At 37.8% G+C, this 72089-nt stretch overlaps 2 protein-coding genes, 1 non-coding gene and 1 pseudogene across 5 annotated transcripts; all 4 read right to left on the minus strand.

The window, feature by feature from the left end:
• Positions 1-5959: 5959 nt before the first annotated feature.
• LOC148575890 (uncharacterized) lies at positions 5960-7246 on the minus strand (annotated as a pseudogene).
• Positions 7247-17624: 10378 nt separating this feature from the next.
• LOC148575891 (small nucleolar RNA R71) lies at positions 17625-17732 on the minus strand. The gene has a single exon (XR_015903734.1). It is a non-coding gene; the product is annotated as a small nucleolar RNA R71 (small nucleolar RNA).
• Positions 17733-26147: 8415 nt separating this feature from the next.
• On the minus strand, positions 26148-26762 carry LOC148575892 (uncharacterized). The gene is made up of 2 exons (XM_088501637.1): positions 26526-26762; positions 26148-26447 (listed from the first exon to the last, which is right to left on the minus strand). Exons 1-2 carry the CDS (start codon positions 26760-26762, stop codon positions 26148-26150), a joined length of 537 nt encoding a protein of 178 aa, XP_088357763.1.
• Positions 26763-27350: 588 nt separating this feature from the next.
• On the minus strand, positions 27351-33777 carry LOC107626966 (filament-like plant protein 7). Of its 3 annotated transcripts, none has more exons than XM_016329852.3 (6): positions 33400-33777; positions 32627-32760; positions 31901-32045; positions 29350-31756; positions 29208-29265; positions 27351-28064 (listed from the first exon to the last, which is right to left on the minus strand). In XM_016329852.3, exons 2-6 carry the CDS (start codon positions 32720-32722, stop codon positions 27573-27575), a joined length of 3198 nt encoding a protein of 1065 aa, XP_016185338.1. In that variant the 5' UTR covers positions 32723-32760; positions 33400-33777; the 3' UTR covers positions 27351-27572. The 3 variants fall into 3 exon arrangements, with proteins under 3 accessions (XP_016185338.1, XP_088357344.1, XP_020974392.1); XM_088501218.1 differs by having other exon boundaries at positions 32627-32776; XM_021118733.2 differs by lacking the exon at positions 27351-28064 and adding an exon at positions 28534-28700.
• Positions 33778-72089: the final 38312 nt, after the last annotated feature.

Raw genomic sequence — 72089 nt, forward strand, 5'->3', positions numbered from 1 at the left:
GCAGTATGCAATATGCAGTGCTAATGTAGATGCTATGAATACTTCTAGGTTCAATGAAAATAAAATAAAATAAAAACAAACAACACGAAATAAAATTGAAAAAGAAACAATCATACCATGGTGGGTTGTCTCCCACCTAGCACTTTTAGTTAAAGTCCTTAAGTTGGACATTTGATGAGCTTCCTGTTATGGTGGCTTGTGCTTAAATTCATCCAGAAATCTCCACCAATGTTTGGAATGCCCACAGCCTCCGGGGTCCCAAACAAGGCACGTAAAGCCTTTGAGCAGCTTCAAACAGATTCTCAGGCTCCCGGGGTGTTGAATGTCATAATAGATTCCAAGATCCCAAACTTTGCTTTCAAATCCGCCTTTGTCTGGAATTGTATTTTTCCAGCCAGGCGGTTTGGAAACTGTATTCTCACCAAGATGACCAAACGTCTTCTGAGACCCATTCAATTGAACTTGATACCAATCCTTGTACTTCAGATTGAAGTGTGGAACCTTACTGAATCTTGCACACCGGCTCTGAGTACAAGTCATTTCCCTCTTACTCTTAAAGCCGCAGAGAGCTCTAAGCTGGCCATCTGTTTCAAGCAAACCATATTCAAGCGGAAAAGTAAAGATAAAGGTTAAGGATTGTACCCACTTGAAGCTTGTATTAGGTGGTAATGGCTTTGGGATAGGTGTTTCCAGTGGTTCTGTAAGCTCTACTCTCTTGTATTCTTCTGTGAATTCCTCCACTTCTTTGAAAAATTCTTCAACTGCAACTGCGTCTTGATCAAAGCCTTCTATGTCTTCCTCGTCACTCAAGTCATAAGTTGGAGGTTGAGAGAAATCTACCTCGACATCATCTTCGTATTCACTTGGATAAGGTTCTTCAGGCTCAAGGAGTTCAGTTGCGGATGCAAGTTCGTGACTAGGAGAGCTTGATTCATGATCATCACTGCTTATGGAATCAACTTCTTGGTCTGTTCCGTCCAATTCTTCACAAGGTATATGCTTTGGAGGTTGTGCACTATCCTCCTTGGCATCAAATTCGAACTTCTTGGTGGAATCCTTTACATTTCTCGATTCCCATGGAGGTTCAGCATCTCCTAAATCTTCAACCACTTTTTCCTCTACAACTATTATGGCTTCCTCCACTTGTTCCAATACAAAACCATGCTCCTCATTGTCCACCGAAGTTTCTAGTGTCTCCTTCATGCTTCGCTCTTCTTTTGATTCCCCACATGTAGCCATGGGAGTACTTTGAGTGCTCAGATGTTAGGAAGCTAATTTATTTACTACCCCTGTTAAGGCAGTAGCGAGTTCCAGTACGTCCCTTTGCATCTTCGCTTGCCCTTGAAGAAGAACACGAAGGGTGTCATCCATTGGAGATTGGGGTGGATATGAGGGTTCATTGGTTGGGAGAGAGGGCTCATAATACAGAGGTGGTTCTTCTTGATAAGGACGTGGAGATGGTGAATATTACGGTGGTGAATGGTGAAAAGGAACTTGTGAGTGTGGTGGTTCAAAGCTATGTTGAGAGGGTCGTTCATAAGCACAGGGTAGAACTTGTTGGTAACTACAAAGGGATCCACCGTATCTATTGCCTTGGCATGCATTGTAGAATGGTCGTCGTCTGTGATATTGTGGAGGGTGTTGTTGCCTAAAGGGTTGATCAAGTCCTCGTGGCTCCATCCATCCTTGATTGCTCTGACCTTGATGCATGTTCCTACTATAGCTTTCATTCCCTTCAACAATATTAGAACCAAACTCAAAGCGAGAGGGGTAAGAACTCATGGTAGCTAAAAAGAATTAAAAATGAAAATAGAAACAAATAAACAAGCAAAAGAAAAATATTTACAATAACCAATAATAAGGAACACGTTTGCAACTCCTCGGCAACGGCGCCATTTTGAAAGAGCGAAACTCTCGCACGATCTAGAATTTTCAAAAAAATATAATCGCGTTGTAAGTATAGCTTCTAGACCGACAAGAATTCCTTTCTTACAAAAGTTTTGGTTGTCACAAGTAACAAACCCCTTTAAAATTTATAACCGAAGTATTCAAACCTCGGGTCGTCTTCTCAAGGAATTGCAGGGAGGTATGTTCTTATTATTGGTTATGAGTTTTGTAAATTGGGGGTTTTTGAAATAAGGAGCAAGTAATTTAAATGACAAGAAAAATAAATTAATAATAATAAAATCTCTTGGCAAGGTATAAGAATTTGGAATTTCTATCCTAGTTATCCTTATCAGATGTGATGAGAATTGGGTTTTAATCCCACTTAGTTAAGTCAAGTGGACTAATTAGCTTGATCCTCAAGTCCTAGTCAATCCCTGTGGGAAGAATAGCTTTAGAGCGATTCAAATCAATTAGTAATCTGCCAATTTCAATCACTGCTGAGTTTGACAACTCAAGTGTTACCAATTACTTAACCAAAGTCAAAAGGAAGAAAATATCTAAATTAAATTAAAAGCATCCACATAAATAAAGCAAAGCAAAGTCAAATCTGAAATACGTCAAAATATATTAAATAGAAAACCAATCTAAACAATAAGAGTTCATAAACCAATTTGAGAAAATAAATAAAAAGAACATTAAACCTGAAAATTGAGAAGAAATAATCCTAAATCCTTTAAGAGGAATCCTAATCCTAAATCCTAAGAGAGAGGAGAGAACCTCTCTCTCTAAAAACTACATCTAAATCCTAATAATTATGTGAATATGAGTGTATGATCCGTCCTCTTGATTCCTCCATTCTCTGGCTTATATTCTGTGTTTCTGGATTTAGAATTGGGCCGAAAAAGGGTCCAGAAATTGCTGGGGACGTTTTCTGCAGATTCTGATGCGTGGCGTCTGTCACGCGTTCGCGTCATCTGGGAGTTTTCTTTTCATGCATTTGCTTCGGTCACGCGTACGCGTCATTTGCGTTCTGCTCAAGGCACGCGTCTGCGTCAATCACGCGTTCGCGTTGATGCCTTTTCGCGCTAGGCACGCGGCCGCGTCGTCCATGCGTTCGCATCGCTGCCCTTTTCTTCAAAACTCCATTTTTGTGCTTTCCTTCCATTTTTGTATGTTTCCTTTCTGTCCTCTAAGCCATTCCTGCCTTAGGAGATCTGAAAATACTGAACACATAAATCACGGCATCGAATGGTAATAAAGGGTAATTAAAATTAATATTTTTAAAGCATAGGAAACATGTTTTTCACATATACCACATAATAAGGAAGGAAAAGTAAAACCATACAATTTACATGAATAAGTGGGTGAAGGATTGAATAAATCACTTAAATTGAGCACAAAATACATCATAAAATATGGGTTTATCAAGAAGCTATAAAGGAGTGAAGAGGAATGGTAAAACTTATGAAATGCAACCTATCTATATGAATGCAACTAAATGTAAAATGCTCTTTCCTACTTGGTTTAAAACTAAATAATTTCTCCAAAAATAAATATAAACTGGATTCCACTAATTTAAATCTCAAAATAAAGTACAAGTAGACTTGCAGAAGAAAATAGCTCATGAAAGTCGGGAACAAAGAATCGAGCATCGAACCCTCACCGAAAGTGTATACACTCTAATTACTCAAGTGTTTAAGGTTCGATTCTTTCAATTCTCTACTAACCTTGCTTTCTAAGGCTTGGTCTTCTTCTACCAATCAACAAATAATTTGGTGCACAAATACACATATCAAGAGGTCTTTTAAGGGTTGTAATGGGGTTAGGGTCAAGGTAGGATTGTATTTGGTCAAGTGGACTAAAATCTGAATCCTTAATTAACCCAAACTTCCCACCTAACGTAGGGCAATCCATGTAATCAAAATACAAAACCTAACTATCCATTAACCATGTTTTCCACATATTCATACATCCTAATTTCGAGTACAGTACATATACATTGCTATCACCATTTACTTTGGGGTATTTTGTCTTTTTTTATTATTTACTCTTGTTCTTTTCTTTTTCTCCTTTTTTTATTTTTTTTCTTTTTTTTTATTTTTCTCAATGCATACAATTAAGATATTGAATGCAAGAATATATGCTCAACTATTGTTTTGCACATTTTCACAAGAATATACAACACCCAATTCTCAAACCAAATGTTTCCAAACCCAACTTCCCCACACTTAAATCATGAACACTCTCACTAGTCTAAGCTAATCAAGGATTCAAATGAAGGACATTATTGTTTTCCACTTAGAGTTAGTGATGAGCTAAAGTAAAGAATAAATGGGGTTAAAAGTAATGAAAAGGTTAAGGCCATATAGGTATGTAAGCTTAGTGAAACAAGGCCTCAATTATATAAGTGCATGCATACATCAAACAATGGAAATATAGAATTAAGCAAGACAAAGATCACAATTTCATAGAGAACAACACACACCAAAATAAAACATTGGTTGATAAGATGAAATCAATCAAATAGGCTCAAAATCTCATTGGTTCTGTGTGTTCGAGCTCTAAACGATGTTCCAAAATAAAATTCTTCAAACAAGTTTAACAGAAATTTTAGTTCAAATTAGTGAAATGCCATGAAAAAGTTTCTTGAACAAGAATTCATCACTTCAACCAAGTAGTACATATATGCACAAAATCAAACAAACATGCAATCAAACATGCAAATGCAACAATTAATTTAACAAAGAAAATTAAACATTGGTGTTGAGGAAGAAAGTAACTAACCCACAGAAGTCAGTATCGATCTCCCCACAATTAAAGATTGCACCGTCCTCGGTGCATGCTAAGATGTGCAAGTGGACGGGTGGCTACAACTAATGTTTTTCCCCAAAGATTGTGCAGATGGACTCGTCTATTGCCCCATTTAGGAGTCTTCCGTTTTCCTTCTTGGTGACCATCCTGAAAGAAGAGAAAAAGAAAGAAAAGTAACCCAGAAACAAAGATAAGAAAACAAATAAAATATGGGTGGGTTAATGCCAAATAATGAGGGTCTTAACTACATGGTAGCTACAACATGCAAGTGAGAAAGCAGTAGAAGCAAATGGCATATCAATATTGCAAAAATTACAACAATGGGGAGAGAGAGTAGGTCATGAAAGCCAATATAAATTTATGTCAATGCAAAAGGAATACAAGTGTCATAAAAATTAGCATTGACCTATGAATAATAATATCCAACAATATAAAACAAGTCACGAAGCACCAAAATAATGCAAGAAAAGATGCAACAGTTGAAGAAGAACATTTAACACTAATGGAAAAATAATAAACTTAGAAAAGAAAATAAAAATATGTACAAAGTTAAAATGCAATGAATGAAAGTATGCAAATGCAATAAGTAAAAGAAATTGAAAGAGAATAAGAATGAGAATTTAAAGAAATGAAGAAGAAAGTAAGAAAGGAAGAAGAAAGAAGGAGAAAGGAGAGAGGAAAGAAGAAAGAAATGGAAAACAGAAATCGGACGTGACATGTGCACATACATCACGCGTGCGCGTGAAAACTGAAATAGCCATGCGACGCGTAAGCGTCGTCCACGCGTACGCGTGGATGGCCAAAAACGAACACTGACGTGTGACTACTCGCACGATTCCAGCACTGTGGCAGCCCAACTCTCTGTTCATTTCACCAATAACGCCGTTTTCCACCCCACGCGTACGCGTCGCTGACGCTTACGCGTAGATTGGCAAAATTTGCAAGTGACGCGTACATGTGAGTCACGCGTACGCGTGGGATGACTTGTGCGCCAGCCACCCCTCCCGCGTCGTTCCAGCACAACTCTTTGTCTGTTTCAATTGAGAGCGAACCTACATATGACGCGTGTGCGTCATCGACGCTTACGCGTCGAGTGCTTTTTTTTTAATATAAAGCAAAATAAGGGTGAACATGCAGAATTGGAAATTAACACTGACAGAAATAAAAGAAAACTAATAAAAAGGAAGATCATATGGTGGGTTGTCTACCACGTAGCACTTTTATTTATTGTCCTTAAGTTGGACATTTTGTGAGCTCCTTGTCATGGTGGCTTGCGCTTGAACTCATCTTGAAACTTCCACCAACGCTTGGACTTCCAATAAGCTTCAACATTCCCAAGTGAATTCGCCAAGCCTTGATGAAGTTCTTCACAAGCTTTGAACTCCCAAAATTGATCCTCTTGTATACCCGGATCCCAAATCTTGTTTCTACACCCGTCTTTAAGCGGATCATCATTGTTCCAATCGGGTGGCAAGCAATCCGAATTCTCAATGCAATACCAAACTCTTCTCTTAGATCCAACCAAATGTTCACTAGTCCCACCCTTGCACCTAGCTCTTGAAATATCAACCTTGATGAGCCTTGATTTGCAAATCCAACCACTAAACATCCTTCTCTTACGCTTAATTCCACAAAGCTTCCTAAGTTGACCATCAGTTTCAAGAATACCATACTCAAGTGGGACAGTAAAGCGAATAAAGATAAGTCTTACCCACTCAAATGAAGGAGTAGATGGCAACCTAGGTAGAGAAGTCTCCAACGATCTTGACAAAGCATATTCAACTCCCGTCCATCCTTTTCGAAGGACTTCCACTTCCACATCATTCTTAAACTCACTCGGAGAAGGTTCTTCATACCCAAGGAGTTCAATTGTGGATGTAGATTCATCACTAGGAAGACTTGATTCATGATTATCATCACCAAGGGAACTTGCTTCTTGATCTATCCCGTCCAATTCTTCATAGGGAATATGCCATGGAGGTTATGCACTAACCTCCTTGACATTAATTTCAAGCTTCTTGGAGGAATACTCTACAACTCTAGATTCCCATGGAGGTTCAGCATCTCCTAAGTCTTCAACCACTTCTTCCTCTTCAACTATTACGGCTTCCTCCACTTGTTCCAATACAAAGTCACATTTCTCATTGTCCACCGGAGTTTCTAATGTCTCCTTCATGCTACGCTCTTCTATTGATTCTCCACATGTAGCCATGGGAGTACTTTGAGTGTTAAAGTGTAGTGAGGCTAAATTATCTACTACCTCGGTCAAGGTAGCTATGAACTCTTGTGTCATCCTTTGCATCTCTTTTTACTCTTGAAGAAGAACACTTAGAGTGTCATCCATTGGAGATTGGGGTGGATATGAAGGTTCATTTCTTGGGAGGAAAGGTTCATGATAGGAGGGTGGTTCATCATGATAAGGATATGGCGGTTCAACACTCTCCATCTTTTCCACTTGTTGTACAACACACTTCAATCCCTCGTTCTCAAGTTGAGATATGTTAGCCATGAGAGCTTCGTGTGCTTTTTGGCTTTCCTCTCGCTCCATTTGATGAATGGTTGCTTGAAGTTGATCCAGTGTTTTCTTGAGACGATCCCTTGACTCTTGTTCTGCTTGGCTAACATGATTAAGATCATATGGCTCTTGGGTTGATGGATATGGACATTCCCCTATGGAGGGTTGTGGTGGAAAAGAAAATTCATCTTGTGGTTGAAAATTTCCATACATTGGAGGTGGTATATATTGAGGTGGTGGTTCTTGGGAGTAGTTGGGTTAGAATTGGGGTGGCTCTATGTATGGTTCATATGGCTCATAGAGTGGTTGGTATGGTGGATATGGGTTAGGATCATATGAAAGTGTTTGGTAGGATGAGGCTTGTGAGTATAGTGGTTCAAAGCTATGTTGAGCTCAGAGTCGGTTGGTGGGGGTTGTTGCCAAGAGGGTTGATCAAATCCTTGTGGCTCCTCCCATCTTTGATTGTCCCATCCTTGATGCATGTTCTCATTGTAGCTTCCATTCCCTACAACTTAATTTGAACCAAACTCATAGCCAAGAGGGTGAGAATTCATAGTAGCAAATAAAAATAAAAACTAATAAAATTAAGCAACAAAGTCTTAAATCTAACAAAAGCTAACAAACAAGCAAAAGGTAAATATATACAATAACCAATAATAAGGCACACGTTTGCAATTCCCTGGCAATGTATTGATGGGGAAAAATAGTCGGCAAAGAATTTCACAAAAATAATTGCGTTGCAAGTATAGATCTAAACCGACAATTAAACCTCAATCAAATTTAATTTGTATGTCACTAAATCAAACCCAATAAAAATAAACCGAAGTATTTAAACCTCGAGTCGTCTCTCAAGAAATTGCATGGAAGTATACTTATAATTGGTTATGAGATTGTATCTTTTTGGGTTTTGAAATAAGGAATAAGAAAGTAAAATGACAAGAAAATAAACTAATAATTAAGAAAAGTCCTAGGAAGGATTGATTATTGGAATTCCTATCCCCATTATCATAGTCACTTGTGATGGTAATTTCCTTTTGCTCTCACTAAGTTAACCTCTAACACTTGAAGGTAAGTCAAGTGAGCAATTCAAATTGAGTTTACAAGTCCTAATCAAAGACTAGAGTTAGTGAGGCTCAAGCCAACTAGCAACTTCCAATCACCAAACAACAAGAGACTTTGACAATTCAAGAGTCTCCAATTTACTCAATCTAAGCTAAGAACATAAAAAGCTAATTTAAAATCCAACCAGACATTTTATCAAATACTTAGAAGGCACAGAATCAAAGCATAGAAAAGCAATAAGAGAATGTAAAATCTAAAACCAACAATTGCAAAATCAACGATAACAATTAACGGAAGAAGCAATAAACATGAAATATCTCAAATTGCATAAAAAAGGAAATCAAATCTAACATGAGAATTCATAAACTAAATAAAGAGATCAACAAGAGAGATAGATGAACTAAAGTACTAGAACAATTAAGAGTAGAAGAAAACTAAATTAAAGTATAATAGAAATCTGAAATTGAGAAGAACTAAAGCTAAAAACCCTAAAACCTAGAGAGAGGAGAGAGCCTCTCTCTCTAAAAAACTACATCTAAAACCTAATGTGTGAATAATGAGGTGTGTATGATTGATCCCCCCACTCTGCAGCCTCTAATCTGTGTTTTCGGGCTTGAAACTGGGCCAAAAATAGCCCAGAAATCGCCGCCAGCGTCTTCTATGTAATGCAGCACATGACGCTCTGTCACGCGTATGCGTCGTCCACGCGTACGCGTCATGTCACGCGTACGCGTCGCCCACGCGTACGCATCGCTACCAGCTTCTCAAAACATCATTTTCTTGCGTTTCTTCCACTTTTGCATGCTTCCTTTCTGTCCTTTAAGTCATTCCTGCCCTATAAACCCTCAAAATTCTCAGCAAACATATCACGGCATCGAATAGTAATAAGATGGGATTAAAATTAGCAAATTTTAGGCCAAAGAAGCATGTTTTATTTCAATCATAGTACAAAATTAGGAAGAAAAATGTAAAACATGCGAATTATATGAATAAGTGTGAGAATAATGGATAAAATATACTAAATTAAGCACAAGATAAACCCTAAAAATGGGGTTTATCAATCTCCCTACACTTAAACATTAGCATGTCTTCATGCTAAGCTCAAGAGAAGCTATAAAGGAGTGAAGAGGAATGGTAAAACTTATGAAATACAACCTATCTATATGAATGCAACTAAATGTAAAATGCTCTTTTCTACTTGGTTTAAAACTAAATAATTTCTCCAAAAATAAATATAAACTGGATTCCACTAATTTAAATCTCAAAATAAAGTACAAGTAGACTTGCAAAAGAAAATAGCTCATGAAAGTCGGAAACAAAGAATCGAGCATCGAACCCTCACCGAAAGTGTATACACTCTAATCACTCAAGTGTTTAAGGTTCGATTCTCTCAATTCTCTACTAACCTTGCTTTCTAAGGCTTGGTCTTCTTCTACCAATCAACAAATAATTTGGTGCACAAATACACATATCAAGAGGTCTTTTAAGGGTTGTAATGGGGTTAGGGTCAAGGTAGGATTGTATTTGGTCAAGTGGACTAAAATCTGAATCCTTAATTAACCCAAACTTTCCACCTAACTTAGGACAATCCATGTAATCAAAATACAAAACCTAACTATCCATTAACCATGTTTTCCACATATTCATGCATCCTAATTTCGAGTACAGTACATATGTATTGCTATCACTATTTACTTTGGGGCATTTTGTCCTCTTCTATTATTTTCTCTTTTTTCTTTTCTTTTTTTCCTTTTTTTCTTTTTTTTCTTTTCTTTTGTTTTTCTCAATGCATACGATTAAGATATTGAATGCAAGAATATATGCTCAACTATTGGTTTGCACATTTTCACAAGAATATACAACACCCAATTCTCAAACCAAATATTTCCAAACCCAACTTCCCCACACTTAAATCATGAACACTCTCACTAGTCTAAACTAATCAAGGATTCAAATTAAGGACAGGGTCTTCGATTTTGCTATGACTATAGATTCTTGGAATTTTCCTTGGCGTAGACCGCTCTTTAGGGCGTGTAGATGGACTTCAGGGTTTAGATTGGGTATCTCATTGGTTGCTTCGATGAACCTGGTTATGTAGTCTTTCAGGCTTTTATTCGGCCCTTGTTTGATGGTGCTCAGGTAATTAGAATTGTGGACGTATATTTTGGATGTGGCGAAGTGATTGACGAACTGGTCGGCCAGCTCATCAAATTTTGAGATGGAACCTTCAGGGAGGTTGGAGAACCAAATTAAGGCAGCTCCATCCAGAAAGGTTGGAAAAGTGCGGCATAGGATCGGGTCGGATTCTTTGTTCATAAGCATCATGGCATGGAATTTGGTGACGTGGACGTTTGGGTCTCCTATTCCTTTGGTAGGGTTTTAGAGTTGAAGGCAGGGTAAAGTTTTTGAGGCATTTCAAAGCTCATAACTTCCTTTGTGAAGGGGTTCATTCTTTTGGTGGTTGTCTTTGGGGGATTAGGTATAGTTTGTTTGGTCTCTGACGTATGCTTATCGTTGTTGTCCTTGTTTTTCGTGTTTTTGTGTTCTCCCCCTTTGCTATGGTCGTACTGCCTCTGGCGTAAGAGTTCATCCATTCTCTGGTTCTCAGCCCTGAGGGCCTCATTGATTGCCAGGACCTCGGCCTGCTTAGTATTCGAGGGAGCATGACTGTGCTCGTCCGCCATGTGCTGTGTCCTGCAAAGAAAAAAAAAATGTGCAGAATAAAGAGTTGTGGGGTTAGAAATATCCAGGCCCCACGGTGGGAACCAAATGTTCCTGTGTGGATCCGGGCGCTCCGAGGTATAGCTCGTCCTGCTAGAATTCAGACCAGCCTTCCTTGGAGCAGAAGGATGGAACGTCGTCTGCTTGCTGGGGAGGCGGCATTGGGCACTTGCAAAGGGACTTCAATGCTCAAGTAAGAAAGAGTGTAAAGTAATTCAGAGTAAAACTGAATGTATTGCATACCTCTAAACTAGTAGCTTACTAGTATATATATTGTTTGGTTTGTTATTCGTATCAGGTTTATTAGTATCTTTGTTGCTGGTTTAACGGAGTCTATCCGAATTTGTTGGGATAGTAATGGTTTGAATGGCAAGGTTGTTAGAGAAGGTATCTCTGCCAGTTATACCAGGTTCCGAGATATGTGCGTTGTGGGTCAGGATTTGAGTAACGAATTAATAAGGATTTTTTATTTTAATATTAAGGAGTGAATAGAATTTTACATTAATATTACAAAAAATAAAATTTTACAGTGTTATGGAGAAGCTACACTGTGCAAGCACAAAACACGTATTGCACTAATAATTGTGGATTTATAAGCACTAACAATTATATATTTACAATATGTAACCTGTGTATTATAATTTAATATTAAAATAATATAATACGTAATTTACGTATTGTCTTTATAAATTAAAAAACAATTAATCTGACTATCCATCCTCTACAAATTCTACACCTCCCAAAATTTTGTAAAATATCATAATTTCTAATATTAAAAAATTACACCCACTCTTATCCAATATCTAAAAAAACTAAATATGACATACCCGATTTATTATGCTTTTTCCATTTATTTATTCTGTAGTTCACCAACTATTGACTATTGTGCAGCGCATTATTAGCGAGCGACTAAAAGATGCTCATTATTGATGCTAGAGGTACAGCAGTAGAGGTGATAGAATTTATTGTTTGGAAAACTTTGATAATTAAAAAATTAAAAACATTATTTATATACTAATATCAGTTATTAAAATTAGTCATTAATATATTTATATATGAATATATGTGTGATTTAATTTATTTTTAATATATATTTATATTTTATCATATATTTTATACTAATAATTAATTTTAGTAACTAATTTTAATATACACATAGTATAATTATTAAAAAAATTAATAAAAAATCAAAATTTACTATTTTTTGCTTTCTTTAATGTATTAAGTAATAAATAAATACTAAAGAAAGTAAATTTAGGCTATTGGGATTCATTATTTTTTGTTCTTTTAGTATTAAAAAATTGGACTGATTCGATCCTTTAGTATTTTTTTTTTATTTTTATTTCTATCAATTATTTTAGACTTATACCAAATTCAGTAGTAAAATTAATTATTAGAATAGAATGTATATTAAAATACAAAATACACATAAAAATAAGTTAACTTACATGTATATATTTATATATAAATAATATATAATAATTTATTTTAATAATTAATTTTAATGTGTAAATAGTATTTTTGTATTTTTACACATCAATTATTGTGTGCTTGTCATGAACTATTGGCACCTTCCATAACAAGAATATAAATAGATAAAAACTCATAAGATATTTTTGTGTAGAGTTAATAATTAAAAATTATTAGATAATAATTATTAAATTATTAAATTATTTAATAATTTTTAATTATTAATTTTGTATAAAAATAACTGCGAATAAGTTTTTACTATTTAAATTTATAAAATTTTAGTTTTAACTCGCATTATTTTCTTGAGTAAACACTTTAATTAGTTTTTAACAAATTTTAGATCGAACACTTTAGTTTTATTATTATTCTAAAAAATATTATTATCAGACTAATTAATCCTATTTTTAAATGGAGAACTCATTTTGTTTTATGGAAATAACTATCAAGAATTTATAAAAAATAAAATTTATTAAAAATTAAAATATCTTAGTTAAAAGTTTTGAAAAAAAAACAAATGGATTCCTAACTTTTTGGTTCGTGGACCATTTAAATCTCTCAGAATTTTAAAAAAAATTTTTGGTTTACCCAAACGGTATCTCCCAACCCGACAGATTAAGGAATAATCTGTCGCGGAACTGAGCTCCATATATATATATATATATATATATATATATATATATATAAGTCTTTGACTTTTTTAAAATTTGGATACATTGATCCCTGGGTCTAATTTGTTCCATTTTAAAAACTTTCTCACGTGTGCATCCGTATCAACTAGGTCAGTACAACGAGAGTCACATTTGGTTTTTCTGTTGGGTCTGACAGACCCAAGTGAACATGAGAAATTGATATATCCACATTTTAAAAAAGTTCAGTAACTTAAATATATTTTCAAATTTTCAAGAACTTAAATATCAGTGGATCAAAAAGTCAATGACTTATTTATTCTTTTCATACAAATTTTTAATGATCAATTTGAGTGTTTGCTAAAGTAGTGAACTACAAACCCGGCCCCTGACCATTTCGCACAATGACAAAGCAACCCCTGACGAATATTGTAATCCACTTCGATCTCTGTCCCATGCCTCCGTCCACAAGCCAGTCTTTGAGGCTGAATCTCCGGCAAGAATGAACAGAAAATGCTGAGCTGGCACGGTGAGCGTCTGTGAGCTGGCTGACGTGGACGATTGCTGCATACGTGGACTACTGAAATGGTCAGGGGGTTAGTTGTCCGAGTCCACGTCAACATAAAACGTGGTCGTTTTGAGGGGAGGTGCCAAAAACGTTTAATTCATAGTGTGCCATTCCTTAAAAAACCCTTTGATGAGCGGATAATTTATACCCTTTTTGGCATTATTTTTACATAATTTTTAGTATGTTTTAGTTACTTTTTATTATATTTTTATTAATTTTTATTCAAAAATAACATTTCTGGACTTTACTATGAGTTTGTGTGTTTTTCTGTAATTTTCGGTATTTTCTGGCTGAAATTGAGGGACCTGAGCAAAAGTCTGATTCAGAGGCTGAGAAAGGACTGCAGATGCTGTTGGATTCTGACCCTCCTGAACTCGAAGTGGATTTTCTGGGGCTACAGAAGCCCAATTGGCGCGCTCTCAATTGCATTGGAAACTAGACATCTTGGGATTTCCAGAAATTTATAATAGTCCATACTTTATTCGAGATTTGATAGCCCAAACTGGCGTTCAACGCCAGCCAGAAATCCTTTTCTGGCGTAAAACGCCGGAACTAGCACCAGAACTGGAGTTAAACGCCCAAACTGGCATCCAAGTTGGCATTTAACTCCAGAAAAAGCCTATGCACGTGTAAAGCTCAATGCTCTGCCCAAGCACACATCAAGTGGGCCCCGGAAGTGGATTTATGCACTCTCTGGACTTAGTTACTCAATTTCTGTAATCCTTAGTAACTAGTTTAGTATAAATAGCACTTTTTACTATTGTATTCGCACACTTTTACATCTTTGGAATCTATGGACGTTTAGTCCTTAGACATGGGAGGCTGGCCACACGGCCATGCTTAGACTACTTTCTCTTATGTATTTTCTACGGTGGAGTTTCTATACCTCATAGATTAAGGTGCGGAGCTCTGCTGTTCTTCATGAATTAATGCAAGTACTATTGTTTCTCTTTCAATTCACGCTTACTTCTTCTCCAAGATATACTCTCGTACTTAATTCAGTTAAGTTAGAATGAAGGGGTGACCCGTGACAATCACCCACTATCTTCATTACTCGCTTAGCCAAGATCCGCGTGCCTGACAACCACAAGCGGTCTATATGATGTTCAACGTAGTTATTGGACGACAGCCAGAGTATAATCTCTTGGGTCTCTAATCCACGATTTGTATCGCCTCTCCTGACAACAGAGCATCCAAATCCATGAGATTAGAACCTTCGTGGTATAGGCTAGAACTAATTGGCAGCATTCCTGAGATCCGAAAAGTCTAAACCTTGTCTGTGGTATTCCGAGTAGGATCTGGGAAGGGATGACTGTGACGAGCTTCAAACTCACGAATGTTGGGCGCAGTGACAGTGTGCAAAAGGATAGAGAGATCCTATTCCGACGCTAGTGAGAACCGACAGATGATTAGCCGTGCGATAGTTGTACCTAGTATTTTTCATCCGAGACGAAAAATCCGACAGTTGATTAGCCGTGCAGAAACCGTACCTGATATTTTTCGTCCGAGAGGATCATACAGCTTGCCATGGAAGGGAGCACGCATGATTGGAAGAAGACAATAGGAAAGCAGATGTTCAGAAGCAACAAAGCATCTCCAAACGCTTATCTGAAATTCCCACCAATGAATTACGTAAGTATCTTATTTTATTTTATGTTTTATTTATCTTTCAATTATCAAAACCTCACAAGCATTTGAAACCGCCTGACTAAGATTTACAGGATGACCATAGCTTGCTTCAAGCCGACAATCTCCGTGGGATCGACCCTTACTCACGTAAGGTATTACTTGGACGACCCAGTGCACTTGCTGGTTAGTTGTGCGGAGTTGTGAAAAGTGTGATCACAATTCCATGCACCAAGTTTTTGGCACCGTTGTTGGGGATTGTTCGAGTTTGAACAACTGACGCTTCATCTTGTTGCTTAGATTGGGTAATTTTATTTTATATTTAAGTTTTTTATTTTTATTTTCGAAAAAATGCAAAGAAAAATTTTAATAAAATCATAAAACCAAAAAAATTGTGTTTCTTGTTTGAGTCTAGTGTCAAATTTTAAGTTTGGTGTCAACTGCATGTTTTAAATTTTTCTTAGATTTTCGAAAATTCATCATGTGTTCTTTCTTGATCTTCAAGTAAATGTTCTTGATGATTTTCTTTGTTTAATCTTGTGATTTTCTTGTTTTGTGTTTTTTGTTGTTTTTCATATGCATTTTCAAATTCATAGTGTCTAAATATTAAAAATTTCTAAGTTTGGTGTCTTGCATGTGTTTTTTTTCTTAAAAATTTTCAAAAAATATGTTCTTGATGTTCATCATGATCTTCAAAGTGTTCTTGGCGTTCATCTTGACATTCAAAGTGTTCTTGCATGCATTAGTTGTTTTGATCTTAAATTTTTATGTTTTTTTTCATTTTGTTGTTTTTATCTCTCATTTAAAAATTCAAAAATCAAAAATAATATATTTTCCTTATTTTACTCATAAATTTCGAAATTTTGGGTTGACTTAGTCAAAATGTTTTAAAATTTAGTTGTTCCTTGTTAGTCAAGTAAAAATTTCAATTTAAAAATTTTATCTTTTCAAATCTTTTTCAAAAATCAAATCTTTTTCATTTTCCTTCTTAACATTTTCGAATTTCTTAAATAAATTTTTCAAAATCTTTTTCTTATTTTTATTTCACATTTTCAAAATCCTTGCTAACAATTAATGTTTTGATTCAAAAATTTCAAGTTTGATACTTTTTTGTTAAGAAAAGTTCAATCTATAAATTATAGAATCATATCTTTTAGTTTCTTGTTAGTCAAGTCATCAACTTTAATTTTAAAAATCAAATCTTTTTAATTTCTTTTTCAATTATTTTTCAAAATAAATTTCAATCATATCTTTTTAAAATTTTAATTTTAAAATCTTTTTCTAACTTCTTATCTTTTCAAAATTTATTTTCAAATCTTTTTCAACTAACTACTTGACTTGTTTGTTTTAATTTTAAAAAGTTTACTATTTCTTATCTTTTTCAAAACCACCTAACTACTTTTCTCTCTCATTAATTTCGAAAAACTAACTAACAAATTTTTCAAAAATCCTTTTAATTAATTAATTTATTTAGTTTTCAATTTGCTTTTATTTCTTTTCTTAAATTTCAAATTCTAACTTATAATTAAAATAAAAACAAAAATATTTTTCTTTTCTTTTAATTAATATTCGAATACTCTCTCTCTCTCTCTCTCATCTCTTTCTATTTATTTTATTTATTTACTAACACTTCTCTTCTACTCATCTAATAATTCGAACCCTCTCTCTCTCTCTCTGTGTTCGAATTTCTTCTTCTTCCTTCTTCATTCTATTTTTCTTTTCCTCTGACACATAAAGGGATCTCTATACTGTGACATAGAGGATTCCTCTCCTTTTCTGCTCTCTTCTTTTTCATATGAGCAGGAACATGGATAAAGACATTCTTGTTGAAGCTGATCCTGAACCTGAAAGGACTCTCAAGAGGAAGTTAAGAAAAGCTAAAGCACAACACTCCGGAGAGGGCCTTACAAAAAATTTCGAAAAACAAGCAGACATGGCAGCTGAACCCAACAACAATGCTAGAGATGCAAGGAAGATGCTTGGTGACTTTACTACACCAACTTCCAACTTCTATGGAAGAAGCATCTCAATTCCTGCCATTGGAGCAAACAACTTTGAGTTTAAGCCTCAATTAGTTTCTCTAATGCAGCAAAATTGTAAGTATCATGGACTTCCATTGGAAGATCCTCATCAGTTCGTAACTGAATTCTTGCAAATCTGTGATACTGTTAAGACCAATGGGGTTGATCCCGAGGTCTACAGACTTATACTTTTTCTCTTTGCTGTAAGAGACAGAGCTAGGATATGGTTGGACTCACAACCTAGAGAAAGCCTGAACTCTTGGAAAAAATTGGTCAATGCTTTCTTGGTCAAATTCTTTCCACCTCAAAAGATGAGCAAGCTTAGAGTGGAAGTCCAAACCTTCAGACAGAAGGAAGGTGAATCCCTCTATGAAGCTTGGGAAAGATACAAGCAATTGATCAGAAGGTGTCCTTCTGACATGCTTTCAGAATGGAGCATCTTATGTATATTCTATGATGGTCTGTCTGAATTGTCCAAGATGTCATTGGACCACTCTGCTGATGGATCTCTTCATCTAAAAAAAACTCCTACAGAAGCCAGGAACTCATTGAAATGGTTGCAAATAACTAGTTCATGTATACTTCTGAAAGAAATCCTGTGAATAATGGGATGACTCAGAAGAAAGGAGTTCTTGAGATTGATACTCTGAATGCCATATTGGCTCAGAATAAAATATTGACTCAGCAAGTCAATATGATTTCTCAGAATCTGACTGGTATGCAAGCTGCATCCGGCAGTACTAAAGAAGCTTCCTCTGAAGGAGAAGCTTATGACCCTAAGAATCCTGCAATGGAAGAGGTGAATTACATGGGAGAATCCTATGGAAACACCTATAATCCTTCATGGAGAAATCATCCAAATTTCTCATGGAAGGATCAGTAGAAAAGCCTCAACAAGGCTTCAATAATAATAATGGTGGGAGAAATAGGTTTGGCAATAGCAAGCCTTTTCCATCATCTTCTCAGCAACAGACAGAGAATTCTAAGCAGAGCCTCTCTGACTTAGCAACCATAGTCTCTGATCTATCTAAGACTACTCTCAGTTTTATGACTGAAACAAGGTCCTCCATCAGAAATTTGGAGGCACAAGTGGGTCAGCTGAGTAAAAGAGTTACTGAAATCCTCCTAGTACTCTCTCAAGCAATACAGAAGAGAATCCAAAGAGAGAGTGCAAGGCCATCAATATATCCAAAGTGGATGAACCTATAAAGGAGGAAGAGGCAGTGATTCCCAGTGAGGAAGACCTCAATGGACGTCCACTGACCACTAAGGAGTCCCCTAATGAGGAACCAAAGGAATCTAAGGCTCATACAGAGACCATAGAGATTCCACTGAACTTACTGTTACCATTCATGAGCTCTGATGAGTATTCTTCCTCTGAAGAGGATGAAGATATTGTTGAAGAGCAAATTGCTCGGTATCAAGGAGCAATCATGAAACTAAATGCCTTGGTTCAATAGAAATTACCTCAGAAGAAACCGGATCCTGGAAGGTTCTTAATACCTTGTACCATAGGCACCATGACCTTTGAGAAGGCTCTGTATGACCTGGGGTCAGGAATAAACCTCATGCCACTCTCTGTAATGGAGAAACTAGGGATTTTTGAGGTACAAACTGCAAGAATCTCACTAGAGATGGCAGATAAATCAATTAAACAGGCTTATGGACTTGTAAAGGATGTCTTAGTGAAGGTTGAAGGCCTGTACATCCCTACTGACTTCATAATCCTAGACACTGGGAAGGATGAGGATGAATCCATTATCCTTGGAAGGCCCTTCCTAGCCACAGTAAGAGCTGTGATTGATGTGGACAAAGGAGAGTTAGTCCTGCAACTGAATGAGGACTACTGATGCGTGGCAGAAGTTAGGCCAATTAAGAGATTTTAAATAAGAGAATAGCGTTGCACGTATAGCTCTTAACCAGCTAAGATCCGCCTCACCAATTTAAAAAGGGTGTCACAAATTTTAGAAATAAAAATACTGAGAGTATGAGTCACAGGTCGTCTCCTAACGAGTTGTAGGAAAGAGTGCTAATTTATTAATCAGGAATTTTCAAGAAAGTTGAGTTGGATAATGAGTAATTAAAATAATTGTAAATTAAAGCAATAAAACTAAGAATTATTATTAATATAAAAAAGCCTTGACTGGGGGAATGATTAATCGGAAGTTCTATCCTTGTTGGGATCTTCTCAAGTGTAGTGTAAAGAGGTTGTTGTTTTCACTTAGTTAACCCTTACTAAATAAAGGAAAGTCAAGTGATTAAGCTAACTCTTACCCGCAAATCCTAGTCCTCTCCCTTGGGAAGGTCTAGCATTAGTAGGTACAGAATTAGCCAACAACGTTCAATTCAACTAAGTACTTGAGCATTCCAACTCAAGTGTCTCCTCTTAATCAACCCCCATGTCAAGTAGAAAATCTACTCCATTGACATGGATTTAATACTCATAAAAATATAAGAAGACATAATTAAATGAAATAAAATAGAGATTTAAAATTAATTAACAATAAAAGTAACTCTATATATTAATAAATCCAAAATGCAACATAGTTATCTGAATAGGATTAATGAACAACTGAAAAAAGTAAAGGAATAAGGAAACAAACTAAAGTAGTGACTTCAACGAAGGTGATGATTCTTCAACATCCAAAATCCAAAGCAAAAGCATAAACTATGAATGCAAAGCGAATCTAGATTCAGATCTAAAACTAAAAGTAATCCTAATATCAATGTATGTGAATGTATCTGAATGTGTATGGATGCGTGCGTGCTGAGTCTCTGCATGTTCCCTAGCTTTAATCTGTGTTTCTGGGTCGAAAACTGGGTTAAAACGCGGCACAAAACTGTCCCTAGCGTATTCTGTTATTTCTGCAGATCGCGCAGGTCACGCGTACGCATCGTCCACGCGTTCGCATCATTTAGCGATTTTCCTTGTCACGCGTTCGCGTCATTTGTGCAGATTCCAATCCACGCGTTCGCGTCAGGCACGCGCTTGCGTCGCTGCGATTTTCTCCATTCCGCGCGTTCGCGTGTGGCACGCGCTCGCGTCAATGTTCGCTGGTCATCTCCTTAGTTTCTTGTGTTCCTTCCATTTTTGCAAGCTTCCTCTCCATTCTCTAAGCCATTCCTGCCCTATGAAACCTGAAACACTTAACACACAGATCACGGCATCGAATGGTATAAAGGAGAAATAAAAATACATAATTAAAAGATCTCTAGGAAGCAAGTTTTCAACCATGGAACAATTTTGGGAAGGAATTGTAATATCATGCTAATCATATGAATAAGTGGGTAAAGACTTGATAAAACCACTCAATTAAACATAATATAAATCATAAAATAATGGTTTATCAACTACCTTGTGTTTAAGGCTCAAGGATCTTCCTTTGTAACCATGGAGAGAAAGCATGAAAAGCTTCTCTCAATACAGAGTCAAGCAGAGCCCCCGCATTCAAACTCTATGTTTGGTGTTGGGAGGCCACCATTAAGCTCTGAGTCTCTGTGAAGCTCTCTAAGAGCTCACTGTCAAGCTATTGACATTAAAGAAGCGCTTATTGGGAAGCAACCCAATGTTATTTAATTATATTTATTTTTATAGACATTTGTTTTCCATTGCCATGTTATGTTTTCTTTAGGTTGATGATCATGTGGAGTCATAAAAACAGCTGCAGAATTAAAAGCGGAATCAAAAATAGCATCAAAAATAGCACACCCTGGAGGACAGGCTTACTGGCGTTTAAACGCCAGTGAGGATAGCAGAATGGGCATTTAACGCCCATGCAGACAGTATTCTGGGCGTTAAACGCCAGAAATGGCAGCATTCTGGGCATTCAGAAAAACGCCCAATAAAGAAGGATTCCTAGCGTTTAATGCCAGCCAGGGTATCTGGCTAGGCGTTAAACGCCCAAAGAGGCAGTCAAGAGGGCGTTAAACGCCAGGATGACACAAGGGAGGTAATTTTGTTTCCAATGCAATTTTTTTTTAATTTTTCATGTTTTAATTCATAATTTTTTGCATCAAACATATTTTAAACGTTCATCTTTCAATCTCTATTTTCAAAAATTAATAATCGTTCCAATTCTTTTTAATTCTTTTTCAATTCTTTTCAATTCCTTCCAAAACGTTTTCAAAACTTACATATCTTTTCAAATTCTTTTCAACTCTTTTTAATTCTTCTTGTATACAGTAATAAGTTTTCAAAATTAATTGCATCATTCTTCTTCTACTCCCTTCTATCTTATTTTGCTCGAGGACGAGCAAAGCTTTTAAGTTTGGTGTGGAAAAGCTCAGCTTTTTGCTTTCCATAACCACGAATGGCACCTAAGGCCGGAGAAACCTCTAGAAAGAGGAAAGGAAAGGCAGTTGCTTCCAACTCCGAGTCATAAGAGATGGAGAGATTTATCTCAAAAGCCCATCACTAGAAAGAGGATGGAGCAAACAAGAGAGCCCACTCATGGACCTCAACAAGAGCATGAGGAAGTCCCTCATCAAGAAATCCCTGAGATGCCTCAAGGGATGCATTTCCCTCCACACAACTATTGGGAGCAACTCAACACCTCTTTAGGAGAATTGAATTCCAACATGGAGCAACAAAGGCAAGGAAGAGATATTGAGGAGCTCAAGCACTCTATAGGATCTTCAAGAGGAAGAACTAGCCACCCTGACTAAGGTGGACCCCTTCTTTAATCTCCTTGTTTATTTTCTTTTCTGTTTTCGTTTCTATGCTTTATGTTTTGTCTATGTTTGTGTCTTTATTACATGATCATTAGTGTTTAGTGTCTATGTCTTAAAGCTATGAATGTTACATGAATCTTTCACCTTTCTTAAATGAAAAATATTTTCTGAAAAAGAAAAAGAAGTACATGAATTTTGAATTTTATCTTGAAAATAGTTTAATTATTTTGATGTGGTGGCAATACTTTTTGTTTTCTGAATGAATGCTTGAACAGTGCATATTTTTTATAGTGAAGTTTATGAAAATTAAAATTGTTGGCTATTGAAAGAATAATGAAAAAAGAGAAATGTTATTGATAATCTGAAAAATCATAAAATTGATTTTTGAAGCAAGAAAAAGCAGTAAAAACACAAAGCTTGCAGAAAAAATGCAAAAAAAATAAAGAAAGAAAAAGAAAAAGCAAGCAGAAAAAGCTAATAGCTCTTTAAACCAAAAGGCAAGAGCAAAAAGCCAATAACCCTTTAAACTAAAAGGCAAGGTAAAAAAGGATCCAAGACTTTGAGCATTAATGGATAGGAGGGCCCAAAGGAATAAAATCCTGGCCTAAGCGACTAAATCAAGCTGTCCCTAACCATGTGCTTGTGTCATGAAGGTCCAAGTGAAAAGCTTGAGACTGAGTGGTTAAAGTCGTGATCCAAAGTAAAAAGAGTGTGCTTAAGAACTCTGGACACCTCTAACTGGGGACTCTAGCAAAGCTGAGTCACAATCTGAAAAGGTTCACCCAGTTATGTGTGTGTGGCATTTATGTATCCGGTGGTAATACTGGAAAACAAAATGTTTAGGGTCACGGCCAAGACTCATAAAGTAGCTGTGTTCAAGAATCAAGATACTAAATTAGGAGAATCAATAACAATATCTGAATTCTGAGTTCCTATGGATGCCAATCATTCTGAACTTCAAAGGATAAAGTGAGATGCCAAAACTGTTCGGAAGCAAAAAGCTATTAGTCCCGCTCATCTAATTGGAACTAATCTTCATTGATATTTTGAAATTTATTGTATTTTCTCTTTTTTTTATCCTATTTTGTTTTTAGTTGCTTGGAAAAAAGCAACAATTTAAGTTTGGTGTTGTGATGAGCGAATAATTTATACGCTTTTTGGCATTGTTTTTACATAGTTTTTAGTATGTTTTAGTTACTTTTTATTATATTTTTATTATTTTTATGCAAAAATCACATTTCTGGACTTTACTATGAGTTTTTGTGTTTTTTTGTAATTTTAGGTATTTTTTGGCTGAAATTGAGGGACCTGAGCAAAAGTCTGATTCCGAGGATGAGAAAGGACTGCAGATGCTGTTGGATTCTGCCCCTCCTGCACTCGAAGTGGATTTTCTAGTGCTACAGAAGCCCAATTGGCGCGCTCTCAATTGAGTTGAAAAGTAGACATCTTGGGCTTTCCAAAAATATAAAATAGTCCATACTTTACCCGAGATTTGATGGCCCAAACTGGCGTTCAATGCCAGCCAGAAACCCTTTTTCTGGCGTAAAACGCCGGAACTGGCACTAGAACTGGAGTTAAACGCCCAAACTGGCATCCAAGCTGGCGTTTAACTCCAGAAAAGGCCTATGCATGTGTAAAGCTCAATGCACTCTCTGCACTTAGTTACTCAATTTCTGTAATTCTTAGTAACTAGTTTAGTATAAATAGCACTTTTTACTATTGTATTCGCACACTTTTACATCTTTGGAATCTATGGACGTTTAGTCCTTAGACATGGGAGGCTGGCCACACGGCCATGCTTAGACTACTTTCTCTTATGTATTTTCTACGGTGGAGTTTCTACACCTCATAGATTAAGGTGCGGAGCTCTGCTGCTCTTCATGAATTAATGCAAGTATTATTGTTTCTCTTTCAATTCACGCTTACTTCTTCTCCAAGATATACTCTTGTACTTAATTCAGTTAAGTCAGAATGAAGGGGTGACCCGTGACAATCACCCACTATCTTCATTACTCGCTTAGCCAAGATCCGCGTGCCTAACAACCACAAGCGGTCTACATGATGTTAAACGTAGTCATTGGACGACAGCCGGAGTATAATCTCTTGGGTCTCTAATCCACGATTTGCATCACCTCTTCTGACAACAGAGCATCCGAATCCGTGAGATTAGAACCTTCGTGGTATAGGCTAGAACCAATTGGCAGCATTCCTGAGATCCGAAAAGTCTAAACCTTGTCTATGGTATTCCGAGTAGGATCTGGGAAGGGATGACTGTGACGAGCTTCAAACTCGCGAATGTTGGGCGCAGTGACAGTGTGCAAAAGGATAGAGAGATCCTATTCTGACGCTAGTGAAAACCGACAGATGATTAGCCGTGCGGTAGCTGTACCTGGTATTTTTCATCCGAGACAAGAAATCCGACAGTTGATTAGCCGTGCAGAAACCGTACCTGGTATTTTTCATCCGAGAGGATCATACAGCTTGCCATGGAAAGGAGCACGCATGATTGGAAGAAGACAATAGGAAAGCAGAGGTTCAGAAGCAACAAAGCATCTCCAAACGCTTATCTGAAATTCCCACCAATGAATTACATAAGTATCTTATTTTATTTTATGTTTTATTTATCTTTCAATTATCAAAATCTCATAACCATTTGAATCCGCCTGACTAAGATTTACAGGATGACCATAGCTTGCTTCAAGCCGACAATCTCCGTGGGATCGACCCTTACTCACGTAAGGTATTACTTGGACGACCCAGTGGACTTGCTGGTTAGTTGTGCGGAGTTGTGAAAAGTGTGATCACAATTCCGTGCACCACCCTTCATTTACCCTTCAGAATTACTAGTAAACCCTAGGAGAGAACGTTTTTCACCTTCGTAACCATTGTTTACCTTGGAGAGCTAGAGAGTCGTGTTGACGTTGTTATTGGGGTGGGCATTGACGAAGCTGACGTCGTTGTCATTGACGGAGGTTGACGGTGCACTGACGGCGCTTGGAGGAGTTGACTGATTGTACTTGTGACGGTCTAGGTAAGCCTCTTTCTCCATGGACCTCTTTGTTTCTTCTGCTTTTGTGGTCCTATTAACTCACTCTGACACACCACCATTGAGCTTTACAACTCAGTTGTGGCCCTGAAAAAAGAAAACACGAAACCTAATTAAGAAATGTCCAACGTGATTAATCAGGGTTGATTATGTATTATTTTAAGCACACATTAGAGAAAGTTAGAAATAGATTCCACTAATTTTGACTGTGGTGAATTTAGGAAAAAATGATTCTCAGATTGTTATGCATGTTTATTTTCGCAGATGTCTGAATATTTAATTATTTCGGTGTTTCATCATGGGGAAAGATTTCAGAATGATTCTGAGGGAGGTCTGTGCTACATGCATGGAAAAGTGAAGAGGTTTCCCCGCTAGACCTGGATTATGTGAACTTTTTTGACCTGGTGACATTGTTTAAGGAGTTGGGATATACAGGGTATAAAGAGATGTTTTGGCTAGATATGAGAGCACCTAACATGGAGGTTGGTCTTCATGCTATGAAGGGGGATATGGAGATTAATCAGATGAGGGAAAATAAGCTTATGAACAGGGACACTGATGAAATGCATATTTATTTTGAACACGAAGTGGATGTGGCTGAAGTAATGGAAGATGGTGTGGCCCCTGATACTGCTGTGGTGAGTTCATCATCATCGTCCTCCGATGATGGATATGAGACAACAGAGGATGAGCCTTATAAGCCTCCTCCTCTTGGGTATGAGACAGATGACAGCAGCAGTGAAGAAGGGGTAAGAGCAAAGAAAAAAAAGAGGGTGTATTATTTTTGTGTTAATTTGGCTTTGTTTTGGCAAGTTTAGGCCTCAAGTAGAAAACTGATAAATTATGTGTTATCTCGCTTTTGTAAAAGGGCTTTTGTAAAGGGTTATATGCTGCCCCTAAATATTAGTTGCTACATTTTCAGAACTTTTTTTTGTGTTGCTTCTTCAGTGAATGAACCTAATATAATATATGAATTGTGTTTGCTTTTCGTAAGCCTATTCTCAGCTTTATATGTCCACAATAATTAACAATAATAACATTAAACAACATCTGTGTTTAATTATCTCCAAATCAAATATCATAACAAGATAACAGTCTTAACATCAATTCACATAGTCATCATCTAACTTAATGTCCTAACGAAGTTTGCAACTATAATTCCACAGAAAAATGCAACAACTGCTGCACCACTAAAACACTTATGGTCACTCTGCACATGTTTGCATCTCTTAACTTGCAGTTCTAAAGCATGTACTGTATGCTCTAGCTCTCTCACTTTTCCACCAAGCATCTCAGCTGCAGCCATGTGCTGATCTTCGAGTTGCTTTCCACTATTAAAACCAAACAATTTGGAGCCTTCAAAATCGAACAACGCCACGAAATCATCGAGCCACGCAAAGTATTTGCAGTGTGACCCTGAACTCTGCAGTGTTTAAAAATAATGGTAAGAACATGTTACCAGAGGCCACATCAAACGAACTTAATTAAAAATTCAAATCACCTTAAAGTTGGGACATCCATAAAACAACCTATTAGGGTTAAGCTCCATCGAAGATAGGAACAGAATTGCATGAGTTCCACAATAGCACCGCGGAGCATTGAACCTCTTCTTCTTCGTCATCTTCCACGGTCCAACACTTCCAGAAGAGCCGGTGGTTACACTCCTGCTTTCATCGTTGACTACGTCTCTTCTAATTTCGTGAAGGGACATCGAAGTGAGCTCTCTCATGCTGCTCATGGCGAATTAGGGCTTCACAAATTAGTCAGAAGGAGGGGGACGAATACCCACAACGAATAAGATGGCACCTCCCCTCAAAACGACCACGTTTTATGATTTGGACAACTAACCCCCTGACCATTTCAGTAGTCCACGTATGCAGCAATCGTCCACGTCAGCCAGCTCACACACGCTCACCGTGCCAGCTCAGCATTTTCCGTTCATTCTTGCCGGAGATTCAGCCTCAAGGACCGGCTTGTGTGACGGAGGCATGGGACAGGGACCGAAGTGGATTACAATATTCGTTAGGGGTTACTTTGTCATTGTGCGAAATGGTCAGGGGCCGGATTGGTAGTTCACTCTTTGCTAAAGTTTTTTTTATGCTGATTGGTGGCATTACGAAACTACTTTTTAGTTCAACATATTAATATAGTAAAATACCTAGTATTATTATTCACTTGACATTTTTTCCTTTCAAAATGTATTTCATATTTTTCTTTCCCCTCTTTAATTAATGTTTCCAAACCTCTTTAATTCTTATTTCGAAAAGGAATTTCGCAATATGCTATGCATACGAAAATAACCAAAGGCCACGAGAAAACTTCAATATGTATCACAACAATATTAGTTGATAGCTTTCATAACAAACTTTCACTTGTTAGTTTCCACTTTTTGGCGTATATATACAAGAGGAAAACACAATACAACCACCAACTCTCCTCACTTAATTTTTTTAAAAAGTAAAATAAAATAAAAGAACCACAACAATTTTCTTTTTCACTAAAATTATACCGCACTGAAAAACACTAGAGTTTATTATGTATGAGCATTTCATATATTAGATGTTGAAAGTGGTGCTTTCTTGTTGGCACTTTTCTTTTTTCTCCATAATTTCTTCCACAAACTTCCACTGCCCTGTTTCTTTGCAGGAACAATGGCCAAAGAATTAACAGCATCCTCATCGTCATTGCCTTTAGTTCCATTCAAAACTAAAATCTTTTCCAGGGTCTCTATGTTGCCAGGAATGTTGGAGTGAGTTGTTTTGCCATCACTTTCTTTCGAAACCTTGGCCTTATTATCATCTTCGGCCAGCATTTGATCGAGCAGGGATCGATTTTTCACTCTCGTATCTTTCTCGAGGGCAGGACTTGGAGCCACATGCGAGGTAGTGGCTGGTGCCGTGTTGGTAACTGCATTAGCAATGGCATTGTCAAAAAGAGCCGCATCCTTTGGTGCAGCTATCGCCTTCAACTGCTTTCCAAGGTTAAGAATGGTTTCTTGACACTCGGCCAGCTTCTCTGAAGCAGCTGTTATCTCCCAATCCTGCAGGAATTTATCAACACTCCTTAACTAAATGCCAATGATGCACAATAGTGATCGTACACAAGCATAAATGATACTTTAATTTGTTTATTATTCTAATAACTAAACTCCAATGGGGCTTTATCTTCAATGCTTTTAAGGGCGTGTTTGCAAGTTGGAGCTTTGGAAGGAACGAATTTGGTCTTTGGGAAAGCAAAAACTACTTCACTTTACACTTCCAGGACTTCCCTTTCCCTCCAAAATCGAAAACACCCCCTAAGGGAACTGATGGTTAGTTCATTCCATATTGATACTTAAACTTTGCTAGTTTTGTACACCAGCCAGAAATTTAAAGAGTGGTTTGTGAAGGTTCTATTGACTGGTCTTGAATGAAGTCTAATGTAGCAATATAATAGAAAAAAGAGAACAGTGGTGGTATTTCTCTCTGCAAAGCAATTCATTACAACATGAATGAAGTGTTCTATCACAACTCACCTATCTAACAGTTTCTTATTTATGAATATAGGTTTATAGGAGGAGTCCATGCTAAAACAGAGGATAAAGTGAATACTCCATTGACAATAGGAACCAACATCACGATGGAAACAGAAACAATTCATGTGACCTCAATCAGATATGACATATTTGTCCTGATTCCTTGCAAAATGAAAAAAAACATAGATACAATTTATATACTTTCTCCTCATCAAAACAGAAAATATCTTTTTGATAAGTTCATATTCTCAGCTTATTCAAATTACTTATATATCAGACTATTTCTGGCATAGCAACAGTAAATATTCAGCAGAATGCATCCCATGGAGTTGCACAAAGCACCACACTCCACCAAAGGTTCTCCAATTAATAATTAAAAGCGATTGCCCTCATTAATATCTTAATACCATTAAGCGACAAATTTGAATTTAGACGAATTATGCTTAAGCTAGATTATTTATTCCTATCTTAAGTAACAACTAACAAGGCTATCTTGTGAACTTGTCCTCCATACTGTTTGCATTATCCTTCTTGTCTTGTGAGAATTATTTCTTCGTTTATCCAGAAAAAGAATGCTTTAGCTTGTTTAAATTATCTCAAGTGGCACTAACAATCAAACTGTGAGTCTGTGACTAAACACAAAAAACAAATAGAATGAAAAGAACTTACAGTTCGCAGTGGCTTATCTTTATGGTCAATAGCATTGTTTGAGCAGTTCTTTGACATGCTGAAAAAAGAGAGATTTGATGTGTGACACTCCTCAAATAAAATTAAAAGCTAAATATTCAAAATATCATATTGCGATTGACACCTTTCAAGATGGAGCTGCAATTCAAGACATCTGGTCTCCAAGTCTTCACAACAGTGAGTTTTGTTCTCCAGTTCCACTTCTAATGTGAAAACCTTGTGATAAGCCTCTTTCAATTCAGCTTCTTTATGCTGTACATCGAGATCTGAATTTGCCAATTTGAGATTTTTTATTTGACCCTCAAGTACTGCATTTGATTCTTTTAAGCTTTGTAAATCTGATGTCAAGCTGGTAATAGTTTTCTCAGATTCTTGGAGTTGACTTATTAATGATTCAGTCCTGTCAGTAGCTGATTTAAGTCTCCCTTCCATGGCTCCCTTTTGAGATTCAGCACTGACCAATTTATCTTTAATATTTTTTAATTCTTCTTTCTCGGCATAATACATCTCTCCAGTTTGTAGATCATCACCACCAGCAGTAGTTACTTGAGGCAACTTATCTGCCCCTGTAAAAAGACTTGCCTCTGCTTCACTTTCACTTCGGGTCTCGTCCCAATCAAATTGTTTCTTGATGGCATCCCTCATAGTAGAAACATCCTGGATCGAAAAGCAGTGATTCATAATCCAATCCAAAGCTGTTGTTAATTCCTCAGCAAATGTTCCATGATCCGCCTTGCCATTCAGTAAATCATAACATACATGGAGAAAATGTTGCAAAACGTTAGCTAGTTCTGAAGTTTTCCACTGGAAAACACGGACCATGTATCCTGTTGGCATTCCTAGAACCTTATGTGAAAGATTATTCCCATCTCTTCCGCACAAGGGATCCAAACCATCATAATCCACAGCAGGCACACTGATTCCTTCAATGAGCTCAACTATCTTGCCTATCGATTTACTCAGATCTGCCTCAGACTGTTCTTTCACTATCTTTATTGATGAGATATCAGCATCATTTACATCACCAGATGGATCAATAAGACCAGATCCTTTGGTTGGATCAAAGACAAGTAGATCTGGATTATTCAGATGCCTCAAAGCTACTCTAACATCCTCAAATATATCATCAGGGGTTTTATGAGTGATGCAACTCTGCTCCAAGACCAATTTTACTATCTCATGAAGCCATCCAGGAACATTACCTTTCAAAATATCAATGGAAGAGGTTTCCTGATTAGACACTGACACGTTAGAAATGCGACCAGGCACTCCAACGATCTCCTTACCTGATGCATCAAAGGTAGAATCATCCATCCCAGTATCTGAAAAACCATTAAATTCATTAACTCCTTTTGAGGAAGCATGAGACATTTCAGGGGCTTTTTCAACAGAGACTATTGCTAATTTTTCCATTTCAAGGAAGTCATCCATAAGATTTATGTCTGAAGCTCCAACACTTCTGTATGACTGTGACTCCTTCTGCTTATTGCTTTTGAAGTTTTCCAATTCTGAAATCAAGGCAGAAGCCCAAGATTCAGCACAGCTAGCCTTGTCATCGCTGCCATTGTCAGACATTGATGCCAAAGAGAACTCATGTAATGCTAGGTTACTTCGAGGCTTCTCTAAGTTTAAGTGGCTTCTAGGCGAATCTCCAATCTGTGACTCCAGTTGCAAAAGTTTTGAAGCTGTGCGAGAAAGCATTACTCTTGAGAATTGTAGCTCACTCATTTTCCTATTTAGGGATTCTTTTAGAGTCTTGTTCTCTTCTTCAACAGCAGATAGCTGCTCTGTCAATGTACTGATTCTTCTACCAGGAGTCTCAGGAGAACTGTCAATAGAAGATTCAACCATCAAACTGCTGGTTGAGTTCAACCTCGTCCTTCTCGTTTCAAATGAATCCCGTCCCAAAACTTCAACTTCATTTTTCATTTTTGCCAGGGCAGCAGGACCTGGTAATCGTTTCCGAACCAGAAGCCGCAGCCTCTGACATTCTGATTCTAATTTGGCAATTTTTTTAACATTCTCTAAGTGCTGTCTGTGAGAAGCATCAGCCGTCCGGCGATTAAACTCTCTCTCTTCATTTCGGATCTCAAGTTCCTTTTCAAGGACTCGAACCTCATACTTGAAAGAGGCATTTTCTTTTTCAATAGAGTCTAATCTAATCATCAGTGCATTATGATTTGCCTCAGCTTGATTCAATTGTCTTTTCAGATCTTCAATCAGATTTTCTTTTGCAAGAATGGACTTATTAAGATGAGAATTTTCAGTCTCCGCTTTTGCTAGCCATTTACCTACCTCAGATAACTGCTCCTCCAGAACCATGCGCTCTTTTTCAAATTCTTTTGAAGCCTTCATCACAGCATCATGAACCCTTCGCCCTTGTTCTTCTCGAACAAAACGTAACTGTTGCATACATTCCTTGAGAGCTCCATCCAAATGGACTACTCTTTCTTCATAAATTAATCTCTGCTGCAAAGCTTCATCAAAATCATGCTTCATAGACAACACCTCAGCTTTTGCCTGCTCATAACCTTCACATTCAAGCCTTTTATCAGAGGCTGGTAACTACCTTAAAACTATTGTACTCATAATTTGGTTATTTCTGTATTTTTCAAGTCCTATATTAGAGAACAGTGGGGACAGATAAGGGAAATATACAGATCAATGAATATTACCTGCTGTTGCTTCCTGAGCAATTTTTGTTTGCTTTTTCAACAGCTCACCTTTAGCATTACAGTCAGAGAGTGCCGAAGTAAGCTTATCATTTAGTCTTTTCAAGTCTTTCTCCAATTCTTCTTTATCAGCTAGAAGAGCCTGTACCTAAAACACATAACGAGAAAAAGGTAAAAGTAGAACAAACCAAAGGTACCCGTTATTTCATTTTACATTAGGTAATAAAGCAAACATTAAGTTTCACTTAGTTATGGGCACAAATCATTATTACCAAAATAATTCAGCTCAAGCTATAATTGCCAAACCGGCATTCTTTTCTTTTTCTTTTGGTGGTGAACAAAGTCTAGTAAGATTCAGCATCAGTCAGCACACCAAGGACAAGACATGCCCCTAGGCTCAAAAGAGCGTTTACGTGTAGTCATCCATGGCCAATAAAAGGATCCTCACAATAACTGTGTCCTTATGGGATAAACTTTCAAACCATTTACACTTGTGCAAACCCTCATTGCCATTCTTTACTAATAAGAAATGAAATGTTGTTAACGGAGAAAGTACTATATCACTACACTTGCTTTTGTAAGACAAAATAAGGGGGAAATAGAAAGGGATATAATGCAGGCAGCTTAATCATTATATGAACTTGGAAGATTCCATAACAATTGCAAAACGAGAAAACTATATAAACTGATAACAACATAATAACAAATGATAAATAAACTTTAGATTACCTCTTGGTTTTCTTTTGAAGTGAGATTGGTATTGTCTGTCGTTACGGTTATCTTTTCTGAGGATTTTTTCCTCCAAGGCCATGGTTTGTGATCCATAATGCTAAGAAGGCTTCAATGTGGTGGCAGTGTGGCACCTGTAAGGAGTCACAACTCACAAAGTCACAATGATAACTTTTTCAAGAAATAAACTCCTCCTACTCCAGTAACCTAATCTAAGTTTCTCATCAGTGCTATTATCAACAACATTATGATGTTCATTGAGAAGCACCATATACGGTAGCCGATACTTCTATTGTCATGTATTGCAGAGGTTGTAACTATAGTAAGAAAACTTACAGGAAATTAAAAAATTAAAAATTAAAAAAAAAAAAACCTAGGAAAGTAGAAACATTACTTGGTCTTTTCAACTAGGAAATTGCAAGTGCAAAAAAAAAAAAAAAAGGAAGAAGAAAGTTTTTACATTCCACGGAAAAATAAACAAATGAATAAACAAATCAAAATTTCCCATTTGTTAAGAGCATCGAAATCCCCAAGGCACAATCACCACCATTATTCATAAAATCTAACACAACATGACAAAGTCTAAACCTGCACATAAGCCGACGAATCATTCACATGCAACTTAGATTCACGAGAAAAATGTTTTATTTCCCCTTTTTCCATAAAAAGAAAAATTAACTAAGCCCTTTCAAAATCTAAAGAAAAAAAAGGAACGAAAAAATAAAATATAGTACATTCTTAAACAACTTGAGAAAGTGCTTGTGATTTCTCACCTCTAGTTTTGGCATGGAACACCCAAGCTGCAATGGCAGTACTTTGCAAAATAAATGGGAAGGGGAGGGGGTAGTTTGCAATAAGAAGAACTTAAGATTGAAGGCTCAGGGGTGAAAGCATGACAATGCATATGATTACGATGTTTGATCTCTCAGCAAAGGGAGAATGAGTGTGAATGAGGGGAGCTGGGCACCACACGAGGAAGAAAGCCTTTCTTCCAGCTCAGCTTTCTTTGTAGAGTGTGAAGAGTGTGTGTGGGCGTTGGGTGAGGAAAGAATGGAAAAGAGAAGTAAAAAGATGGGAAAGTGGAAAGTGGGAGTGTAGATGTGAAGAGAAAATGACAGAGTGAGAGAGAAAGAAGTGGGGGCCTGTAGACTGTATCTGTAGGTGTCGGCTTGGGGCTTTTCATTGGATCTGCATAACACGCGAGTCGAGGAAGGGGAGAGTTTTTCGGATTACATTTTTTACTTCGGATTACATTTTTCAGTTGAAATTCAGTCAACATAGTAGCATCCTAAGCTTCAATTGGTGTAATGATATGATGCCCGCCCGTTATTTTTTGGGAATGGATCATTTTAATTTTTAAAAAAAAAATTGAGGAAATAAAGTGTGATTTATAATTTTTTAATGTATTTTTTTTATATTTTTTTTGTCTCACTTATAATAATTAATGGTAAAAAATTATACTTTACTCTCTCAATTGTTAAAAAAAATTGAGAGGATTAATTTCCTTATTTTTCTTTTTCACGAATTTGGCTAATAGGTATAAATTACTAAAATTGCATTCCAAATAGTTAAAATGGGATTAAAAATATTTTGTTGCTCAAAGAAATAATTCTAAACTCAAGATTTGGGTGTTCAATACGAGATCAAATTCGCTCTGTTGTTCAGGTGTTTGGTGAATTGGTAAGGTAAATGATGGAACAAGGGGTGAGAGGATCTGAACCTGGACGTCAATTGCTGGAGTGGTGCGTTCGGTCTGTGCGTTGGTGGGTGGGACCACCTACAAGAACACTCCGATGCTAAAGTCAGAGTCCATACGAATAGATGGTCAATTAGAGTTAGAAAGATGACACACCTCTAGAGAGGGGTAGGTCCCTCCCCATTTATACTCTATACCCGAGTGGGCCCCTTGTAATCAGGCCCATCTTTTTGGAAGCTTCTACTAGCTGTCCAGGTTCCTTATGGAATGGGAGGTGACGTGCGGGTCACCTCCTGGCTCGAGTCGGTGAGTCGTAACCAGACTCGGGTTTTTAGTGGGTTGGGCCGGAACAGTGCCCCCAACATGCCAACCGTGAGGATGGAAGCTCGTGGTTGGCGCGTTCGATTCACTCACATCTGCCTCGATCGAGTCCTCCTGGGCCTGGGAGTCCGTCGATGGAGTCCGTGCCCCCAATGCGCGAGTTGCCCCCGTCCGTTGCTTGGGGCGTCGCTTTGGTTTCCGTATCGAGCATTTAATGTTCATTATGACTAATTTGAAAGCCAAGGAAAAAGCCCATTTTATCCTTGGCTTTTCGCGCTTCCTAGCGACGGTTACCATTTTTGCACCCCTTTTTTATCTTGCAACCCATTCATTCTCCATTCTCTCATATCTTCCTCACCTCCTTCTTTTTCGTTTATGACTTCATCATTCACTCGCTGCAAATTCCATCGCATTCATCCCAGACTCACCCTCCTTCTTTCTTCAATCTACTGGTAAGTCTCATCTGCTTTTTATTTTTTTCATTATGAGTGGTATTATTTTGTCTCTGTTGTTACTGTCATTACTATGCACATCATATGTTATTCTTGGTTGTTCTTGCCTGGGTTGGGCTCGTCATTGTTAGCTAGCTCTTAGAAGGGTTGCCACTAGGTGTCTGATTCTTGAGTTTAGACTTCAAATCAGCCGTGGATTAGTGTAGAACAAGGTCATAGCAGAACGTAGTTTTAGTTTCTGTTTTCTCCGATTTTACGATCTTCCGGTTTTAACTTAAGTGGTGCCCCCGTTGTAGGTATGGAGCAGTGTCCTGTTGCGAGGGTTCTTGTAAATTGTTATATTTGGGTTATATTCGACGTGAAGGACACGGCCTCCAAGATAAACCTAGACGAGCTTCAAGAGTTTCGTAACTCCGAGCTATGTGGAGGTGGCCCCGAGGAGGCCAATTATGACATGTTTGTTTCCGGAGATCGGGAATGTATTTGCTATAAAAACATGTCTACTCATCGGGTTGTCGATTGGTTGTGGGTGTACAAGACCATGTTCACCAACTTGGGAGTTCGGATCCCTTTTACTCCCTTCATCATCTCCCTGCTGAATTGGTGTGACGTGGCACCTTCACAACTACATCCAAATAGCTAGGCCTCCATCCGTTGTTTTGAGATGGTGTGTGACTACATGGATCTCCCGGCCTTCGTTGAAGTCTTTCTCTACCTCTTCCTTTTTACTAACCCTTTGAAAGAGGGGAAACACAAGAAAGGGTATCTCTCATTCCGAGCCGTGCAAGGTCGACGGGTCTTCAGGCTGTTTGAGGATCCATTTCACGGCTTTAAAGAAAAGTTTTTCAAAGTGCGACCCATTGAAAGTCGGCATCCTTTGATAAACCCCAATTTTGTGGTTTATCTTGTACTTAATTTAGGGGATTTTATCAACTTATCTCACATTTATTCAATGAAATAGCAAGGTTTTGCAATTCTCCCATAATTTGTGCTTAAGTGTGAAAACATGCTTTTTAGGCATTTAATTTACTAATTTTAATTCACTTTAATTCCATTCGATGCCTTGATGTATTTGTTGAGTGATTTCAGGTTCATAAGGCAAGTAGTGGACGGAAGAAGTGAAGAGAAAAGCATGCAAAGTGGAGAATTCATGGAAAAATAAGGATTTGAAGTGCATACATCGACGCGCATGCGTGGAAGACACGCACGCGTGGAGATGAGGTCGCCAGGCGACGCGTACGCGTGACCCATGCGTACGCGTCACAGATTTCACGTGACCTCATTAAAGTGAAAACGCTGGGGGCGATTTCTGAGCTTTCCAGGCCCAAATCCAACTCATTCCTAAGGTTATTTCATGCAGAATTCAAGCTTGGGTAAAGGGAGAGCACTTAGTTGTAGGATAGCATCATGTAGTTTAATTTTCTAGAGAGAGAAGCTCCCTCTTCTCTCTAGAATTAGAGTTCTTAGGTACTTTGCATCTTAGATCTAGGGTTTAATTCTTGTTTTCATCTTGTTTTCCTTTCAATTTCTTGTTTCTACATCTCAATTCTCTTAGTTTGTAGTGTTAATTTCCCTTTTTATGCTTCTTTTAGTTTATTGATGAACTCTTGTTGGATTTGGATTTCTTTTAATGCAATTGATATTTGATGTTCTTTTATTGTTGATTTGAGTTGTTGTTATTGTTTCCTTGCAATTGGTAGTTGGTAGATTTTATTCTTGTTGTCATTTTATCTTGCTTTCCTTTTATGCTGACGAACGGATTTTCTGTCGGTAAAGAATTTCACAAATATAATCGCGTTGTAAGTATAGTTTCTAAACCAACAAAGAATCCTTTCGTATAAAAGTTTTGATTATCACTTAAGCAAACCCAATAAAATTTATAACCGAAGTATTGAAATCTCAGGTCGTCTTCTCAAGGAATTGCAGGGAAGTATGGTTATTATTGGTTATAGAAAATTGTATATTTTTTTATTTTTGAAATAAGGAACAAGTAATTTAAATAACAAGAAAAATAAATTAATAATTAATAAAACTCTTGGCAAGGTATGAGAACGAGAAATTTCATCCCAGTTATCCTTATCAGGTGTGATGAGAATTGTTATTGCTCCCACTTAGTTAACCCTTACTAAATAAAGGAAAGTCAAGTGGACCAATCAATTTGATCCTCAAGTCCTAGTCAACTCCAGTGGAAAGACTAGCTTTAGAGCGATCCAAATTAATCAGCAATTCCAATTTCCGATCAACTGCTGAGTTTGATAACTCAAGTGTTACCAATTACTTAACCAAAGCCAAGGGAGAAGAAATCTAATTTAAATTGAAAATATCCATAACATAAATAAATCAAAGCTATCTTAATTCTAAAATACCTCAAATTATATTAAATAGAACATTCAAATCTTAACATGGAAAAGTTCATAAGCCAATTTGGAAAGATAAATAACAATTAAAGTAATAGAATAAATAAAAGTAGAAAATAAATTAAAGGAACATTGAACCTGGAATGAAGAGAAGTAGCCTAATCATAATATAAATCCTAATCCTAATCCTAAATCCTAAGTCCTAAGAGAGAGGAGAGAGCCTCTCTCTCTAAAAGCTACATCTAAAACCTAAAATTATGTATATGAAAAGTTGTATCAATTGTTGTTTATGTTGTTGTCTTTGATTCCTCCATTCTCTGGCTTTTATTCAGTGTTTCTGGGCTTGGATTTGGGCCGAAAAAGGGTCCCAAAATTGCTCACAGTGTTTTCTGTTATTTCTGCAGATCGCGCAGGTCACGCGTATGCGTCGTCCACGCGTTCGCGTCATTCAGCAATTTTTCTTGTCATGCGTACGCGTCGTCCACACGTTCGCGTCAGGCACGCGTACGCGTCAGGCACGCGTACGCGTCGCTGCGATTTTCTTCATTCTCCGCGTTCGCGTGAGGCACGCGCTCGCGTCAGTATTCGCTGGTCATCTCCTTAGTTTCTTGTGTTCCTTCTATTTTTGCAAGCTTCGTTTCCATTCTCTAAGACATTCCTACCCTATGAATCCTGAAACACTTAACACACGGATCACGACATCGAATGGTATAAAGGAGAATTAAAATATATAAATTAAAGGTCTTTAGGAAGCAAGTTTTCAATCATAAAACAAAACTAGGAAGAAATTATAAAATCATGCAATTAGTATGAATATGTGGGTGAAGACTTGATAAAAACCACTCAAATAAACACAAGATAAACCATAAAATAGTGGTTTATCAACCTCCCCACACTTAAACATTAGCATGTCCTCATGCTTAGCTCAACGAGATAAAATAAATGAGTAGGGAAAAGTAAGACTCATGCAATGCAACCTATGTATATGAATGCAACTACATGCAAAATGTTTCTACCTACTTGGTTAAAAGTAAACAAATCTTTTAAGAACAAATATGAACTGGATTTCACTAATTCAAATCATGAAAATGAAGTTCAAATAGACTTGCAAGAAGATAGCCCATGAAAGTCGGGAACAAAGAATCGAGCATCGAACCCTCACTGGAAGTGTATGCACTCTAATCGCTCAGGTGTTTAAGGTTCGATCTCTCAATTCTCTACTAATCTTGCTTTCTAAGGCTTGCTCTTGTTCTACCAATCAACACAAATTTGATGCACAAATACACATATCAAGAGGTCTTTTAAGGGTTGTAATGGGGTTAGGGTCAAGGTAGGATTGTATTTGGCCAAGTGGACTAAAATCTGAATCCTTAATTAACTTAAACTTTCCACTTAACTTAAGACAATTCATGTAATCAAAAATACAAAACCTAACTATCCATTAACCATGTTTTCCACATATTCATGCATCCGAATTTGAGTACAACTCATATGCATTGCTTTCACCATTTACTTTGGGGCATTTTGTCCCCTTTTATTATTTGCTCTTTTTTTTTCTCTCTCTCTTTTTTTATTATTTATTTATTTATTTATTTATTTATTTTTTATTTTTTTAAATCTGAAATATGCCTATTTATTTTTTTTCTGTTTTTCTCAATGCATATGATTAAATTATTGAATGCATGAACATGTCCTAAATATTTCTTTCATATTTTCATAAAGATATATAACACCCAATTCTTAAACCAAATGTTTCCAAACCCAAATTCTCTACACTTAAATCATGAGCACTCTCACTAGTCTAAGCTAACCAAGGATTCAAATTAAGGACATTATTGTTTTCCGCTTAGAGTTAGTGATGAGCTAAAGTAAAGAATAAAAGGGGTAAAATAGGCTCAAGTTGGTTTGCAAAGGATAATGAAAAGGTTAAGGCCATATGGGTATGTAAGCTTAGTGAAACAAGGGCCTCAATCATGTAAGTGTATGCATACATCAAACAATGTAAATATAGAATTAAGCAAGACAAAGATCACAATTTTAGAGAGAAAAACACACACCAAAAACAAAATATTGGTTGATAAGATGCAATCAATCAATTAGGCTCAAAATCTCACTGGTTTTGTGTGTTCGAGCTCTAAACCATGTTCCAAAATAAAATTTCTTCAAACAAGTTTAGCAAAAAGTTTAATTCAAATTAGTGAAATGCTATAAAAAGTTTCTTAAAAAAGAAAATGTTACTTCAACCAAGCAGTAGTAGAACATGCACAAAATGTAACAAACATGCAATCAAACATGCAAATGCAACAACTAACTACAAAGAAAATTTAAACATTGGTGTTGAGACAGAAAAGTACTAACCCACGGAAATCGGTATTGACCTCCCCACACTTAAAGATTGCACCGTCCTCGGTGCATGCTAAGATGTGCAAGTCGACGGGTGGTTCTAACTGACACTTTTTTCTCCAAAGAATGTGCAGATGGACTTGTCTGTTGTCCCATGTAAACGTCTTCTAGTTCTCTTCCCGGTGGCCATCCTGAAAGAAGAGAAAAGGGAAGACAAGTAACTCAAAAACAAAGATAGAAAACAAATAAAATATGGTTGGGTTAATGCCAAATAATGAGGGTCTCAATTACATGGTAGCTACAACATGCAAGTGAGAAAATAGTGGAAGCAAATGGCATATCAATAGTGCAAAAGTTACAATAATGGGGAAAAGAGTGTGGGTAATGCAAGATAGTATAAAATGAATGCCAATATTATAAAAATTAGCATTGACTTATAATTAATAACACCCAACAGTTTAAAACAAGTCACGAAGCACTAAAATAATTCAAGATGCACAGTTGAATAAGAACATTTAACACCAATGGAAAAATAATAAAGTTAGAAAATAAAATAAAAATATGCACAAAATTAAAATGTAATGAATGAAAGTATGCAAATAAATTAAGTAAAATAGGATGAAAGAAAAGAAGGATGAGAAGTTAAAGAGATGAAGAAAAAGAAAGTAAGAAAGAAAGAAGAAAGGAGAAAAGATAGAAGAAATTAGGATTAGAAAAGAAAAGATAAGATAAGTGGCGCTGATCTGGATAAGCTGTGTGGCGCAGGCGACGCGAACGCGTGGGGTACGCGTTCGCGTGGTTGGCGCTATTTTCAAGTGACGCGTACGCGTGGGTGACGCGTACACGTGATGGGGTTTGTGCTTCTAGCACCGTTCCAACCCCACTCCATCATAACTCTCTGCCATACACCCCTTTACGTCGATTTTGCAGGGTCACGCGTGCACGTGGGTGACGTGCACGTGTGGGAGGCTGATTTTTCAAGTGACGCGGACGCGTCAGGGACGCGTTCGCGTGAGCGTGTTTGTGCCTAAGGCACGCCTCCAGCCACGCTCCCGCATGACTCTCTGTTTCTTTCTTCTTTGCTTCGCATGCACACATGACGCGGACGCGTCAGCGACGCTTGCGTGTCGCATGCGCTTCTTTTTTTTTTTAATCTGTAGAATACAAATGCAAATGTGAATGCAGACTATATGCAGAGACTAATGCAATATTATGAATGACACTAATAAAATTAAAATAAAATAAACTAGGAATAAAAGGAACGATTATACCATGGTGGGTTGTCTCCCACCTAGCACTTTTAGTTAAAGTCCTTAAGTTGGACATTTGGGGAGTCCTTTGTTATGGTGGCTTGTGCTTGAACTCATCCAGGAATCTCCACCAATGTTTGTAATTCCAATGGCCTCCGGGATCCCAAACTAGGCACATAAAGCCTTCAAGCAAGTTAAAGTAGATGACTAGGCCCAAGAGCGTTGATTGCTGTAATGAATTCTGGGGTCCCACACCTTACTTTTACACCCGTCTTCTTGTTGATCATCATGATTCCATCCGGGTAGCAAGTAATCTGAATTCTCACTAAAGCAGCCAAACAACTTCTTAGACCCATTCAGTTGAGCTCTATACCAATCCTTGCATTTAAACTTTGAGCTTTCCACCATATTGAATCTTGCATGACGACTCCTACTACTAACCATCTCCCTCTTACTCTTAAAGCCACAAAGAGCTCTAAGTTGACCATCTGTCTCAAGTAAACCATATTCAAGTGAAATGAGAAAGCTAAGGGATATGAATTTTGCCCACTTGAATGTTGTGAAGGATGATGGTGACTTAGGTGGAGAGGTCTCCAATAACTTTGGCAAGGTGATTTCAAGCTCCACTCCCTTGTGCTCTTTGACAACTTCCACTTCTTTGCAAACTTCTTCAATTTCAACCTCTTCCTCTTGGTAGCTTTCTTTCAATTCAATCTCTTCTTCATTACTTACCAAGGGCATGAGAGGTTGTGCTTCTTCTTCTTTAATCTCCATGTCAAGTCCAATGGGAGAGGATTCAAATGTAGATAAGAATTCATCAATGATTGAATCCATCTCTTGATCATCCCCTTCAAAGTCTTTAACCATGATATGCCTTGGAGGTTGTACACCCTCCTCAACATCAAATTCAAACTCCTTAGAAGGGGGCTCTATGACTGGGCTTTCCCATGGATGTTCCGCATCTCCTAAGTCTTCGACCACTTCTTCCTCTTCAATAATTCCGGCTTCCTCCACTTGTTCCAGTACAAAGTCATGCTCCTTACTGTCCACTGGAGTTTCTAGTATCTCCTTCATGCTACGTTCTTCATTAGATTGTCCACATGAAGCCATGGGAGTTTCTTGAGTGTCCGAACGTCTAGAAGGTAATCGATTTATTGCTTGCTCTAGTTGATGAAGGGTTGCATGAAATCGATCTACTATTTTCTTGAGGCGAGCCTGTGATTCTTGGGTCGATGGATATGGACATGGTGCATATGGAAGTGGTGGTTCTTGGGGGTAATTGGATTGGAATTGGGGTGGATAAGGATTAGGGTAATATGGAGGTGAATGGTTATAGGTGGCTTGTGAATATGGTGGTTCGAAGCTATGTTGAGGAGGTGGTTTATAGGTATATGATGGGGCTTGTTGATAACTACAAGGGAGTCCACCATATCTATCATCTTGGTATGCACCTCGGAACGGCTCTTGACCATAGTAATTTGGTGGATGTTGGTTGTCACGAAGGGGTCCACCATAACTATTGTCTTGGCATGCATCGTAGGATGGTCATTGTCCATGGTACTTTGGAAAGTGTTGTTGTCGAAAGGGTTGATCAGATCCTCGTAGCTCCTTCCATCTTTGATTGTTTCGACCTTGATGCATATTCTTATTATAATTTCCATTCCTTGCAACAACATTGGAACCAAACTTAAAGTTAGAGGGGTGAGAACTCATAGTAGCTAAAGAAAATAAAAAAAAACTAATAAAAAAATTAATAAAAATAAACTCCTAAAACTAGAAACACTAACAACAATATAAGATAAAGATTTTAAAAAGGTTTAAATTTTGAAAAGGTTTGATTTTTAAAATTTTAAATTTAAATTTTGAAATTTGAATTTTGAATTTTGAAATTTAAATATTGAAATTTGAAATTTGATTTTGAAATAAGACAAGATAAGATTTTGAAAAAGATATGATTTTTGAAAAAGATTTGAATTTTGAAATTTAAAACTAAGATAAGATAAGATAAAAATTTTAAAATAAAAATCTGAATTTTTTTTTAATTTTTGAAAAAAAATCAATTAAAATAAAGAGAAAAGATATTTTTGAATTTAATGAGGAAAGAGAAAAATAATAAAATGACACCAAACTTAAAATTTTTAGATCAAAACGAAGAAAACAACCAAGAACAACTTGAAGGTCAAGATGAACACGAAGAACAACTTGAAGATCAAGAAAGAACAAGGAACATTATTTTCGAATAAAAACAAAAATAAAAACAAATAAACAAGCAAAAAGTAAATATTTACAATAACCAATAATAAGGCACACGTTTGCAATTCTCCGGCAACGGCGCCATTTTTGACGAACAGATTTTCTGTCGGTAAAGAATTTCACAAATATAATCGCGTTGTAAGTATAGTTTCTAAACCAACAAAGAATCCTTTCGTACAAAATTTTTGGTTGTCACTTAAGCGAACACAATAAAATTTATAACCGAAGTATTGAAACCTCGGGTCGTCTTCTCAAGGAATTGCAGGGAAGTATGGTTATTATTGGTTATGAAAAATTGTATATTTTTGGGTTTTTGAAATAAGGAACAAGTAATTTAAATGACAAGAAAAATAAATTAATAATTAAAAAAACTCTTGGCAAGGTATGAGAACGAGAAATTCCATCCCAGTTATCCTTATTAGGTGTGATGAGAATTGTTATTGCTCCCACTTAGTTAACCCTTACTAAATAAAGGAAAGTCAAGTGGATCAATCAATTTGATCCTCAAGTCCTAGTCAACTCCTGTGGAAAGACTAGCTTTAGAGCGATCCAAATTAATCAGCAATTCTAATTTCTGATCAACTGCTGAGTTTGATAACTCAAGTGTTACCAATTACTTAACCAAAGCCAAGAGAGAAGAAATCTAATTTAAATTGAAAATATCCATAACATAAATAAATCAAAGCTATCTTAATTCTGAAATACCTCAAATTATATTAAATAGAACATTCAAATCTTAACATGGAAAAGTTCATAAGCCAATTTGGAAAGATAAATAACAATTAAAGTAATAGAGTAAATAAAAGTAGAAAATAAATTAAAGGAACATTGAACCTGGAATGAAGAGAAGTAGCCTAATCATAATAGAAATCCTAATCCTAATCCTAAATCCTAAATCCTAAGAGAGAGGAGAGAGCCTCTCTCTCTCTCTAAAAGCTACATCTAAAACCTAAAATTATGTATATGAAAAGTTGTATGAATTGTTGTTTATGTTGTTGTCTTTGATTCCCCCATTCTCTGGCTTTTATTCTGTGTTTCTGGGCTTGGATTTGGGCCGAAAAAGGTTCCTGAAATTGCTCCCAACGTATTCTGTTATTTCTGCAGATCGCATAGGTCACGTGTATGCGTCGTTCAGCGATTTTCCTTGTCATGCGTACGCGTCATCCACGCGTTCGCGTCATTCGTCCAGACTCCAATCCACGCGTTGGCATCAGGCACGCGTACGCGTCGCTGTGATTTTCTTCATTCTGCGCATTCGCGTGAGGCACGCGCTTGCGTCAGTATTTGCTGGTCATCTCCTTAGTTTCTTGTGTTCCTTCCATTTTTGCAAGCTTCCTCTTCATTCTCTAAGCCATTCCTACCCTATGAAGCCTGAAACACTTAACACACGGATCATGGCATCGAATGGTATAAAGGAGAATTAAAATATATAAATTAAAGGTCTTTAGGAAGCAAGTTTTCAATCATAAAATAAAACTAAGAAGAAATTATAAAATCATGCAATTAGTATGAATAAGTGGGTGAAGACTTGATAAAAACTACTCAAATAAACACAAGATAAACCATAAAATAGTGGTTTATCATATTCCTTCCAAGTGTTTGACAAAATACTTGGAAGGATGTTAGAGTAGATTTTTGAGCATTCTTGGCTTGGAAAGAGGAATTAGGCAATCTTGAGCCATTAAGACCCAACCTATGTTGATGATCTAGAGTTGTTAGCTAGTATTGTTTCCATTGACTCTAATCTCTTGCTAATTCAATTAGTGAGTTGATTAGGACTTTTTGGATTGAGATTAGCTAGTCTTATTTGGCTTTCTTTCTATGTGAAGATAACATTACACCTTCTTCCATTGTTAGAGATGACGAAATAGGATAAATTCTTATTAATTATTGTTATTAGTGACTAGGATAGAAAGCCTATATTCTCAATCCTTGCCATGAATGTCTCTCTTTGTTAATTACTTTATTTAGTTGTTTGCTTTACTTTTCTTGTCATTTATTTTCTTGCCCCTTTTTATCAATCAAACCCCTTGTTCTTTCATAGCCAATAATTGAACACTTCATTGTAATTCCTTGTGAGATGACCCGAGGTTTAAATACTTCGGTTAATTTTTATTGGGGTTTGTACTTGTGACAAAACCAAATTAAAACATTGATTGAGCATTGCTTGTTGGTTGGGAACTATACTTGCAACAAAGTTATTTCCTCTAATTGAGAAGAAATTCTTAGCCGACGGCAATGCTTTTATCAAATTTTTGGCGTCGTTGCCGGGAAATTACAATGGTGTTATGTTATTGGCTATTGTGAATATGTGAATATGTTTATCTTTTACTTGTTTGTTAGCTTTTGTTAGGTTTAGGACTTTGTTGATTCTTTTTGTTAGCTTTTGCTTTTATTTGCTACTATGAATTCTCACCCCTTTGGCTATGAGTTTGGTTTAAATTATGTTGTAGGAAATAGGAGCTACAATGACAATATACATCAAGGATGGAACAATCAAAGGTGGGAGGAGCCTCAAGGAATTGATCACCCTTCTTGACAACAACCTCCTCCGGTTTCTTATAGGTATAATTCCACCCCTAATGCATATCAATCTAATGGATGTGGTGACCCTCATTGTGGTTGCCAATAACTACTACCATATGCCTATAAACCATCTCCCCAAAATAATTTTGAACCACCATACTCACAAGCCCCTTATCACTAAACACCTCCATATGACCCTAATCCTTATCCATCATACCAACCACCTTATGAGCCATATGAACCATACATGGAGCCACCGCAATTTCAACACAACTACTCCCAAGAACCACCTCCATATACACCATCTCAATACCCTTACCAAGATGAACCACCTTCCAATTATGAACCCTTTCCCCCAAACAATGAACCCTCTCTTACACCACCTCCAATGGATGAGTCTCTCCATGCCTTCAAGCTAGCACAACAAAGAGATATTAGCTCTTACCTCTAAAGGCAAGAAGAGACATAAAAGAAGTTCAAGAAGATAGAAGCCGTGCTTGCCACCGTGGCAGAAGCCGTTCGTAATATGGTCTCCTCCCGCCTAAGTCTATGCGATCAAGACACTCCCATTGTTGAATGTGGAGAAGCAATCAAGGAGCATAGTGAGGGAGTGAGTTTGGTGCTTCAAGGTGGGGAAGAGGAGTTGAAGCAAGAAGTACAACAAGAGGGGGAGGTAGAGATGATTGAAATGGAAGGAGTGGTTGAAGACCTAGGAGATGTTGGAAGTCCATGGAAATGTAGAATCATAGAGCCTTCTTCCAAGAAGCTTGACATTGGTGTTGAAGAGGATAGTACACAACCTCCAAGGAACAATATGATTGAAGAATTGGAAGAAATGGGGCAAGCACCAAGTTCCCCTATCTATGATGATTCCGCATCAACATATGATCCTTTTGAGTTTGAGGAATCCTTCCGCATTGGACTTGGAATTGATGAAGGGGTAGATTTCACTCAACCCTCTATTTATGATTTGAGTGATGGGGAAGAGCTTGAAGAGATTGGTAAAGAAGAATGTGAACTTGAGGAAGCTTGGCAAGAGGTAGAGCTTGAAGAACTTTGCCAAGTGGTAGAAACCTCTAGAAGAGGATGGACGAGAGTGGAGCACGCTTTATCAAGATCATTTGGAACTTCTCTACCTAAGTTGCCATCTAACCCTTCATTTGAGTGGGTAAAACTTCTAAATCTTAGCTTTATTATTCCACTTGAATTTGGATTGCTTGAAACAGATAGGCAACTTAGGGCACTTTGCGAAATTAAGCGTAAGAGGAGAATATTTAGTAGTTAGCGGTGTAAATCTAGGCTCATTATGGTTGGAAGCTCAAGATTGAGGAGCATGGATTGGTGTAGTGCTTAAATATATGGGTCTAGGAGGGTAGTTTGGCGCCTTCATGAGAATTCGGCTTGCTTACCACTCGGAGGGAATTACCATGATCAACTTGAAGACGGGTGTGAAAACAAGGTATGGGATCTGGATTACTAGAGGAGGATCAATTTTGGGAGCTCATGGTTTGTGAAGAACTTTGAATGATGGAGATTATTGGAAGTCCAAGCATTGGTGGATGTTCAAGGATGAATTCAAGCACAAGCCACCTTGATGAGAGCTCCCCAAAAGTCCAACTTAAGGACAATAAACAAAAGTGCTAGGTGGGAGACACCCCACCTTGGTAAACTCTTTTCATTTTTTCTCTTTTGTATATATTGGTAAAAGTAGTTTAATTTCATGTTTTGTTTGGTTAGTTGAGTTTATTTGGGAGTCTAGTAGGTTAGATAAGGTTTTATAGTATTTTCCTAGCTGTTTGGAGGTTTGAAATGCTTGGTTTGGTGCAAGAACTTGGAAAAATTTTGAAAAATAGAGCACCATGCCACGCGTACACGTCACCCACGTGTACATGTCACCCATGCGTACGCGTGACCCCAAGCCTTTTAACCATCCTCGCGTACGCCTCGCCCACGTGTACGCGTTGAAGAACGAAACTCTCGCGCGATCTAGAATTTTCACAATAAATTTGCATTGTAAGTATAGCTTCTAGACCGACAAGAATTTCTTTCTTACAAAAATTTTGGTTGTCACTTAAGTAAACCCAATAAAATTGATAACCGAGTATTTAAACCTCGGGTCTTCTTCTCAAGGAATTGCAGGGAAGTATGACTTATTGTTAGCTATGGAAAAGGTAGAATTTTTGGGTTTTTGAAATAGGGAGCAAGTAATTTAAATGACAAGAAAAATAAATTAATAATAATGAAATCTCTTGGCAATGTATAAGAATTAGAATTTCTATCCCAGTTATCCTTATCAGATGTGATGAGAATTGGGTTTTAATCCCACTTCGTTAAGTCAAGTGGACTAATTAATTTAATCCTCAAGTCCTAGTCAATCCCTGTGGGAAGACTAGCTTCAGAACGATCTAAATCAATCAGTAATCTGCCAATTTCAATCACTGCTGAGTTTGACAACTCAAGTGTTACCAATTACTTAACCAAAGCCAAAAGGAAGAAAATATCTAAATTAAATTAAAAGCATCCATATAAATAAAGCAAAGCAAAGTCAAATCTGAAATACCTCAAATTATATTAAATAAAATATTCAAATCTAAACACAAAGAGTTCATAAACAAAATTGAGAAAATAAATAAAAAGAACATTGAACCTGGGAATTGAGAAGAAATAATCCTAAATCCTTTAAGAGGAATCCTAATCCTAAATCCTCAGAGAGAGGAGAGAACCTCTCTCTCTAAAAACTACATCTAAATTATGAAAAGTGAATAATGGAAGACATGTTAATGAATGGATGCATTCCCCTACTTTATAGCCTCTAATCTCTGTTTTCTGGCAGAAAACTGGGTCAAAAACAGCCCAAAAATCACCCCCAGCGATTTCTGGTACGTACAGGTCGCGGGAAAGTGACGCGAAAGCGTCGTCCATGCGTTCGCGCGGATTGGGTTTTCGCCAGGTCATGAGTTCGCGTGATCCACGCGTTCGCATCACTTGGCTTCGAGGCAGCTATGATAAATTATATATCATTGTGAAGCCCCGGACGTTAGCTTTCCAATGCAACTGGAACCATCTTATTTGGATCTCTGTAGCTCAAGTTATGACCGTTTGAGTGCGAAGAGGTCAGGCTGGACAGCTTAGCAATTTCTTCAACTTCTTGTATTCCTTCCACTTTTGCATGCTTTCTTTCCATCCTCTGAGCCATTCCTACCCTATAATCTCTGAAATCACTTAACGCACATATCAAGGCATTGAATGGTAAAAAGAGAGAATTAATATTAGCAAATTTAAAGGCCAAAGAAGCATGTTTTCGATCATAGCACAAAATCCGGAAGAAAAACGTAAAACATGCGAATAGTATGAATAAGTGGGTAAAGAGTTAATAAAAGCCACTCAATTGAGCACAAGATAAACCGTAAAATAGTGGTTTATCAACCTCCCCACACTTAAACATTAGCATGTCCTCATGCTAAGCTCAAGAGAAGCTATAAAGGATGAATGAAGAGGAATGGTAAAATGTATGAAATGTAGCCTATCTATATGAATGCAACTACATGAAAAATGTTTCTACCTACTTGGTTAAAATTAAATAAGTTATCCAAGACAAACATAAGTTAGATTCCACTAATTTAAATCATACAATAAAAGACAAATAAACTTGTAAGAAGATAGCTCATGAAAGCAGGGAACATAGAATCAAGCATTGAACCCTCACTGATTGTGTATGTGTACTCTAATCTCTCAAGTGTATAGGGTAATTCACTCTAGTCTTCGCTAATCATGCTTTCTAAACTTTGTTCTTCATCTAATCAATGAATAAATATTTAATGTACCAATGCAAACATCATGAGGTCTTTTCAAGGTTGTAATGGGGCTAAGGTAAGGGTGAGGTTATATGTATGGCCAAGTGAGCTATAATATGAATCTTTAATTAACCTAAGCTCTCACCTATACACACATTCTATATACTTTTAAATTCATACCTAGCTACCCAAAATTTCCACTTTTGTATAATTCCCATACTCATGTACCAAATTTTCTTTAATTTTTATCACGTGTGCATTGATATTTTATTAAACTTAATATTGGGGTAATTTTGTCCCCTTATTTATTTATTTATTCATTGAATATTTTTGGATTTTTTCTCTTTTTTTTTTATTTATTTTTTTTAAATAGAAAAATAAACATAACTTATCAATGCACATGGATTTTTAATTTTTCTGGTCTCACATGAGTAGGTACCCAAATTCCTAATATTTTATCAAAGTAAAAACATAACACATTCCCTTATTAACCCATGTTCCCACAGTTCCCTACACTTAATTTATACACAATCTCTATCTTAAGCTAACAAAAGATTCAATTGGGGTGATTACTTGTTTTTCCGCTTAAGGCTAGTGATGTGGTAAAATATAGAACAAATAGAGATTAAAAAGGCTCAAGGTGGCTAACAAGGGTGACATAAAAGGGTAGGCTATTTGGGATAAGTGAGCAAAAACAAATGATGGCCTCAATCATATGCAAGCATGTAAATACACTAAATAATGGACATATAGACTGGAACAAAATCTAGATTGCAGTTATAGAGAAGGAAACACACAAGAATAAAATGTTATGGTTAAATAATGTAACCATATAAATAAGCTCAAAATCTCACGGGTTGTGTGTTCTTTGGCTCAAAAATCATGTTCCAAATACAACTTCAAATAAATTTAACACAAAAATTTTGATTTAAATTAGTGAAATTTTTTAAAAAATAGGGTCTTAAAAGAAACTTATTATTTTTCAATCAAGTAGAACATGCATGTAAATAACCTATTACTATGCAATCTATTATGCAATGCAATAATGAACTAATAAAGAAAATTTAGACATTGGTGTTGAGATAGGAAGGTACTGACCCACGGAGATCGGTATTGACCTCCCCACACTTAAAGATTGCACCGTCCTCGGTGCATGCTGAGATGTACAAGTGGACGGGTTGCTCCAACTAATGCTTTTCTCTAAAGATTGTGCTGATGGACTTGTTTGTCTCCCCATTTAGAAATTTTCCTGTTTTCCTTCCTCGGTGGCCATCCTGAAAGAAAAGAAAAGGGAAGAAAAGTAACCCAGAAATAAAGATAAGAAAATAAATAAAGTATGGGTGGGTTAATGCCAAATAATAGAGGTCTCAATTATATGGTAGCTACAACATGCAAATGAGAAAATAATAGAAGCACATGGCATACTAGTGGTGCAAATTTTGCCACAAAGGGAGTAGTGTGGGTAATGAAAGACAGTATAAGTTCATGTCAATGCAAAAAGGAATACAAATATCATAAAAGATTAGCATTGATTTAAATAATATTATCCAACAGTGTAAACAAGTCACTAAGCACCAAATAATACCAGAAAAGTTATAACAGTTGAATAAGAAAATTTAACACCAATGAAAAAATAATAAAGTTAGAAAAGAAAATAAAAATATGCACAAAATTAAAATTAAATAAAATAGAATGGAAGTGAAGAGGGATGAAAGGTTAAAAAGATGAAGAAGAAGAAAGTAAGGAGGATAAGAAAAATTAGGATTGGGGAAGAAAAGATAAGATATTTGGCTGATCTGGATAAGCTATGCGCCGCATGTGATGCAGACGCGTGAGTGACGCGGTCACGTGGTGTGTGGTGTTTTCAAGTGACACGAATGCGTGGGGCACGCGTTCGCGTGACTTGATTGGTGCTAGTGGCGCGAGAACAGCCTCGCGTTCGCACAACTTTCTGTTTTAAATGCATATTGCCAAAATTCAGGGTGACGCGTGCGCGTGGGTGACGCGCACGCGTGAATAACCTTACTTTTAAAAATGACGCGAACGCGTGGGGCACGCGTTCGTGTGGTAGGGCTTGTGCTTCTAGCATGGTTCCAGCCTCACTCCATCATAACTTACTGCTATACACCCATTTACGTCGATTTCACAGGGCCACGCGTTTGCGTGGGTGACACGGACGTGTGGGGAGGCAATTTCACAAACGATGCGAACGCGTCATTGACGCGGTCGCGTGGTCATATTTGTGCCTAAGGCACGCCTACAGCCACGCTTTCGCGTGACTCTCTGTTAAATTATTTTCTTCCCAACGCACTGGTGACGCGGTCGTGTGCGTGTTTTTTTTTTTAATGCAATATGCAGATGAATATGCAGAAATTATGAATGAACACTAGTAAAATAAAATAAGATTAAAAATAAAAAGGAATGAATATCCCATGGTGGGTTGTCTCCCACCTAGCACTTTTAGTTAAAGTCCTTAAGTTGGACATTTGGTGAGCTCCTTATCATGGAGGCTTATACTTGAACTCATCCAGGAATCTCCACTAATGTTTGTAATTTCAATGGCCTCCGGGATCCCAAACTAGGCGTAGAAAGCCTTCAAGCAAGTTAAAGCACGTGACAAGGCCCCAAGAATGTTGATTGTTGGGATGAATTCTGGGGTCCCAAACTTTGCTTTTACACCCGTCTTCTTGTTGATCATCATGATTCCATTCGGGTGGCAAGCAATCTGAATTCTCATTAAAGCGGCCAAACAACTTCCTAGACCCATTTAGTTGAGCTTTACACCAATCTTTGCATTTAAACGTTGAGCTTTCCACCATATTGAATCTTGTATGACGACTCCTACCACTAACCATCTCCTTCTTACTCTTAAAGCCACAAAGAGCTCTAAGTTGCCCATCTGTCTCAAGAAAAGCATATTCAAGTGAGCTTATTAAGCTTAGAGATGAAATATTTACCCACTTGAATGAAGGAATGGATGGTGATGGCTTTGGGGCAGAGGTCTCCAACAGCATTGGCAAGGTGATTTCCAGCTCCAGTCCCTTGAATTCTTCCTTGACAACTTCCACCTCCTTGCAAGTTTCTTCAATTTCAACCTCTTCTTCTTGGTAGCTTTCTTCTAATTTGATCTCTTCTTCATTGTTCACCAAGGGCATGGGAGGTTGTACTTCTTCTCCTTTAATCTCCATGTCAAGTTCAATGGGAGAGGATTCAAATATAGATAAGAATTCATCAATGATTGAATCCATCTCTTGATCATCCCCTTCAAAGTCTTCAACCATGATATGCTTTGGAGGTTGTACATCCTCCTCAACAACAAATTCATCTCCTTAAAAGGGGGCTCTATGACTGGGCTTTTCCATGGACGTTCCGCATCTCCTAAGTCTTCAACCAATTCTTCTTCTTCGATAATTACAGCTTCCTCCACTTGTTCCAGTACAAAGTCATGCTCCGTACTGTCCACTGGAGTTTCTAGTATCTCCTTCATGCTGCGTTCTTCATTAGATTGCCCACATGAAGCCATGGAAGTTCCTTGAGTGTCCAAACGTCGAGAAGGTAGTCTATTTATCGCTTGATTCAATTGGTGAAGTGTGGCATGAAATTTTTTAAATGTTTTCTTGAGTTGCTCCCTTGATTCTTGGGGTGATGGATATGGACATGGTGTATAGGGAGGTGGTGGTTCTTGAGAGTAATTGGGTTGGAATTGGGATGGGTAAGGGTTAGGGTCATATGGAGGTGAATGGTGGTAGTTGGCTTGTGAGTGTGGTGGTTCAAAGCTGCATTGAGGAGGTGGTTCATAGGCATATGATGGGGCTTGTTGGTAATTACAAGGGGGTCCACCATATCTATCATCTTGGTATGCACCTCGGAATGGTTTTTGACTATAGTAATTTGGTGGGTGATGGTTGTCATGAAAGGGTCTACCAGTACTATTGTTTCGGCATGCATTCTGGAATGGTCATCGTCCATGGTACTTTGGAGGGAGTTGTTGCCTAAAGGGTTGATCAGATCTTCGTGGCTCCGTCCATCTCTGATTGTTTCGACCTTGATGCATGTTCCTGTTATAGTTTCCATTCCTTGCAACAACATTGGAACCAAACTCAAAGCGAGAGGGTGAGAATTCATAGTAGCTAATAAAAATTAAAAAGGAAAATAAAAACAAATAAACAAACAAAATAAAATATTTACAATAACCAATAATAAGGCACACGTTTGCAATTCCCTGGAAACGGCGCCATTTTGAAAGAGCGAAACTCTCGCGCGATCTAGAATTTTCACAATAAATTCGTGTTGTAAGTATAGCTTCTAGACCGACAAGAATTCCTTTCTTACAAAAGTTTTGGTTGTCACTTAAGCAAACCCAATAAAATTGATAACTGAGTATTTAAACCTCGGGTCGTCTTCTCAAGGAATTGCAGGAAAGTATGACTTATTATTAGCTATGGAAAAGGTAGAATTTTTGGGTTTTTGAAATAGGGAGTAAGTAATTTAAATGACAAGAAAAATAAATTAATAATAATGAAATCCCTTGGCAAGGTATAAGAATTAGAATTTCTATCCCAGTTATCCTTATTAGATGTGATGAGAATTGGATTTTAATCCCACTTAGTTAAGTCAAATGGACTAATTAATTTAATCCTCAAGTCCTAGTCAATCCCTGTGGGAAGACTAGCTTCAGAACGATCCAAATCAATCAGTAATCTGCCAATTTCAATCACTGCTGAGTTTGACAACTTAAGTGTTACCAATTACTTAATCAAAGCCAAAAGGAAGAAAATATCTAAATTAAATTAAAAGCATCCATATAAATAAAGCAAAGCAAAGTCAAATCTGAAATACCTCAAATTATATTAAATAAAACATTCAAATCTAAACACAAAGAGTTCATAAATAAAATTGAAAAAATAAATAAAAAGAACATTAAACCTGGAAATTGAAAAGAAATAATCCTAAATCCTTTAAGAGGAATCCTAATCCTAAATCCTAAGAGAGAGCAGAGAACCTCTCTCTCTAAAAACTACATCTAAATTATGAAAAGTGAATAATGGAAGACATGTTAATAAATGGATGCATTCCCCCACTTTATAGCCTCTAATCTCTATTTTCTGGGCCAAAAACTGGGTCAAAAATAGCCCAGAAATCGCCCCCAGTGATTTCTGGTACGTACAAGTCGCGGGAAAGTGACGCAGAAGCGTCGTCCACGCGTTCACGCGGATTGGGTTTTTGCCAGGTCACGAGTTCGCGTGATTCACACGTTTGCGTCACCTGGCTTTGAGGCAGCTATGACAAATTATATATCATTGCGAAGCTCCGGACGTTAGCTTTCCAACGCAACTGGAACCATCTTATTTGGATCTTTGTAGCTCAAGTTATGACCGTTTGAGTGCGAAGAGGTCAGGCTGGACAACTTAGCAATTTCTTCAACTTCTTGTATTCCTTCCACTTTTGCATGCTTTCTTTCCATCTTCGGAGCCATTTCTGCCCTATAATCTCTGAAATCACTTAACTCACATATCAAGGTATCGAATGGTAAAAAGAGGGAATTAATATTAGCAAATTTAAAGGCCAAAGAAGCATGTTTTTTATCATAGCACAAAATCCGGAAGGAAAACGTAAAACATGCGAATAGTATGAATAAGTGGGTAAAGATTTAGTAAAAGCCACTCAATTGAGCACAAGATAAACCGTAAAATAGTGTTTTATCACGCGTGGATCCAAAAGTTTCACCTCCCATACAAATTCCAAAGAGTTGTGTGAGTTTTGGGCTGGAATTGTGCCTTTAGCACAAAATCCACCCACGCGTACGCGTCGCCTCTCTGAATAACCCATCATGCGTACGTGTGACCCACGTGTATGCGTCGATCCCCTTTCACCTCATCACGAGCACGCGTCACTCCATGCGTACGCGTGGATTGCCCTGTTTCACCCACCTTCTTTTCCTCTCTTCTTTCCGTTTCTTTCCTTTTTCTCTCTTCTCTTCTTTTCTTTCCCTCCTTCAACCATGACCCAACACTACCAATCACCATTTATCACCGTTTCTTTAAGTTGGTTAGTTAGTTAGTTAGTTTGATTTTTGTTTAATTTTCTATTTTTCGTTATAAGTGTTGGATTATTGATATTGTTTGCTGTTTACTGCTGTTGATTACTAATAGGATGTTAGTTTAACATCATTATTATTAATTGTCATTGTTGAATTTTTTTGTTGAGGTTATGTTTTGTTACTTGGTTTTGAGTTTTTCATGTTGAACATTTGTGAACACCAAATACATGCGACATTGCCTTCAAGCTTTCCAAGCCTTTTGAATTGCATGTTTTAGCCACCATGCATTCATCATTCAAGATTAGGCAATTGTACATTATTAATGCATTTTTTGTTAGGTGATGCTTGTTATAATTGATCTTTATTCACATCACCTATTTCATTCATTGAGATTTTGGAATTGTGAAATTGGATCGAAAGCTTACCTAGTGACATATTTTTGAGCTTTTCAAGCTTTGTGGACCATGCTTGCTATGTGATTGATCTTAACTCTTATATCTCTTTTCCTAAGTTCCATAGCACCCATGTGTTCCACCTCTATGTCACTTAGGTGTTGCAAACAAATTTCAATATGTGTCATTGTTGATGTGTGAGCTCTATATTTCAATTGGTCCACTAAGTTTCCTTGCACATCAATCAATACACATGCATTATCCAATTTCACAATTGCTTGATTGTTGCTTGAACGCTTTTATGCTTCTTCACTACTTATTTGTATCTTAACTTACAAGTCTTTTAAAGTATTTCAAGCACACTAGAATGAGTGAAGTGTATGCTTTCTTTTGTGTAATTGTAACATAACTTTTTATGTTAGTGTGTGTGTATTCTAAACCACGCGCAATCTTAGAATCCACACACCTATTTTTCATCAATGTCACACTAATTCACTCACTCCATTCTAGTGATTTATCTCATTCCAACAATTTACGCTTCCTTGTTTTTGTATTTTCTAATCTTACGGTGTTATTCTCTATTTTCATGACTGATGCACCATAAGCAAAAATGGAGGCGGGAGAAGAACATGCAGCAGCCGGTTGATCCACCAGCTGAAGGTGGCAATTCGGAGAGTCGCCGTACCCCCTTGCTCATCTTTGAATGCACCAAAGACGGTGCAAACTTTTAAGTGTGGGGAGGTCATCCGACCATTTGGCGTTCTTGGGTGACAATTTCTAATTCCAACACTTTTGCATTTCATTTCTTTAGGTCTTTTAGGATTTTTAGTTGCATCTTCTTAGTCTGCATATATACATAATAAGCTTAGCCAAAATAGTGAAATTTTTCAAGGATTTTATCTATAGGGCACCCCAATTGATTAAAAAAAATTAGAACTTGCTTGAATTATATATTGTGGATCATGTTTTTGAGCTAAGAACACAAGCATGTGAGATTTGAGCCTAATTGTGTGGTTACATCATATAACCACTTATTTTTCATTCTTGTGTGCATTATTCTCTTTCTATGATTGTAATCTTTGATTTGTTTGATTCTTTGTGTCCATTATCTTGTGTATGAATGCATTTATATGATTTAGGCCAATGTTTCAATTAGCTCACTTACCCAAATAGCCTACCTTTTATCTTCCATTGTTAGCCAATTTTGAGCCTATGTCAAACCCATTTGTTCTTAATTTTAGCACATTACAAGCCTAAAGCGAAAAATAATAAATATCCGATGTTTGGATCTTGGATTAGCTTAGGCTAGTGAGAGTGTTTATCATTTAATTGTGGGAGAGTTGGGAATATTGGGTAGAGATAAAAGTGTGTTTTTTGTATCTTTGTAAAAATTTTAGGAATTGGGTACATACTCATGTATTAATTATGTTTAAACCATATGCATTGGTATCTTTGTATATAAGTCATCAAAAAAATGAGAAAAACAAAAAGAAAAATAAAAAGAAAAAAATATATAGAAAAAGAAAAAAATAGAAAAAGAAAAGCAATAAAAAGGGGACAAAATGCCCCAAAGTGCAGTTCAATAAAAAATCAATGAATATATGTGGTGATCAAAAAGAGAATGCATGAGTGTGTGAAAAAGTGAAGAATGGGTAGTTAGGTTAGCTTTGAAATTGTATAGGTTGTCATAGGTTAGGTGGGAAGTTTAAGTTAATCAAAGATTCAAATTTCAAGTCCACTTGACCATATGCATCCTTACCTTGACCCTAACCCCATTATAACCTATGGATAAGTCCTCATGATATTTGTATGCATGCATGAAATAATTTTTGATTGTTAGATGAAAAATAAATCTTGGAAAGCATGATTAGGGGAGAATTAAGTAAATCAACCCCATACACTTGATTGACTAGAGCGGATACACATTCGGTGAGGGTTCGATCGCTCAATTACATGTTTTCACCAGTGATCATCTTTTCTTGCAAGTTTGTAAAATCCTTGCAATAACTCAATTCAATTGTGGGTTTGATTTGATTGCTATTGCTTTAGCCCTTGTACTTATATATGTATTCTTGGTGATTGATTTATTTTAACCAAGTAGTTTCATGCATTTAGATAGATTGCATGTAGGTAGATTGCATATAGATAATTTGCATTGAATAAATGTTGATACCCTTTGTTTCTTTCTGGAGTTTAGCATGAGAACATGCTTGGTTTAAGTGTGGGGAGGTTTGATAAACTCCAATTTTGTGGTTTATCTTGTGCTTAATTTAGGGGATTTTATCAACTTATCTCACATTTATTCAATGAAATAGCATAGTTTTGCAATTCTCCCTTAATTTGTGCTTAAGTGTGAAAACATACTTTTTAGGCCTTTAATTTGTTAATTTTAATTCACTTTAATTCCATCTGATGCCTTGATGTGTTTGTTAAGTGATTTCAGGTTCATAAGGCAAGTATTGGATGGAAGAAGTGAAGAGAAAAGCATGCAAAGTGGAGAATTCATGGAAAAATAAGGATTTGAACTGCATACATCGATGCACAAGCGTGGAAGACACACACGCGTGGAGATGAGGTCGCCAGGCGAAGCGTACACGTGAGAAGGAAAAGCTAAGCGATACATACCCATGACCCATGCGTACGCGTCACAGCTTGCACGTGACCTCATTAAAGTGAAAACACTGGGGGTGATTTCTGAGCTTCCCAGGCCCAAATCCAACTCATTCCTAAGGCTATTTCATGCAGAATTCAAGCTTGAGCAAAGGGAGAGCACTTAGTTGTAGGATAGCATCATGTAGTTTTGTTTTTTAGAGAGAGAAGCTCCCTCTTCTCTCTAGAATTAGGGTTCTTAGGGTACTTTGCATCTTAGATCTAGGGTTTAATTCTTGTTTTCATCTTATTTTCCTTTCAATTTCTTGTTTCTACATCTCAATTCTCTTAGTTGTAGTGTTAATTTTCCTTTTTATGCTTCTTTTAGTTTATTGATGAACTCTTGTTGGATTTGGATTTCTTTTAATGCAATTGATATTTGATGTTCTTTTATTGTTGATTTGAGTTGTTGTTATTGTTTTCTTGCAATTGGTAGTTGGTAGATTTTATTCTTGTTGTCATTTTATCTTGCTTTTCTTTTATGCCTTCCAAGTGTTTGACAAAATGTTTGGAAGGATGTTAGAGTAGATTTTTTAGCATTCTTAGCTTGGAAAGAGGAATTAGACAATCTTGAGTCATTAAGACCCAACCTATGTTTGTGATCTAGAGTTGTTAGCTAGTATTGTTTCCATCGACTCTAATCTCTTGCTAATTCAATTAGTGAGTTGATTAGGACTTTTGGATTGAGATTAGCTAGTCTTATTTGACTTTCTCCCTATGTGAAGATAACATTACACCTTCTTCCATTATTGGAGATGACGAAATAGGATAAATTCTTATGAATTATTGTTATTAGTGACTAGGATAGAAAGCCTATATTCTCAATCCTTGCCATGAATGTCTCTCTTTGTTAATTGCTTTATTTAGTAGTTTGCTTTACTTTTCTTGTCATTTATTTTCTTGCCCATTTTTATCAACCAAACCCCTTGTTCTTTCATAGCCAATAATTGAACACTTCATTGTAATTCCTTGTGAGACGACCCGAGGTTTAAATACTTCGGTTAATTTTTATTGGGATTTGTACTTGTGAAAACCAATTATTAAAATTTGATTGAGAATTACTTGTCGGTTTGGAACTATGCTTACAACGAATTTCCTTTTCTATTAAGAGAAATTCTAGACCGATAATAATTTTCTCATTATCACCTTTCTGGCTTACCTTAGAGGGGGAGCGCCGTATAACAACCTACTGGAGTTTCGGCGTTGGAACCAATTATTTAATAAAAAGTACTTATGATGGGTTGGGCCAGTGAAATCGGCACATCACCGACATACTGCTGGCCATTTTTGGTGCAAACAATTTCAACCCTCACCTCTTGATGGGTGATCGTGAGACCGGTAGGAGTCATGTAAGTAAGTTTGATTGGGTTACTCTATTTTCACCGTCTCTTCTATTTCGGACTTGTGTACTCTGTATCATCATTGCTTTTATTTTCCTGTTTTAGTGTCCATAGTTACTGCGCAGATTGGCCTTCCTGATTTGATGGCCCAATTTCTCCCTGGAAACAGCGAGGAAAGGTTGGAAACTCCTTCTGCAGAAGCACCGCCGTCCTCTGTTGCCGAAGTTCAGTCCCGACCTCCCCCCAAGGAAAATCCCAGCACAAGCACCGATGTGAACACCATAAATGAGGAGGTTCCTGTGGATGAATCTGGTCTCGAGGTGACCATCTTAGAGAACCCCAAGAAAAGGAAAACTACCTCTAGCCCGGAAGGAGCGCTTACTATAATGGACCTTTCAATGCCGGGAGCTTTATTGACTCTTAGCTTTTACCGAGTATATAATATTTCTTCCAAGATGGAGACCTGGATTCCTAGGCAAAGTGGGTCTATCACTGCCTACTTCGCACCACTACCATCGCAAGAAAGGCCGAACCCGTATTGTCCCAGGCTCGAGTCTTAGATGGTAAATACTGGGTGGCTTTGCGGGACATTGATGGCTTGAAGGCTGAGGTGGGGGTCGCGAAGACTAGCTTGGAGGTAGCTGACCTGGAGAAAGAATTGGCGAATGTCGTGACGTCGGCTGACACTGCTAAGGTTGAGGTCGCCAGTCTCAAGAAAAAGAATAAGGAGACCATCAAGAATGCTCTGGAGGCTATTGGAGGTATCGAGAAAGCGATTAAAGCTCATGTTAAGTTGCTGTCCCTGGACTTCGACACCTCGGCAATTGGAGCCTTCAAGACGATCAAGGACGGCAACATGGTCGACATCCCGAGGAGGTAACTTTGTGTTATAAATCTGTGCTTTGTATAAAACAGTCTTTTGTATTTGCTTTAATGGGCCGGTATGGAGCCTTATTTTGTTACTTTGAATGTTTATTTTCTTTCTCGTTTTGTCGGCGTGATGCCTGTTGGTATAAATGATTGTTTGCTAGGCCAATACGGTGCCTTTTCTCTTTAAACCATTTTTATTCATGGAATGTTTTGGTTATTTTACTTGCCGTTTCCTTGCCTGCATATTAAGTCATGAGCCACTTTGCGTTGCATACTTGTTGGTTGCAATTGCTTTGGCTTCCGAGGTGATCAGTCTTGGGTTGCCGTTAGAACAGTGACAATTTTGAGCCCGCAATGGCAAGCTATTTAATAGGTCTTGGTAGAACCCCTTACCGTGGCCTCGTGTAAAGGGTGGGGTGAATGACACCTCTTATATTGGAACCTCGAAAGATTTTTGATAGACAAGCAAACGTATATGCATGCTTGAATCATGAGTGTATTTAACCGCGGGAAAGGTAAATTAAAAGTAGATGATTATTGAAATGAAAAGGTAAAGGAAACAACATATTTAGAACAGGAGCTTAGGAAATAAAAGATGACAAGGTATGGAAAGAAAAGACCGTTAAGTCGGGAGGTCACCTCTCAAGAGTAGAACCTCTTCAAATTCGCTACGTTCCACGTCCTCGGGATATCGCTTCCATCCAACCGCTTTAACTTGTAGGCGCCCTTTCCGAGAATTTCTCTTATTTTGTACGAGCCTTCCCAATTAGCTGCCAGCTTACCTTCTCCCGGATTCGGTAACCCAATGTCATTGCGTCGCAACACCATATCACCTTCTTTGAAGTTCCCACTGAGCACTTTTCCTTTGTATCACAAAGCTATCCTCTGTTTTAGTGCGGTTTTTGTCAAGTTGACTATCTCTCTCGTTTCATCGATCAAATCCTTCTCAACTGTTTCTGCACCACCACCGAGGAAAAGCCTAGGGCTTAGTTCCCCGACCTCCACAGGCATGATCGTGTGGACTCCGTAGGTAAGCTGGAAAGGCATTTCCTCGATGGAGGACTGTGGCATTTTCCTATAAGACCATAAGATCGACGCTAACTCGTCTACCCAGGAGCCCTTTCTCTGGTCAAGCCACTTCTTTAGTCCCTTGAGGATGATCTTGTTCGCTGCTTCTACCTGATCATTACTCTGGAGGTGCTCTACCGAGGAGAACTTTTGCTTGATCCCCAGTCCGGACAAGAATTCTCCAAACTTCTTGTCTGCAAATTGCATCCCATTATCCGAGATCACCGTCTCCGGGATTTTAAACCTATTACTTGTCTCCACAAAATCTTTTTGCAATTTGCTGACAATATGCTGCCCAGTGGTTCTGCTTCCACCCATTTGATGTAATAGTCGATGGCCACTATCAAATACTTAACTTGTTAAGGTCCTACCAGGAACGGGCCCAAAAGATCGACTCCCTACTACGAGAAATGCCGGGAGGCCAGGATGAGACTCAACTCACCTGCTGGAGCCTTGTAAATTTTTGCGTTTTCTTGACATTTCCTACATTTTCTCACGAATTCCTGCGCATCCGTCATCATGGAGGGCTAATAATACCCGGCTCTCACGAGCTTCCTTGCTAACGCTTTCCCTCCGATGTGATGACCACAACACCCCTTGTGAACTTCGCTTAGGACGTAGTCTATTTGGTCGGGTCGTAGGCACTTCAGCAGGGGTTGGTTGAGCCCTCGTTTGTACAGTTGCCCCTGTATTACCACATGCTTGGCTGCTTCCTTTCTTATTGCTCTGGCCTCCTTTTTGTCACTAGGGAGTGTCCCTTCTTTGAGAAAACTTTGGATTGGGTTGATCCAAGATGGAGGGATTGGAATCTGGTTCACGTAGAGTGTCACTGAGGGTTCTTTTACTAACCCTTGATGGGTTTCGTGATTGCTAGCTTTGACAGGAGGTCGGCTCTAGCGTTCCTCTCCCTGGGTATGTGCTGGACTGCTACTTCTTCAAAACCCTCACATAACTTTTTCACTATTTCCAAGTACTTTTGCAGTAAAGGGTCTCTGGCTTGGTAGGTTCTGTTTACTTGGGAAGCCACGATTTGTGAATCATTGTTGACTTCGACCCTTGATGCTCCGACCTCTTTGGCTAAGGTCAAGCCTCCTATCAAAGCTTCGTATTATGCCTGGTTGTTAGAAACTGGAAACTTGAACTTGATTGATTGCTCATAAGTCATGCCCTCCGAGCTCTCGAGAATTATTCCTGCTCCTCCAAATGCCTGGTTGGACACTCTGTCAACATGAAGCTTCTACCGTATTTCCGAGTTCCCAGGGGGTCCCCTATCACCTCTACCAAAAAGTCTGCCATTGCTTGGGCCTTGATTGCATGTCTGGGCTCGTATTCTATGTCGTATTAGGATAATTCTATCGCCCACGTCATCATACGTTCCGCTAGGTTGGGTTTTTATAGAATCTGGCGGATGGCTTGGTCGATTATCAATGTGATCGGGTGCCCTTGAAAGTACTGTCCTAATCTCTGTGATGAGACTAAAAGGCATAAGTCAGTTTCTCCAACTTGGTGTATCTTAGCTCCGCCCCTTAGAGCACCTTACTGATGAAATACACTGGCTGTTGGGCTTTATCTTCTTCTCGAATGAGGACAGCCGCCAAGGCTTCCTCTGTTACGGCCAGATATAAGTACAGGGTCTCCTCTTCTTTTGGTTTCCCGAGGATTGGTGATTCCAATAGGATCTTCTTGAAATGGTTGAAGGCTTCTTCGCTTGCTGGGGTCCATTCAAAAGCTATTCTCTTTTTCATTAAGTTGAAGAAATGGAGGGCCTTTGTAGCTGAGGCCCCCGAGAAATGGGACAAAGCCATGAGCCTTCCAGCCAATCTTTACACATCTTTGACATAGCTGGGGCTCGTCATCCGAAGGACAGTTTCACACTTGTCTGGGTTGGATTCCACCCCCCTTTGTGTTATCACAAAGCCTAAGAATTTTCCAGCTTCCATGGCGAATGCGCACTTGAGGGGGTTGAGCCTCATGTTGTGTTTCCAGAGCGACTTAAAGACGGCCTTGAGGTCGGCAACCATGTGGCCTGGCTTGGCCGTCTTTACTAGGACATTGTCAATGTACACTTCAACTGATTTGCCGATTAGATCCTTGAAGACTTCATATATTAGCCTCTGGTATGTAGCTCCCGCATTCTTCAGCCCGAACGGCATAATCCTGTAGCAGTAAGTCCTGGCTGGCGTTATGAATGCTGTTTTTTCCTCGTCAGGTTGATGCATGGGGATCTGATTGTATCCTGAGTATGCATCCATGAAACTTAGGAACTAGTATCCCGCAACTGCATCTACCAGGGCATCGATGTTTGGGAGTGGGAACGAGTCTTTTAGACATGCTTTATTAAGATCCGAGTAATCGACGCACATTCTCCATTTTCCATTGGCTTTCTTTACGAGGACCACATTCAAAATCCACGTCGAGTACTCTAGTTCTCTTATGAATCCTACTTCTAACAGGCCGGTCATCTGCTTGGCCACCTCGTTAGCTCTTTCTAGCGATATTTTCCTCTGCCGTTGCACCACTGGCTTGGCGTCTGGTTTCCCAGCAAGATGGTGCGACAGGAACTCGGGGTCCACCCCTAGCATGTCAGCTAGAGTCCAGGCGAACAGGTCACCGTTTGCTTTGACAACCTTGATGATAGGTTCCTTTAACTCGTGGGGGAGGTTTCAGTTCACGAAAGTGAACTTATCCTCCGTGTCTCCCACTCAAAACTTCTCCAAATCCCCTTGAGGCTCAGGTCTCGGCTTGTCATCCACCCTCGCATCTAAGTCTGTCAAGAACACCTCGGCTATCTCTTTTGACTTTTTCTTCAATGAGAGACTGGAATTATCGTAAGCTATTGCCATTTCTAAGTCTCCTCGGATGGAACCCATATTTCCTTTATCCGTCACAAACTTCATTGTTAGAAACTTCGTGTATATGACAGCTGAGAGTTCGATTATGGTCCTCCTTCCCAGGATGACATTGTAGGCTGTGAAGTCCCTTAAGACCACGAATTCTGCAATCACTGACCTCTTGTTCTCCCGGGTTCCCACACAGATGGAGAGTGAGATTAACCCGTCAGGTTTTATGTAGTTGTCTCCCAGACCAACGACCCCATGTTGGTGGGTTTTGGGGTCGGATTCTTTGAGCTCCAAGGCATCAAATACGTTTCTAAACATGATGTTAAAATCAGCTCCAGTGTCAACAAGGATTCGCTTTACTAGGCCCGTCCAGATCATTGCCATGATCACCATGGGCGGATTTTCAGAGAGATCGTAGCACCACCAATCTTCTGGGCTGAAAGATATCTCGTGGGATTCCTTGGACTGGGCCTTGGAGGTTTCCAACGAGACAGCCAGGATTTTAGCGTCCTTTTTTGCTACTGACTTCAACTTGGGCGGTACATCTCGTCCTACCACGACATTAATGACTACAGTTGGGGTGTTGTCGGTGCTCTCGGGGGGCCCTGCCTTGGCTTTACTGCGCGGCTACGATTCTCCTCGAACCGTTCTCGCTCTCTCCTCCTTGGTTCTTGTATAAACTACGAGAACTCAATCAGCTTGCCCTCCCAGATAGCTTGTTCGAGAGCATCTTTCAGGTCGAAACAGTCTTGAGTCTTGTGATCGAAACCCTTGTGGTAATCTGGTGTGGATTTTATAACCCACAAACTAACCAGCAAGTGCACCGGGTCGTACCAAGTAATACCTCAGGTGAGTGAGGGTCGATCCCACGAGGATTGATGGACTAAGCAACAATGGTTGATTAATTTACTTAGTTAGACAAGCAGAAAATAGTGTTGAGAGTTCGAAAAGCATTAAATTAAAGATAGGCGAATAAATAAGTTGGGAATAAAATATGGAGAAGGTAGTTAAGGCTTTAGAGTTATCTATTTTTTGGATTGACTTTTCTTATTAATTTATTTTAATCATGCAAGATTCAATTCATGGCAAACTATATGTGACTAGACCCTAATTCCTTAGACCTTTCTAGTCTCCTCTAATTCTCATCAACTGCCAATTCCTTGGTCAATTAATTCCATTTAGAGGGTGAAGTTTAATTCTAGTTATTATGCCATAAAAACTCTAATTACCCAAATATAAAAGGATTATATGTCACGTATCCCATTAAGTCCAGATAATTAGAAGTTTAGGAGAAATTGTTTTCAAGCTGTTGTTCAAGTAAAGAGCTTTTCCAAGTTATACATGAACTCAATTAGAAAGAGGGTCATACTTTCGTTCCACCCAAATTCATAAGATAAATAACGAAAAACAATTCTTAAATTATAAATCAATACATGAATTAAAATAAAGAAAACAATAGAATCAATCCATACAAATAGACAGAGCTCCTAACCTTAACAATGGAGGATTAGTTGCTCATGGTTCAGAGTGTAAAACTAGGATTGTAAATTGGGCTGAGATGGAATGAATAGTTAACTCATTGGGATGGAATAATATGGGATCCTCCCTAGAAGAAAAGTTTCTTCTTTTTATATCTAATCCTAATTAATTTAAAATCTAATTTCTAAAATTAAAATAATATCTTTTCCTAAAAAAAAGATTAAATTTAAATTAGAATTAATTAAATAATCAGCAAGTCTTCAATTGATGGATGGGGACCACATGTTTCGTCCATTCTGCAGCTTCTAATTTATGTTTTCTGGGCTGAAAACTGAGTCAAAAGCAGCCCAGAAATCGCCCCCAGCGTTTCCTGCATTTTCTGCACGTGGCGCATGTCACGCGTACGCGTCAGTCACGCGTACGCGTCGATGGTCTTCTTCGCGTGTCACGCGTACGCATCAAGTACGCGCACGCGTCGCTGAGCAACTTTGCTTTTCACGCGTATGCATCAGGTACATGCACGTGTCACCATGGAAAGCTCCAAATCACGTGCACACGTCGCTCCTCGCTGTCATCTCCTTTAATTCTTTTGTTGCAGAAACTCCATCAAATCCAGCCGAATGCTACCTAAAATAAACAGAATTACACAAGATTCAAAGTAGCATCCATAGTGGCTAAAAGATAATTAATTCCTAATTAAACTCAATAATTTAAATGCAAATTCACTAGGAAAAGATAGGAAAGATGCTCACGCATCATAATCGCAGTAGAGACTTTTGTTTCTACCTGTCCTATCTTTCAGTTGTCGGGGCTTTGATAGGATACCTTTGTTTATAATCTGTTGGTAAACTTCCACTATGGGAGCTGTGAGAGGGGTGTAGTTTGTAAACTTGCCTACCCGGGGAAACGGCTTGAACAACTTTTCTAACGTCCCTTCCTTGGGCGTCTTCTTTGGTCTCTCGATGTATCCGGGTTGACGAGTAGGTGGGTTGGGTGGCTGCCCCTTATTGGCTGCCACCACTTGACTAACCTCATCGTCATTGATGTATTCCTTTACCACCTTCTGGATTTCTTGCATGGTCCATACGGACTTGGTGGTAAGGTGCTAAGTCTTCGTTCAACAGGCCGTTTGTCAAGCACATGCTTGCTACAGAATCCGTTAGGCTGTCGATCTCTAGGCACTCATCATTGAATCGGTCAAGGAATTTCCTCGTTGACTCACCAGCCCGCTGGGTGACCCCCAGCAGGTTGATCGGGTGCTTAGCATTGGCTATATGCATGGTGAATTGTGCCAAAAAGCTGCGAGAGATATCCGCAAAGGCCGTGATGGACTCCTGCGGGAGTGCGTTGAACCACCAAATCACGGGACCTGCTAGAGTTATCGGGAAAGCCTGGCATCTGATGGCATCACCGACACCCTTCAGATTCATCCTGGCCTCGAAGGCCGTCAGATGCTCTTGTGGGTCCTTCGTCTCGTCGTACCTCATGTTCGTAGGCTTGTCGAAGTTTTCAGGAAGCCGGTCCTTGACGATCGAGGTGTGGAAGGGGGTTGCGCCCATGATGATGGGGTCCCGTCGCTTTTTCCCTCTCTCTCTCTCTCTCTCTCTCTCTCTCTCTCTCTCTCTCTCTCTCTCTCTCTCTCTCTTCTAGTCTCCCCGTGGCCTTCCAACATATTACAGGTGGAAAGAGATCGGGCATCAGTGCTTTGTCGTCTGTTGTTCCTTCGAGGACTTCTTCCTCGGTCTTCCGACCTCTTAGTAGGAGATCGGGTGCGGGACAAGCTAGGGCGAGAGTCTTTGCTACGTTCGGGATGGTATGGTCCCTTGCTGCCAGCTCCTTTTTTCCAGGTTTTGCACTCGGTGACGGAGCTCTTATTATCTTTGTTCAGTTGCTAGGGTGTTTGGCGAATTAGTAAGGTGAATAACGGAGCAAGGGGTGAGAGGATCTGGACCTGGGCTGCTTGAGTGCTGCGTTCGGCCTGTGCATCGGCGTGTCGGAGGGTGGGACCACCTGCAAGGACACTCCGATGCTAAAGTCAGAGTCCATACAAATAGGCGGCCAATTAAGGTTGAAAAGGTGACGTACCTCTTGGGAGGGGTAGGTCCCTCCCCATTTATACTCTGTACCCGAGTGGGCCCCTTGTGATTAGGCCCATCTTTTTGGAAGCTTCTGCTAGCTGTCCAGGTTCCTTGTGGAATGCGAGGTAACGTGCGGATTAATATTTTTAGTGGGCTGGGTCGGAACAAAATTCATTCGACCCGTAAAATAATTCAATATTCCGAGTTTTACGAATTTATCTTATTAGGCTGATTGGATTATATATGATTATAGAAGCAACTTAATAGGATTAGATATAAGATGTTTTAATCAATTTGGTTAGTCTAATAATTAGTTCATTAATCTACTTAACTAAGTCTTAATGATTTTAATTTCGTCTTATACATGTAGTATTAGTAATAAACCCTTAAATATAGCTCGCGATATATTCGCAAATCCAATCCAAAATATCCGCACATAAAATAATATATAAAACTTACATATATATGGACTTAGGACTGGCAATTAGTAGGGTATGGTAGGGTTTGGACTTTACTCGCGGGTTAAAAACTTTCTTAAAACTCTACTCTTCCCTACCCGCAGATTGAGAATCTCTCAACTCTAATCCTACCTGCACCCTAAAGTTCTAAATACCTTACTCGCAAAAAAATCAAAATTTTTTAAGCAAATATAAAATTCAATCATTCCAAATTTGATACATATTAATAAAATAGAAAATAAAAAACTAAGTTTAAACTAAAATTAAAAACAATAAAATCTTAAAGAACTCCAACATAAAATTACAAATAGCATATCATCAGGTTCTTAATAAAATTAAAATAACATAAATAAAGATAAATGTCTTTTGACATTTTTTCTAAGAGTCCTACTAGGGAGCTAATGAAATATTTGTACAATGTATACAATGGGCTATATGAGTTAAAAAATGAACATCACCCATACTATCCAGAATAACCATCCGGGTACTAGGGATAATAAACATCTTATCCCAAAAGCTTAAGCTGATTTTGGGGTTCACCAAGGATCAAACTCTTGACCTTTTGGATCTGGAGCTCTGATACCATGTCATGATACCACTCATCCCAAAAGCTTCAGTTGATGGGAAAAGATAACACTAATGGTTATATCTCTAATACTGAATCGAACATCCCTAAACCTCTATTGTACACATTGTACAAATATTCTATTGGCTCCCTATACTTTCTCTTTTTTTAATCCCAAATTCTTGCAATATTACTCTTCCATCAGTTCAAAAAATACATCATCATCTTCATTTGCAGTTTAATAATCTGATTTTCAACATAAAAATCAAATACAACAATTTTATTATATATAATTTTAACACAATTATAATTTTTAAATAAATTAAGAAATTAAAAACATAAATAACAGAATTAATAAAGCTTCAGAGAGAATAAATTACAGAATAAACCCCAACAATGCAGAACAAACAAGCATACTAAAAAATCAACAACATTGAGAACATGCAAAAAAAAATGCAGAATAAGCCTTCAGCGCAATAAATAACAAAATACAGAGAGGGCGAGAGTATCCAACCTGAAGTATTGGGGGAGGGTCGAGGGACAACCAACGGCTGCGTGGTGATGCTGTTGACGACAAAGTGGCTTCTATCGAGCGGACGTTGAGTGACGACGCAGACCACAGAGTAGTGGACGAGGTAGGGGACAGCGCAGCGGATACGAGCAGAGAGAAGAGCACGGAGTAGCAGCATAGCAAGGAGAGGAGGGCACAGAGCAGCAACGTAGCGAGGAGAGGAGAGTACGGAGGAGGAAGAAGAGTTGCGGCGATGGAAGAAGGAGGAAGGACCGAAGGAGAGTTGCAAACTTGCGGTGATGGAGGAATGGCCGAATGGGTTTGATTTGAGAAGAAACGACACTTAGGTCTTAGGATTTCTGAATGATATATGAATTTTATTTTTGTTTTATTTTTATTTTATGTTAATTTTATAAATATGTAGATGCTCTAAATTACTAAATTAACTAACTAACTTAGTAGTTACTCACTTATACTAAGCTATTATATGAAAAAAATTGTAAGTTCAACTCTTACTTCCTTCACTATATGTATAATTGTCAAAATATACATATTATATATTAAATATACTCTACCTTACGTTACTCACAAATAAACATGGACCGCTCTCTACCATATTTAGGATTAAGTAACCTACTTTATCTAAATGAATTGGGCTGAGTTAAATATCTACGAATAGAATATGTATTACTAATCCTAAATATGGTATTTTGTGTGTGTGCGTGCTAAATTTTAATAACCCAAACTTAGTCTCACACTTTCAGAAATGGTAATAGGCCATTTAATTATCTTAGGTAATCATCTCCGTCACAATTTTATCATAAGTTTCCATTTAATTATCTTTTATGTTTCTGATTTAACATTCAGAGGTCGTTATTGACAACTGCTCATAACTATCTTTGCTATCTCCATTTTGTTTTTCTCTAGCTATGTGCATCTTTTTTTTCCTTTTGGTCTATATACTACATACGTGTATTAGTGTTGTGTCATGAATTAATGATTTTTTGGTTAAACATTGCTTATTAATTTTGATTTAAGGTTTTAATTTCAATTTTTTTATTTTATTGATTTATATTTTTTTTCATTTTATGGAAAGTTGGATCTGACAATCTAATCTAATAGAATTATGCACTAAAAACATCAATACTTGAGGATGGTATTTGAAGTTTTAAGCTTCGATTGAATTGCAAATTTGCATAAATATAGTCTAATTCGAATATACTCTTCTACCTAATTTCTTATCCACTTTCTTCCCTTTGCTATTACCACCATCGCTGCTAATAACAATCTACTTCGCTCTTTCCTTCCCTCTTCTCGCTTAGCATTTGTTGTTACTACCACTCTTCAATGTCGACATCTTTGCTTCTGCTTTGCCATCGTTTGCCTTTCACTACAAAAAAAATATTGAGTATCATCAGAATTACTGTTGGATTTAGCGTCAAACTGTACCGGCAGATTTATTATCAGGTTTTTCGACGGAAAGGAGGAAAAATTCGTCACCATAAAAGATTACCGTCGAAACAAATTTTCTGTCGCTAAAGCCGATGGTAATTATTGGCGCAAAAATATAACTCATCAGCGCCAATGTTAACATTGGATTTTTTGCCTGTATCACGGTTTAATGAAATGCATCATTTTGGTGATTTTCCGTCGAAAAAATCCCCCGGTAAATCTGACGATAAAATTGGGTTAAAATTCAAATGCGAAATCCTCCCCCTTCACTTGTGCGAACGCTCTCTCTCTCTCTCTCTTCTCCCTCTTCTCGTGTTCTCTCTTCCCCGCCGTCAAACTGTCACTGTCACCACCGCCGGGAGCTGGTTGTCGTCGTCCCCACCACTTAGAGCACCCACTAGCGCCAAAAAAAAAAAAGAAAAATTGGTCACTAGCTATGAGTTACCAGCAGATTTTTCGATGGCAAATCTGCCAATAAAATTGACCCTAAATTCGCTGGTAATAATTGGAGAAAAAAATTAGCGCGATCATTACTGTCGGATTTTGGGGGCGAAAAAATCCAACGGTAAGATAATTAAATGAAATGTGCCATTTTGGTCACTAGCTATGAGTTACCGACGGATTTTTTCGACGATAAATCCGCCGGTAAAATTGACCCTAAATTTGAATTTGAGAACCCTTCTCCTCCATTTCTGCAACATCACTTCTCTCCCCTTTCTCTTTCTCTCA

The sequence above is a fragment of the Arachis ipaensis genome, chromosome B1 (genome assembly GCF_059453495.1).
Source record: "Arachis ipaensis isolate K30076 ecotype BB chromosome B1, ASM5945349v1, whole genome shotgun sequence".
In the NCBI taxonomy this organism is placed as follows: Eukaryota; Viridiplantae; Streptophyta; class Magnoliopsida; order Fabales; family Fabaceae; genus Arachis; species Arachis ipaensis.

Coding starts and splice junctions, on each gene's coding strand:
- LOC148575892 (XM_088501637.1), bottom strand. CDS start 26,762: ATGAGCAGCATGAGAGAGCTCACTTCGATGTCCCTTCACGAAATTAGA. Junction 26,448..26,525: donor ATGGATGTCCCAACTTTAAG/GTGATTTGAATT, acceptor TAAACACTGCAG/AGTTCAGGGTCACACTGCAA.
- LOC107626966 (XM_016329852.3), bottom strand. CDS start 32,722: ATGGATCACAAACCATGGCCTTGGAGGAAAAAATCCTCAGAAAAGATA. Junction 31,757..31,900: donor TGCTCAGGAAGCAACAGCAG/GTAATATTCATT, acceptor TTGAATGTGAAG/GTTATGAGCAGGCAAAAGCT. Junction 28,065..29,207: donor AAGATAAGCCACTGCGAACT/GTAAGTTCTTTT, acceptor AAATTCCTGCAG/GATTGGGAGATAACAGCTGC.